The sequence below is a fragment of the Sorghum bicolor genome, chromosome 7, assembly GCF_000003195.3.
Source record: "Sorghum bicolor cultivar BTx623 chromosome 7, Sorghum_bicolor_NCBIv3, whole genome shotgun sequence".
NCBI lineage: Eukaryota > Viridiplantae > Streptophyta > Magnoliopsida > Poales > Poaceae > Sorghum > Sorghum bicolor.
In genome coordinates, this window is record NC_012876.2 from 56,351,850 (window position 1) to 56,412,797 (window position 60,948).

The following is a 60,948-nucleotide window of genomic DNA, read 5'->3' on the forward strand; positions in this document are numbered from 1 at the left end:
TTCAAGGAAGGACAAATCCCACCAGATTATGTGGGCCCCTCCCATCATCAGCCAACGGCACCAGAGGTCACGGCTCCATCGGCTGCCTTGACGACTGCAAGTGCACAATCTGCCGTCCCTCCAAGTACATCGGGGACTACTGGTGCACTATCTATGCCGATGACAACCAACCCACAAATTTCAGTTGGGCAGCATAAACTGACAACAGATATGTTGGCATCGGCAATGTCAGGGCTGACTCTTCCTCCCAACTGGTGGGGTTACGGTATGCCTCCAGAGTTGACACCGGGAACATCACAAATAACTGACATGAGGGGCAAAACTCCTATGACATCGGCACCTCCCAATGCGCCGGTGAACCAGAGTCCTCGGTATACCACAACTACTACTGCAAGGCCTCACACTGGAAATCCTCAAGATTCAATGTTCCAGATGCCCAACGCATCGGCAGAGTCAATGCTGATGCAACAGAGGTCTATGGCCCAGTCGGGGTATGTCAGTTCAACGACTGTACCCAATTACCAATCATCGGCAGCACCTATGCCGATGAACGCTAACAATGGATGGCTTGGACAGCAAGCCTTTCCACAATTGCCCCAGCAGAGTTACCAGACTACAGGGTTCCAGCAAGGGCAGGACTATCCCGGGTTCCAAGGTCAGGGGATTCCCAACCAGCCAATGAATTTTGGACAGCAACTCGGAGGACAGCCAATCGGTGGACAGCAGTTTGGTGGTCTGCAGATTGGAGGACAGGTGATCAATACAATGTTCCATGCAGATCACGTCCTGAACAGACACGTGGAGGTTCGCCACCAAGTGCCAGATCCGCAGCCGCCTCATCGGCAAGATGCCGATGCATATTGGGCCGATAAGATTGCTGAAGTAATGAGGGAACAATTTGGGATAAAACCCAAAGTCAACACTTATTCTTATCGGACACCGTATCCTCCCGCGTATGATTTGATCCCGCTTCCACATCGGTACAAGGTACCGGATTTTACAAAGTTTTCCGGGCAGGACGACACGTCAACTATGGAGCATGTCAACAGGTTCATCATTCAATGTGGAGAGGCTGGTAACAGGGACGAATTGAGGGTTCATCTATTTTCATCATCATTGTCTGGATCGGCCTTTACTTGGTTCATATCATTACCTCCCAACTCAGTAATTACTTGGGCCGATCTAGAGAAGCAATTCCACAAATATTTCTTCTCGGGGGTTCATGAGAAGAAGATCACCGACTTGGTCAAGTTGAGGCAACGTAATGATGAGTCGGTTGAGGGTTTTGTGCAGAGGATACGAGAGGTCAAGAATAAATGCTATAGCTTGGTTCTGGATGATCGGCAGCTAACCGATTTGGCTTTCCAGGGTTTGTTGCCACATATCAGGGATAAGTATGCCTCTCAGGAGTTCGAAAGTTTAAGTCATTTGGTGCAGAGGATTTCTGATCAAGACATCAAGCCTTTCGAGCCTAAAAGAGCATGGAATAGGAAGGTGTCATTTGTCGATGAAGCAACAAGCTCAGATTCTGATGAAGAACCAGTAATCGGCTTGGCAGAATGGGTAAAAAACAAGAAGCCGATGTCTTGTCCTTTTGGGCAGAAGGAACCAGAGAAGTTTGCTTTTGACACCGCTAAAGCTGATAGGATATTTGACTTTCTACTTCAGGAAGGTCAGATCAAACTGTCGCCTAACCATGTGATCCCATCGGCAGAAGAGTTGAAGAGGATGAGATATTGCAAGTGGCATAATGCAACTTTCCATGACACCAACGAGTGCAAAGTATTCAGACAGCAACTGCAATCGGCTATAGAGTCAGGGAGAATCAAGTTTGACAGTTCCAAAACCCAGAAGCCGATGAAGATAGACCAACATCCTTTCCCGACAAACATGTTGGATGCTAAGGGGAAGGCTAAGGTCTTAACATCGGAGACAGCTGAGAAGAGTACATCGGTAGATCCTCAGCATCAAGTTACTACTGCCGATGCAAGAAGTAAGGGCTTGGTCCAGGAAGGAACTAGCTCAGGAAGGCCTCCTCGATCTGGTATCGTCATAACTCATAGAAGGCCTCGAGAAAAATGGCAACAACGGGAAGATCGGTATCGGCGCCAGCAGGAAGATTATCGACGGGAAGAAGAAAGACGCCGACAGGAGTGGAATCGGCACAGGGATCATTGGAATTGTCCATTCTTCATCCATTGTTGGGAGGAAAATATCAAGCTTCCTACTGTCAGAGACTGCCCTGAGTGCAACGGTTATGATCGGTACAATGGGATCGATCGGCATTATCATGATGATGAACGGCGATTTAATGGGCCGATCAGAGGAAGGGTGCCAGTTCATGACCGGCTGGGGGGCAGATTTAGTGGGCACGACAGACTTAGTGACCGTGTCCAGTATTTTCCCAGGAACCAAGAAGAGCTTGAGGAAATGGCTGATGCGCGGGTTCCCGATGAATTCACATTTTGCAGGGATGCTAACACGCATCGTATGGAGTCAAGGGAGAACCGACGCCCGACGGCAAGGCAAAGGCCACTTCCTCCATGGTGCCCTGGAGGATTAACCAAGACACAGAAAAGGAGATTGCAACGTGAAAGGCAAGAAGAGCTAAACAAGGGAGAGAACTCTGGAAGTCGGCAGCCGTCAGACACCAAGAGGGAAGGTCCATCGGCAGGCGTCAACATGGTCTTCATGTTGCCGATGGAGTTTCTTGCACCAGCCAGTGATGATGAGTTGGAATTTTCTGATCAGATAGCTCAGTTGGCTCTGGATCCGATGACGGCTATCTTTGAGAAACCTGCCGATGACGAGAGGCAGCATCTTAAAGCTCTGTTCCTCAAAGGAAGGGTTGATGGGCAGCCAATGACCAAGATCCTAGTTGATGGTGGAGCTGCTATTAATATTATGCCGTATGCAGTATATCGGAAGCTTGGGAAAGGGGATCAAGATTTGACCAAGACCGATATGATGCTCAAAGACTTTGAAGGAAACGTGTCTCCAGTCAAGGGGGCGATATGTGCAGAGTTGACCATCGGCAGCAAAACCTTGCCGACAACTTTTTTCGTGATCAGCGGAAAAGGTGCTTACAACTTATTATTGGGAAGAGATTGGATTCATGCCAATTGTTGTATCCCATCTACAATGCATCAATGCTTGGTTCAGTGGGTAGGCGACAAGATTGAGATTGTCCCAGGAGATTCTTCTTATGTTATCGCATCGGCAGAAGCGGATACTTACGAAAGGACCAGGTGCATTTCAGGAGAAGTTTGGGAGAAAGATTTTCTCAAAGTTGCCGATTATGAGATTCCACCGATCCAAGCAGTCGGTTCTGACGACGGTTTTTAATGGATAGATACGCCGATGGATGGATACCCAATGCCTGTCGCCGATCTACTGGTTGATGCTGCGGCTGGTCATCAGGTCATCAGCTTCATGGATGGTAATGCAGGTTACAATCAAATATTCATGGCGGAGGAGGATATTCCAAAAACCGCATTCAGGTGTCCTGGTCATGTTGGGCTATTTGAATGGATAGTCATGACTTTTGGGTTGAAGAATGCTGGTGCTACTTATCAAAGGGCTATGAATTTTATATTTCATGAGTTCATCGGCAAGCTCGTGGAGATTTATATTGATGATGTGGTGGTTAAGTCCGGAGATTTCTCAAAGCATCTTGCCGATTTACAAAAAGTGTTAGAGTGCACAAGGAAGCATGGATTGAAGATGAATCCCAACAAGTGTGCATTTGGTGTATCGGCAGGGCAGTTTCTTGGTTTCATGGTACATCAGAGGGGTATTGAAATTAGTCGAAGATCTATTGATGCCATCAATAAAATAGTGGCCCCTACCAACAAAACCGAGCTCCAATCCTTGATCGGCAAGGTAAATTTTATCAGGAGATTTATATCGAATTTGTCTGGTAGGATTCGTGCTTTCAGTCCTCTTCTTAAATTGAAAGCCGATCAAGAGTTTATTTGGGGAAAGGAACAGCAGTTGGCTCTGGATGAAATCAAGAAGTATCTAGTAAATCCTCCAGTTCTAGTTCCACCTCAACAAGGGAAGCCCTTCAGGTTGTATTTATCTACCGATGGATCGGTTATCGGTTCAGCTTTAGTTCAAGAATTTGAAGGGAAAGAAAGGGTAATTTATTATTTGAGTAGGAGGTTGATTGATGCTGAAACCAGGTATTCGGCCATTGAGAAACTGTGCTTATGCTTATATTTTTCATGTATCAAGCTGAGACATTACCTGTTATCGGCCGAATGCACTGTTGTTTGCAAAGATGACGTGGTCCGATACATGCTATCTATGCCGATTATGAGTGGTAGGATCGGTAAATGGATTTTAGCGCTGTCGGAGTTCGATTTGCGTTACGAATCGGCTAAGGCAGTCAAAGGGCAGATTATGGCCGATTTTGTGACTCAGCATTGCGGTCTAGTGGAAACCTTGGAAATTGTACCCTGGACGCTCTTCTTTGATGGATCTACCTGTGACCGGGGGGCAGGGATCGGCATTGTATTAGTTTCCCCTAAGGGGAGGAAGTATGAGTTTTCCTTGCCGATTGTTGCCACATCAACAAATAATCAGGCTGAGTATCAGGCTCTGATCAAGGGATTGGAGTTGTTAAGAGAAGTTCGTGCTGATGCTGTTGAAATATTCGGGGATTCTATGTTGGTTATAAATCAATTGGCCGGAAGCTATGAATGCCGAAGTGAAGTTCTCATAACTTATTTCGAGAGAAGTATGCAACTGTTAAAGGAATTCAAGGATTTCCGATTGGAGCATGTTCCCCGATTGCATAATGAAGACGCTAATCGGTTAGCTCAGCATGCCTCGGGATATCAGCCAATGATTAATGCGACATCGGCAGTCGGTGCCGGTGATTGGAGGAAAGAAATTATTGATTATCTAAAAGACCCATCCAAAAAGGTTGAAAGACGGGTTCGATTTCAAGCAACCAAGTATGTGCTCCTTGAAAATGAATTGTATTATCGAACTATCGACGGAATTCTTCTCCGATGCTTGGGTGATGATGAAGCTAGAAGCTTGATGGGCGAAATCCATGAAGGAGTGTGTGGAGCGCATCAGTCAGCTTTTAAGATGAAGTGGATGATTCGAAGGAATGGATATTTTTGGCCAACCATACTTGAAGATTGTTTTAAATATTTCAAGGGATGTCAAGGTTGTCAAAAGTTTGGTAATATCCAGAGAGCACCCGCATCGGCTATGAATCCTATAATAAAGCCTTGGCCGTTCCGGGGATGGGCCATCGATCTGATCGGCCAGATTTATCCGCCATCTAGCAAAGGGCATAAGTTCATTCTAGTTGCCACTGACTATTTCACTAAGTGGGTGGAAGCTATTCCTTTGAATAAAGTCACATCGGCCAATATGATTGATTTTGTGAAGGAGCATATTATTTACCGATTTGGAATTCCCCAGACGATTACTACCGATCAGGGCACCATGTTCACATCGGGGGAGTTCGATGAATTCGCAATCGGTATGGGAATTAAAGTGTTGAATTCTTCTCCTTATTATGCTCAAGCCAATGGGCAGGCCGAAGCGTCTAACAAAGGAATTATCAAGCTTATTAAACGAAAGATTGAAGAAAATCCTAAGCGGTGGCATACATTATTAAATGAAGCATTGTGGTCTTATCGGATGGCTTGTCATGGATCGACCAAGGTATCACCCTATCAATTGGTATATGGACATGATGCAGTGTTGCCTTGGGAGATTAAGACTGGATCTAGGCGATTATCTTTTCAAGATCAATTAACTTCCGATGGTTATGCCACTTTGATGACCGATGAATTGGACGATCTAGCAGGGCATCGGTTGAAAGCTTTAATGAGTATAGAAGAGAATAAGAAGAGAGTTGCTAGATGGTATGATAAGAAAGTGAAGGCTAAAGAGTTTGCCGATGGGGATTTGGTATGGAAATTAATTTTACCAATTGGGACCAAAAGTTCGAAGTTTGGAAAGTGGTCTCCTAATTGGGAGGGTCCTTATCGGATAAGTCGATTGGCTCCTGGTAATGCCTACATTCTAGAAACCCTCGAAGGAATTGAATTTCCCAGAGCATTAAACGGCAAATATTTAAAGAAGCACTACCCCAGTATATGGGTCGATGCATAGAAGTTTGGGTGCCGATAACACTCCTATCGGCTAGATCCAAATGCTTGGGGACAAGACTTGGTGTTTCAAAAGTTTAGGTGCCGATAACAGTCCTATCGGCTAGACTAAAAGCTGAAGAAGCAGGAAAGCGCAGATACAATGCCGATGGAAACTCTATGTGTTAAGCAGCGTCTGGATTGCCGATATAGCGCGTAGCCGAATTTGGTTGGCTGCTTCTATCTCCTTGATGTCAGATTCTGGTTGTCGGTTACCGGATTAGGAGCATTAATTGCGGGAGAAGGCATCATTACTGCAGAGAATTTCGGAGCATTAATGGTTTTATACTCCGAAACTGGGGGGCATGTGTTGACACCGTTTTTGGGCACGTGTCTAGGATGGCAGGATAAGGTGGCAGTACGATGTTTACAAAGCGGGTTGCCGATGAGGATGGTTGCCGATGAGGGAGAAGTTGAATGTGACCAAGTCCACAGGCAGTAGTATGGTGCCGATGGCTGGATAAGAAAGTCTGCCGATGACTGTGGCAAAGGGTCTGCCGATGATGCAAAGAGGGAGTCCGGAAGCTGCCGGTCGTTATGTGGAGGAGTTTCGGTTTGTCACGAGGGATAGTTTTGTTATTTCCTTAATTATTTGTATCGTTTTGTATACGGATTCCGTGTAATTTGGAATTCGAATTCTAATCGTGTCTGGTTGTAGCTCTTTGAGCAGGGTATAAATATAGACCCTAGGGCCTTGTAATAATCAATCAATGAATCAAACACACGTTTTTTACTCATATTCCAGCATTTACTTTTCGACGACTTCATCATACTTTTTCCTTTTGTTACGAGTTCTTAGGAATTCGTCGACTTAAGCTCGGCGTGTTCTCAAGTTCCGCGTGAGTACCTCTTAGCCGTGACATCCGGGCGCATCGCTGTTGTCAGGACTAAAGTATTCGAGTTATCACCTTTGCCGATAGCAAGGTCAAATCGGCTGGCACGCCTTAACGTTTGAATCGGGTATTAGCCCTTTGTGTTTGCAGATCAGTTTTGCATCAACACATCTTTTGGCACGCCCGGTGGGACCAGATTCAAGATCAAGATCAACATGTCGATCTCTGACCTCGATCAAGAGAACGTCATCCCCGTGACGGAGGCCAACCTCAAGGATGAGCAGAAGCAAGCTATTGCCCAAGCCATGGAAGAGTTCAAGCAGCAATGCCTGAGGTCTTTCAGCATAAACAGGAGCGGCGAAGTGGTCCAGAAAGATGCACTGCCGGCACCACGGCAGGTTACCTTTGACGCCAATCCTGGCAAGCTTCAAGATATGGTTGACAATGCCATCAATCGAGCGTTGATTAACCAAGCCGGTGTACTGTCTAATACGGTTTTCAATGCTGTGGCAAGAACTTTCAAGGAAGGACAAATCCCACCAGATTATGTGGGCCCCTCCCATCATCAGCCAACGGCACCAGAGGTCACGGCTCCATCGGCTGCCTTGACGACTGCAAGTGCACAATCTGCCGTCCCTCCAAGTACATCGGGGACTACTGGTGCACTATCTATGCCGATGACAACCAACCCACAAATTTCAGTTGGGCAGCATAAACTGACAACAGATATGTTGGCATCGGCAATGTCAGGGCTGACTCTTAAAAAAGAAATACGAGGAAATAAAAAGGGGCAAGTGCCCGGAACCTCGAAAGAAAAGAAAAAGTGAGACGGGAGGTAAAAATGGACAAGTGTCCGACAGTAGAATTAGGGGTACAAGATACCCACCTGAGAGGATAGAAAAAAGAAGAGCATCTCATTCTCCTCATAAAGTTTCAAAAAAAAGCAAGGAAGGTATATATCCCCTCAAAAGAGCAAAAGTAGAATTAGACTTTCACCATTGTTATCACCACTACCACCATACACCATTCATTCGCCACACATGCACATCTTGATTTGACTTATTGATTTGTTTCTTTGGATCCATGGTTTGACTATACAACACATGTCTTGTAAGTATGTATACTTTATCTCCCACCTATGAGCTCTAGATATTAAAGCCTTATTAGAGTAGGGTGAGAGAGAAAGCAATGTCACTATGCTTCATACCATAAATACTACATATATTGAGAGAAGGCATATACCATCACTGCCTTGGTAAGGATCCAGAAATACCACAAAAGAGAGATATGAGAGAGTCATACAAGGAATCTCTGAGTTTTATTTGAAAATCTGCAAAAACCCCAGAGCTATAGCTGATCAAGAATAAGAGACATGGCACTTGACTAGACTGTTCTATCTTTTAACCACTCAAGACAAAAGTGACGGTTACAAGTCCCATGGTGAAAGGTAAAGTAAGTAAGTTTTAAGTCTTGACAGTTTACTCTAACTCAGAGATGAGACCTTATTTAAAAAAGCATGTGTACCGTCAATTTTTTAAGATATTGCAACAACTTATGATCCATAGCTGAGTCTATCCTTGCTCAGGGACGAGCAAGAGGTAAGCTTGGGGGAGTTTGTTGACGGTCCTTAAGTATCAAATTTAATTATCAAATAAATAAAGAAAAGGATCCAAATGAAATCAACATCTAGACTTAGGGTTTTATCTGACAGAATTCCATGAGTTTTGGTGTTTGTCTATTTCTGCAGGGGGTTATCAGGAAATACAGAAGAAAGGCTCACACGTCGGGATTACATAGAGATATTAACGTGCCGCGCAATTATCTTACATCTAGAAGACTCCAGAAGACACGAGACCGAAGCGGAGGCGAAACGGGGCCAGAGGCAGGGCGCCCGCCCTCCTGCCCTGGGCGCCCGCTCCCTGTGAGAGTCCAATCAGGACTCTGCTTCGTGGGAGATCTCCACCGACCTAAAGGATCAAGGATAACCGTTAAATCTAAGTCGGTTTGATCCAACGGCCCATATTCACTTGAAGGGACTATAAAACCAGACCCCTGGCCCCTGGAGGAGGGAGCCTCTCAACCCTAATTCATTATTCCTCAAGGGAGAAGAAGCCTCTGATCAAGATTAGAGCCACCACATCAATTAGATATCTAGATTAGCATAGCTACATAGGATTAGAACTAGAAGGAGTCAATCTTCGATTGGTTTCCGGATCTGTCAAGAGGATTCTTGGTAATTCTCTAATTGTGCTTCTAATTGCTTTCTAATTATCTTTGTTCTTCAATATTATGAATATGACTTTGTTCTACTTCAATATATTGCTTATGACTTTGCTCTACTTGCTTATATTCAAGATTATATTGTTCTTAGTTTATCATAGTTATGTACTTGGCTTAGTTAGATTGGATCTATATACATGCTTAGGATCGTATAGCGTTTATCCATCGGATCCATGGGTAAATGATAGATATTGTGTAGGCGTGGTGCTTATACCGTATTTATCTGCGATTGTACCCAATATGCCAGATTGTGGGGTAGTTCGTGATAGTGACAGCTTCATTGATTCTTATATAGTCCCCCTCTCGTGTATTGGGCTGGCAGAGCAATATTATTACAGGGGAGTGATTGCTATGTTTCTCATTTACCTTGCTAATATCACTATGCATGGGCGTAGTCTTGTCTCGCAATGATTGCTAAGTATGCTTGCACTAATTATGATAATGCTAGACTATATAGTTGAGAATAACTTAGGAAATATTCTTGTAGTTCGTTCTAATACCATACTAATGACTTTCTAGAGTATCTAATTGAGGTGCTTATCATATTTATATGTGGCTGATCAGATTAATTATCTTTGTCACTATTCATTACTTCATATATCTTTTATGTGACACTTATCCCTGTATGAAAGAGTTAGATACATGTTCTCAATTACATATGCAATGATAGATACTCAATCTCATATTCTATTCTGTAATCAATATTGATGATTGCTAATCCCTTCCCAGTGGTAAAAATATAAATAATGATACCTGGAATACTTCCCGGTTAAAATGCTACATCGGTATTAATCTGTGCGCTTGCAGATCCCATTCATTATTTATTTAGAAGAGCAATTGCATATTTCAATACCGCGTCTCTCATGTCATGCTGGGGATGACAACTTGGCTTAAGTGGTGTGAGGGATAGGTTTGGCATTTTTGGCACCGTTACTAGATTTAGAGAACTTAGTCTACTTTTGGTAATGATGTTAAGAATACCCAACATCCACTGCCCTCCAGCACGTCCATGGCCGTCGGTCCATCCTCGGTAGCGCCTCCTTCGCCCTCTATAAGTGCATCAAATCCTATAGTGCATCAAATCCTATTTGTGGGTTTTGGTGAATAAATGACAATTTATATAAAGAGCTAATGTTGTTTCATGAGATTTTTAGTTAAATACCAATGTGAAAAGTACAATTGAAACATGAGACCCCTTAATTACTACTTCAAAGAGAGATGTGGCATCACACTTCAACTTGAGGGGAGTTTGGTTTTAATTTTCATTTCATTGAACTTCACTTGAGTTATAGGATGCCATACTATAAAGAGGGATCAGAATTATATTACTTGCAAGTGTCCTACGTGCTCAACTGATAAGTATATATTTCCTAGACACCACAACATATTTCTTTTCCTATAGAGAACCCTCAACCAACAATTTTCATTTCTCAACAAGAAATTCTGGTGTGGAGGGCGTCCTATTTGCTTTCCAACAGAGAATCCTTAGCCGACAATTTTCATTTCTCAACATGAAATTCTGGTGTGGGGGTGCCTACTTTCTCTATCCAACAGAGGACCTTCAACTAGCAATTATCATTACTCAGCAAGAAATTCTAGAGTGGGAAGCTCTTCTCTACCAGAGACCTCAGCCAACAATTCTCTTCTATGACCAAGAAATTCTTATTCAGCTTAGATCCACTTTCCAATGGTCACACCCTAAGTGTATTTGGGAGTCGCTGGCCCCTTCCTTCTCCCTCTATCTTCTCATTTTCATTCTCTTCAACCTAAGAAAAAGACTCTTGTGCTCTCTCTCAAACTCCCACACTCTCTCTCACTCTTTCTTTGATTCCCATCTTTGTGAGTGAGATTGGAGTGAGCTCTTCTTGGATTTCGACTCTGAGAGTAAGATCCTTCTCTTGAGCACTTGTGGCACCCGCTGATGATTTGATTCTCACTCTATTAATCTTGGGTTCTTGTAACCCTAGCCGGTTAGGTGTTTCCCTTGTGACGCTCGTGACTCTTACTTGTGAGGACACCTAGGAAGTTTGTATTAACCTTTGATTCTAGTGGAAATCCCGGCTTGATCTTTGTGGTCGCTTGGGAAGAGGGGAGTTGAAAGAGACTCTAAGGACCTTTGTGGTCGCCTCAACAACGGGGACATAGGCACAACTTTATGATGTGACCAAACCTCGAGATAAATACTTGTGTCTTCATGTGCTTGTGTCTTGTGATTGCATTATTTGTTGTGGTGGCAAGATATACATTGTGTGTAGGTGCAGGAGCAAGCAAAAGGCATGGATTCACTTAGTACTCCTACTTTACTTGTGTGGTAAACTCAATTTAGTATTTTGAGTATTTCAATTCATAATTACTTAGTTCACTACTCTCTGGGATTCAAAAATTTAGTCCTCACCGGAATTTTGGACAAGTCCACTAATTCCACTTGGACCAAAAATTTTGATACCCATGATTTAATCCACTGCAAAAGTTTGTGAATTTTAGGAAACACCTATTCACCCCCTCCCCATCTAGGCATTTTGATCCTTTCACCCTCCTAGGTTAGTGGTGCCTCCCTCGCCCTCCCAGGCCAGCGTGCCCATCTCGCCCTTCCTAGCCTACAGCCTTCCTCGCCCTCCCAGGCCAGCGTGCCCTTCTCGCCCTTCGTAGCCTACAGCCTTCCTCCCTCTGTTCAATAACAGCTAGATCTAGCCATGCAAGCTCCCCGACCTTCTATCTCTATGACAGCGAGCATGACCCCAACGGTGGATGCAGGCTGACCTTGCCGCACGTAGGCTCTATCGCGCACGAGCTCTGCCACGAGGAAGAGCTCTGCCGTGTGTGTTTGAAAGCCCAAGTTTGGTTTTGGTAATTAATGACACCATGTTGCTAATGCCTTGTGTTTAAGTGACTTGAGTTAGGCATAGCAACACATGTGATGAAGGTGCATGGTGGCATAGAAAGGTGGCCACATGATCACAAATGGATGAAGCATGAAGTGAAGATCATGGTGATAGACGAGGAGCAAAGTTATCAACGCAAAGGTATAAACATAGGGCTTTACTTTTGCCGGTCTAAGATGAGTAGAGAAGTGATTGACCGGGTTTAGGATAGATAGCCGACTATCAAGAGGGGAAATCACGGTCATCTCTCGAATCAAGTGCTACTAGGTCTATATCTTGAGCATATGCATTAGGATCTAGTAAAGTGCTAACTTAACTCCTTTGGGAAAATGTTTGTGAAAAGCTAACACACATGCACTTTGGTGGTGGACACTTGTTGGTGTTAGCACATTTACAAAGGAGGTGGAGTTCCTAGGGTGGACACTTTTGAGAAAATTAAGTGCATATTTTCTATTGCGCCGATGGGAAATTTGGAGAAGTCGCGGGAGTGTTTTCTCACTGAGAAACACTCACCGGACACTGAGTGCGGAGGCACCGGACGCTGGCCTCAGAGTCCGGTGTGCTTGACCCTGCTAGGGTTGAGCACCGGACGCACTCTGAGAGCGTTCGGTGGTTAGCGTCCGGTGTGAGGAGGTTTTGCAACCCTCCCTGTGTTTAAGTACGGTGAGCACCGGACGCTCAGGGTGCGTCCGGTGGCTCACGTTCGGTGACCCTGTAGGTTTGCGGAACTCTCTGCGCATGAGTCGGTGTGCACCGGATGCGTCCGGTGTGGACCTGCAGAGCGTCCGGTGTGTTGCAGGTAGCCGTTAGAAATTGACACGTGGGATTCAAGAAGGACACGTGGCATACCCCTAAGCACCGGACGCTGAGGGTCGATCATTCAGTGATCACTTGGTAGCGTCCGGTGCCCCCATTTTCAGCCCAGTGAGAGTGGCCAACGGCTAGTTCTTTGAGGGGGCTTATAAATAGAAGGTGGTCGGCTTTAGGAGGCAATCTCTTGCACATTTGATTACTTGAGACATACATTGAGCTAGAGAACACTCCCTCCACTCATCTCCTTGCTTGATTGCTAATCCTAGTGAGATTGAGTGAGATTCAAGTGCATTGCTTTGAGAGTTGCATTTAGTAGCACTTGACTCTTGAGTTTGCTGCGGATTTCTTGTTACTCTTGGGTGTTTCCCGACGCCCTAGACGGCTTGGAGCAGTGGTGGTGTTGAGCTCGTGATTGGAGATTATTTCGAGCCTCACCAAGTGATTTGTGATGGGTTCTTGAGCCTTCCCTGCGGGAGATCGCAATTGGCTACTCTAGTAGATTGCTCGTGGCTTGGAGGATTCCCATCTTGTGAGTGGATGTGCGGCACCCGCTGAGGGTTTGGCTTTGGATTGCCAATTAGCTCGTGATCCATCAAGTGGGTGTATCGCCACAACGAGGAGTAGCTTGCCGGGAAGCAAGTGAACCTCGGTAAAAAAGCTTGTGTCATCTCTTGCCGAGGTCTCTCTTGTGATTGTGTACGTGATTGATTGGATATATCTCATCTCTACAACGTCGGTATAACAATCACTCTCCTCTCTTTACTTACTTGCCTACCTTGTTAGTTTAGCTTGTGTAGCCTAGTTCTTGTTAGTATAGAGTTGTTGTGTAGCCTTCTCTAGTTGTTGTGGTTTAGTGTTTAGCCCTCTTGCTAGACTTGTATAGGTGGCGAGCATAGCTTAGTTGTGCTAGTGCTAGAATAGCTTCGCCACTTATTTTACTAACTCACTTGTTTAGTAAAGTTTGTAGATTTTTTAAATAGGCTATTCACCTCCCCTCTAGCCATTTGGACCTTTCAGTGTTGTTGTTGGGCTACGAGAGGAAGAAGAAGATATGCGTGAGGTTGATGAGTGGGGTCCACTTGTAAGAAAGGGAGTACATCTGCCAGCAGCTTTTATGAAAGCCACAAATACTCAACCAAATAGGTTTTGGCTTTTCTCATAACTCATATTCCACAATAGCTTTTTCACAACTCACAACCCACAACAGCTTTTTCAAAAGCTACAACTCAAACAAACAGAGCCTTAAGCTTTCACACTTAATTCCTTTCCTACATTGTGTGCTTATATTTCCTAGTTTAGCTTGCTAGGCTAGTTTGATATGATTGAAATCTAGGTTGCATAATTCTTTTGGGTTAGAGATAGTAGCACTTATTAAAACCGAGCTCAATAGATATAAAACTTTCTTAGGTTTTGATAACTAGAATAGAGGCCAAGCAGTTTTTAGAAGCCTAATTCAAGCTCCCCCCCTCAGGCGTCTTGCTCTCTTCACATCTATCCAACACCAGTGAACCCCTAAGTCAAACCAAAGTTGGAATGCCTTAACTCTTATTCTGTTCTGGCACATGCGGAAGTTCTGCGTCACAGAACTTCCATGTTTGAGTGTGGAAGTTTTGCATTTACCATGTTGACCGTTTGAAAGGGGGAGGAACACAAATACCCCCCTTCGGTTTCTTATCCAACATTCATCTTCTGCATTAACTCCCTCACTAGCCTAAGGACAACTCTCTCTCTCTCTCTCTCTCTCTCTCACCCCACTGAAGGCTCCCCAATCTTTCTCTTTGATTCTTGGTGAAATTTCTTGAGAGAGATTGGGATTAATAAAAGTGAGTTAGAGAGCTTGAAGCATAGAGCCTAACTCCTAGATGGCTAGATGTCACACGTGAGCTTCCAACATTGTGGTTGAGAGCACCAGGAGGTTTGTATCATCCTCTTCAAGCTAATGGAACCCTCAAGCTTGATCTTGGGTGACTCGCTTGAGAAGAGGATATGGTTGTGTAACACCCCACGTCCATAATCTCCTAATGGCCTAGCTTCTCATGTGGAACGTGCCCGCATACACATAACACATCTCTTACATTTTCATCATCGCTTTGTGTAAAACGGTTAATCCCGAGGTGTTAGATGCATGTGCATGCATGGACACGTGTCATGAATCTACACGGCTAAATCTTGAGTTATGCTTTCTTCGGGAGAAACATAAATATTAGATTAAACACAAGCAAGTATTCCACACTCGCTAGCCCGGGAGAAATAGCTATGTATGTCACCCGAGAAGATAGATTCTATAAACAAAATATTATATAAAGGCAGGGATTTTCATATAGAAAGATGCGCTTACGAAAGTAAATAACCCAAACAAATGTTTTGCGGGAATGGACATTCTCCGTACTTAATAGGGAGCCAGATGAGTTTGGAGTAGGTGCCCATGGTTGCTCCATGGGGATCATCCCCCATTGAATCTTTTCTTGTAAGTTATCAAGCATTCGAGTTCGACTGTATTATTTTTTTTAAAAAAAATCAGCAACAACTTCAGGAGGTAAATCGGACATTATTCTTAAAAAAAACCCGTGGGTATGCAAAATTACTCCGATGATTATGAAATATTTTACCCATCCATCCATAGGAAATGAGAGAAGGTTGCACATGCGCAGGAGACGTCCACGTCAACCCCAACTACCTGCACGCTCTACGCAACACACGATGCCCTTCTGTCGCCACTATAAAGCGTAAGGGCATATTAGCTATATGCTTCTGCGCTGGTCACATCATCTATATCTCTGGTCAGCATCGCCAAATAACATCTCGCTGTGTGTGCGTCACCTTCGTTCGTGCACTACGTACGTTCCCTGCAATTTTCCATCGATCTCTCTTGCCACTAGCTAGTTCATATGCTTATTATTAAGCACATGCATATGCGTACGTGCAACAGATTGAAATGGTTGACGCGTGCGTGCTTATTGCATTGATCTTAATTTGTGCGAGTGTGATCGAGCACGTACGGAGGCGTGAGCGTTGCGCGTGTTTCCTTCCTGATGATCATCTAGCAGCTAGTAGTTTATTGGTTGTTTTTGCGCTGCATAACAGGATGATGCGAGGGGTGGAGCAGCAGCAGCGGATTGAGGAGCTCGCCCTGCCGCCGGGCTTCCGCTTCTTCCCGACGGACGAGGAGCTCATCACCTGCTACCTCGCCAGGAAGGCCATGGACGCCAGCTTCACCACGGCAGCCATCCGCGACGTGGACCTCTACAAGACAGAGCCATGGGACCTTCCATGTACGTACGTTTTGCACACGCGCCCTGTACGTGCAGCTTGCTCCTGCAGTCGCCGCTGATGATGTTCACATGCATGCATGCATGCAGGCGAGCAGCAGGCGGCGGCCGGAGGAGACCTGCAGGAGGGCTACTTCTTCTGCATGAGGGGCAGCAAGTCCCCGTCCGGCGTTCGCGCCCGCCGCGCAACGCAGCTGGGCTACTGGAAGTCCACGGGCAAGGACAAGGCCGTGCACAGCAGGTCCGGCCGCCTCGTCGTCGGGACGAGGAAGACGCTCGTGTTCTACCGCGGCAGGGCTCCGAGAGGCGAGAAGACCGACTGGGTCATGCACGAGTACGCCATGGGCGAAAGGAGGAGCAGCGCCCTCCTCAGGGGAGCACAGGTATATATAGCTAGTACGTACGTGCAAATAAGCAATCTCACATAGTCGATCATCACATGCCAAGAATATATGTTTCTGTACTGTCTGATTAATTCTGATGGGTTGTTTTAATTTGCTCCGTGTTTTTTGTCACGTACGTGCGTATATATGTGCAGAGTGAGTGGGTCATTTGCAGGGTGTTCACGAGGAAGCATCATCCGATGACCAGCGACGACAGGAAGCTGGAAACGGAGGAGCTAGCTGTCGTGCAAGGCCACCACTCTCCTGGCCATCATCATCCCCTTGCCGCCATGGAGGGAGACGACGGTTTTGACAGCGAGCAGGAGGCGGCGGCGCCACCGGCCGTCGCCGAAACCCAGCATACAGCAGCTGGAAGCCACCTCGGTAGTACCCAATCCATGGAGGGCGATCATCAGCAGCAGCACCGTCAAATGGCACATGATGAGCTACTGACGACGACGATGCACCACCATGGTTCCAGTAGTTGCGTCGTCTCGCCGTGTTCATGTTGGCTCAACCAGCATGATGATCACCACCAGCTGGTGGGACTGGGAGGAGCGCACTCCGCGTTGCTGCCAATCATGCAGATGCAGTCTGTCGTCGACGATGCAGATTACTATCTACCGGAGTTGCTGGAGTACGGCGGGCCGCTGGACACCGGCGGTGGTGAGGAGGACCGCCGTCGCCGTGCCGAGACTAATTTCACCTCCGTTATTGGCTCCTCTGACGACCTCGACGGGCTCTACTGGTACTGGGACAGTGGCTTCTGAAAGCATATTCTCCTTGGATGTTTATTGCGACCTCAGCTGCAAATGTTTATATCCCTAGATTTATAGATCAAATTTTCAATGCTCGTTAGGTTTATGTATAATGTAATTCTTTGGAGTCAACCTCTAACGCACATGCATTTAAGTTTCCGGTCTGCAAAGCACTTGCGGTATGTATGTTTGCAGTCTAGTAGAGCTACTGAGCTCGCAAGAGTGATGCGTGTATGTTTCAAAAAAATAGAGTGATGCGTGTAAGCAACACTAGGGTAGGTTGTGCTAGACATATATAGTGCTTGTACATATATATACCATGGGCTCTGATCTACTGTACACCTTTTCGTGATATGTACATATATACCTTTTCTTCAGAATGTAATCTTCAAATACCAGGGACCGTGCAGATATGAGGGCTAACCCATATTTGAGAAAAAGGGCGCAGTACAATGCTCTGCTCCCCGTAAGTTCATATTAAATCTTAAAGGCATAAGTGAGCCAGATATAAGGTTACTGCCTTACTGATGATACCATGCATCAGTGATAGGCAGGTCTGTTCAGTCCATATTTAGTTCCTCCCTCACTCCTTTCGTTTCTGATTAAATCAATTCCTAGAATGAGAATTTGTCTCAAATTAAATCCAGTTCTAGAGCCTGGTCGTCTAGTGGTCCGTTTTTTTTCCAAAGCCTCTAGCAAATGGCCAGCAATCAGCATACTCTAGGAAGCCACACCATTAAGGCCAATCTCAGTGGGAGGTTTAAGACACACCATTAAGGCCAATCTCAGTGGGAGGTTTAAGACAAATCTCAGTGGGAGGTTTCATGTCTTAGTTTCCAAAACTGTATGTATTGGAAACAGTGTAGATGTTATGAAACTCATTTCATGTCCCATAAAACTTTCATCATCTCTCTCCACATCTATTTCATGTCATGTCGGTCTATTTAATGTCATCAAACTCTCGTTGAAAACTGGCTTAACTCCTAGAGCAAACTAATGAGGTTCAGTTGAGTGTAGTAGTAAAATACTTTGACTAAAAACTAGTCACTACAGGAAATGGATGATTTGTCGGGTGCAAAATGCTTTGCCGGAAGCTTTTTACCGGGCTCCTGGCAAAGATGTCTTTGCCGACGGATTTTTTGCCGGTGGCTCCACCCGGCAAAGACTTTGCCGAGTGCAAAGTAGCCTTTGTCGGGTGTTTTCGGCTCCCGGCAAAATGTCTTAATCCTGTAGTGAGTGCCCCACCTAAAATGACTGGAGCAAACTAGTGAGATTCAGTTTACTGGTTAGCATGCAATTAAAAATGAAACTCAGATTAACAAAGGACACCATCTTCCTAGAAGTTCGATTTAATCAAAGACAAGAGGAGCAACTGCCATTGATTGGCCATTGCCACTTCTGAGTTTGAAGGACTCTGAGACGAGAGGGGAAAAAAAGTCAAATTATAAAAGAATAAAAACTGGATTAAGCTACCAGAAATCTCGTCAGCAATCAGGATTCCATGAACCATGGAGTCATGGAGAAGAGATCCGATCCACGTCACATGCTGATATGGCATTCCATGACTCATTATTCCAATGGCACTACTCCTACTACCTAGTGTATCGTGCAAGCAGCGTGTGGATCTCAACGACCATATGAGTAGTTAACATCTCCAATGATTGATGCTAGTTGCTCCTAAACTGAAGTTAAAAGGACAGCTCTTATATGTTATTAAAGCATACGTATTAATGTTTCCATTAATGATTGGGCTGGGCATGTCAACTTTTACTTATGACCCAGGGCAACTGACATCAGGCTGGGCATGCCGCCCTGGCTACTGGTTAAATTTTAGACGTGATATGCATGCAAGTGGCTGCCTGCAACAACAAAGAAACACTTTTTTATGTCTTGACCTAAATGAATCAAGTGGCACACGTACTTTGTTATAAACCTAAGAAGCTAAACCTAAGGAAATGAAGGTGTCAAAATGACTGAAAATCTGAAATAGATTTGGTTCGCTCTTGATTCCACTTGAATATCCTAAATGCATACGTAGTGTCATGTGTTCAGTTTTAGTATAAAAAGAGTACAATGGAAAAGGAGTGTTGTGCGATTACAGACCTAGTCCAAAGCATATAGTAGTAAAATAAATATTGCATACCGTACCTGCCATGCAAAACACACCAATTAATCAGTAGCATGCATGGCTAAGATGGTTGTAGAAAAAAGGACAGCCGATCGATCAGGCCCATTGATTTCTTCTTCATGACATGCTTTGGTTGTCAAACAATACATGACGAAGAAACAAAGCAAATAGTCCAAGCATAGCATTGGAGCATTTCTTCTGTCAGATTTCGCTTCTCCAGAAAGATCGAAAAGCTAGAAGGTCTCCTAAAAAACATAGTAGCTTCTTCAAGTTGGCAGAAGCTTTAAAAGCTATACTTTGTACTAAAAGCAGAGAAACTCCCTCAAGAGTAGCTTCCCGAGCTTTTCTAGGCCTTGTTTAGTTCCCAAAAAATTTTGCAAAGTTTTTCAGATTTTCCGTCACATCGAATCTTTATACACCTGCATAAAGTATTAAATATAGACAAAAATAAAAACTAATTACACAGTTTAGTCGAAATTGACGAGACGAATCTTTTGAGCCTAGTTAGTCCATGATTGGACAATATTTGTCAAATACAAACGAAAAAGCTACAGTGTCGATTTTACAAAATATTTTGGAACTAAGGCCTTGTTTAGTTCCAAAAATTTTTGCAAAATTGATACTGTAGCATTTTCGTTTGTATTTAACAAATATTATCCAATCATAGAATAACTAGGCTCAAAAGATTCGTCTCGTCAATTTCGACCAAACTGTGCAATTAGTTTTTATTTTCGTCTATATTTAATACTCCATACATACGTCTAAAGATTCGATGTGATGGGAAATCTAAAAAATTTTGCAAAATTTTTTAGAAACTAAACAAGGCCTAAACAAGGCCTAAAACACTTCTCCAGGAGGTGCTTCCCGAAAAGCTACAGCTCCCCCAAACAGAGCTAGGACCATCTTTACTGCTTCGACCCACATTTCATTCGCCTATCATGTGGAGAAGGCGAAAAGCCCGGCGGTTAATATAGAGAAAATGATTCAGCGGAGTACTCGATGTGCTTAATCTCCTGTTTGCTGACAGTGTGTAGGAATAATTTAGGAGAACAACGAGGACTAATATTTATGTCGACGTTGCTTGAAGAGTCACGCCTTTAGGTTATTGGACCAAATGGCAGGATTCAACATTCCAGTTAGGTCAGATTGATTGCGCCTGACAACAGTACAGTGGTTAAATTGACATAACTTGCATGTGCAGGTTATACTCTCTCTAAGTCTATGACTGGACATGTTATCTGATTCAAACTTTGTTACCTCAAATTCATAGAGAAGATTCAAGACAGGTTATAATACATACCTAATGTATAGAGAAGTAAAGAATCATATACCTACACGAGAACTTAGATCACTGAAAGGTACAACAAGGGTCTAGCACAAGAAAAGAATCAACTCTAGTAGTGAGCAACTAGGAAAGGCAACTTGAAAGTGCAGGCTCTTTTGCATGGTCAATCACATCTATATCTATACTATTTAAGTGAACAAAATCGGATCATCGAGATTTTCAGGAGCTCACTATGGACAAATCACAAATTTCCATTACCTATGGTTGTTCATCCAACTATGGGAGTAACACACATATTCTCACCTACCATCATGCTCCAATCCATGGACAGCTCAAACATATTTGTTGCATTGCAAATTGAGTGAACCTGCAAGCCATAGGATAATTTTCAGTTCATCAGTGGGGATGCTGAACAGCTTGTGTAGTTTGGCCCACTTCCAATATAGGCCTAGAGTTATATGAGTGACTGCATGTGTTGTCTGAGTTGCACAAGAGGTACATAAAGTAAAGGAAATTAGAGGAGGCAATCCATTTTTATGCCATTCAGAGGTTGTGCATCGTCATAATATAAGGGCTTATAATCGCAAAAATTATAATAATAATAACATAAGGGCTCAGGATATATTATCGGCCACTGCTCTGAGTTTGACTTTTCAGATATCTGCCAGTTAGTTTGTTCCTGCGTATTGCATAGCCTTCCACATTTTCCTGCTGCAGTGCACTGATGTGAGAAACTCTTACGCTTTCTGCAGTAAGATCCAAGGGGAGGATTAAATATGCTGTTAGAACCTTTGTCTAAGCACACAAGGATATCAGAAAGTGATGACACTAAAACAGTTACATTAGCCCAAATCAATTAATCTATCTCATTCAAGCCCTATAATATCAACATAAGCTAATTTCCTAATATTAGCACCATGTGCCACCAAATAGTGTTTGTTTCAACATTAGCTAGGAACAAGTAATTCCAAATTATGTTGTTTTAGTTATTGTAGCACAATCAGTTTCTGAACTACGTCGCTGCGGGTGTTTAAAACTTTGGAAAGCACTCGTTTTTTAATGCTCTGTTGAACACTACCTGCAAACAGTATCATTAGCACAGTTCTTCGTGAAAGGCTGCAATCATATTCATTTCTCTTCCTTTCCTTTATTCTGAAAAGTGACACTGCAATGATCTGACACCTCCTGCAGTCCTGCATCCACAGAAGCAATGACTTCGGTACCCTACTAGACATCCACAGTTCTGAAGTCGTTCCCCACTCTAGGGTTGAGTCATTTCGTCCATTCAGCTCAGCCTTAAACCAAGGCCTTGTTTACTTCCCTGAAAAATTTGCAAAATTTTTCACATTCTCCGTCTGTCAAGGGCCTGGTAATCTAGGGTAGGCGGCCCTCGACTACGAAGATCGTAGTCTCCAGCCGTACTTCCGATCCGGAGGTTATACCCCTCTCGGACGACCGGGCTTGAGAGGTTTAGGGAGAAGAGAGAGAGTTTAGATAATTGATATTGCTTGCTTTATTCCAAAGTCCAAAGCTAGTACATATAGTCCCCCGGCTGGAGGCCGTAAGGAAACCAAACTAATCCTTTCTATAATTTAGGATCTAAACAAATCTTTCCTTCCTATCCTAGCCACTGGGCGCAGCCAGGCCAGCGTGCGCGCCAAGCTGGGCGCGACCTGCACGCTCCTGGTCCCGCCTTATGTCACGGTTGCGCCTACGACGCGCATAGGCTTGGCCCCACATGACATCTCTCGCCCCCTCGAGAGCCAGCTCGTCCCCGAGCTGGAAATCTGGATATGAGGCGCGGAATTCGTCGAGGTCTTCCCAGGAAGCTGAAGACGCTGGTTCTCCTCGCCAAAATACAAGAACTTGAAGGACACCACGGACCCTGCGAGCTTGAGTGACACGGTCTGGCGCCGGGCTGACCGTACCATGTCTGATGTCCGGCAAGGGAGGCGGGGTAGACGGCGGAAGTCCGTGAAACTTCTTGAGGACTCCAATGTGGAAGACGTCGTGGATGCGCGCCTGTGGGGGAAGCTCCAGCTGCACAGCCACCTCATTGATCTTCTGGATGACGCGATAAGGCCCCAGATAGCGAGCCTTGAGCTTGCCCGTGGAGTGAGGCAGAGAAGCCACCGGACGCTGGCGGTAACGCAGCAGGACCCAATCACCTACTGCGTAGGAGACATGTCGATGATGACGATCATAGTGCAGCTTCTGCACAGCCTGGGCCTGCTCCAGTCGGTGGCGCACCTCAGCAAGGAAGGCCTCGCGTTCCTCCATGTCCCTGGCGACGGCCGCAACTCTGGTGTCGCCGGGCTCATAAGAGCGTATCGTCGGAGGGTCGCGGCCGTAAACAACACGAAACGGCGTCTCCCGGAGCGAAGCTTGGTAGGCCGTGTTGTAGACGTACTCCGCCCATGGCAGCCATCGGAGCCATTGGCGTGGTCGGTCCCCGGTAAAGCAGCGGAGATACATGACAATGACGCGGTTTGCCGCTTCCGACTGGCCGTCCGACTGAGGATGGAATGCGGAGGTCATATGCAGCTTGGAACCCATCAGCCGCATGAGTTCACGCCAAAAGGCAGACGTGAACACCGGATCCCTGTCGGAGACGATGGACTGCGGTACGCCGTGGAGGCGGACGATGTTGGTGAAGAACGCCTGGGCCACTGATTCAGCAGTGTACGGGTGGCCAAGAGCGATGAAGTGGCCGTACTTGCTGAAGCGGTCGACGACGGAGAGGATGACGGACTTGCCGTCTACTCGCGGTAGTGCTTCGATGAAGTCCATCCCGATGTCGGCCCATACAGCGGACGGCACCGGCAGTGGCTGCAGCAGTCCGGCCGGTAGGAGATGTTCGGACTTGAAGCGTTGACACGTGGCGCAAGCTCGCACAAATTCTTGCACGATGCGGCGCATGTGGGGAAAATGAAAGTCACGATGCAGCCGGTGCCATGTACGCTGCACGCCTTCGTGGCCATCGTCGTGGACGGCGGCCACAATTTCCTGGAGCAGGGGCGAGGCGGGCGGAATGTAGAGACGCCCGTCGAAGAGCACCATATCGTCCTTGACCGTCCAGGGCGCTGTCCTGGAACCTGCGCGGATCTCGTCGTGGATGGCGACCAGAGCGGGGTCGACAGCCTGAGCTTGACGGAGTCGGTTGATGAAGTCGAAGCGTGGAGCAGAGATAGAGCGGAGCCCGCCCATGCTGTCCTCCTCAGCATCCCGGCGCGAGAGGGCGTCAGCCACCACATTAGCTGCCCCGGATTTGTACTCCACCGCGAAGTCGAAGCCGAGCAACTTGCCAACCCAATGATGTTGAGGTATGGTGGCCAGTCGCTGGTCCAGAAGAAACTTGAGACTGTGGTGATCAGTCTTGACGATGAAGTGGCGTCCCCAAAGATATGGCCGCCAGTGGCGGACTGCGAGCACAAGGCCAATGAGCTCTCGCTCGTACGCGGCGAGGGAGCGGTGCCTGGGCGCCACCGGCCTGCTGAAGAAGGCGACCGGATGGCCATCCTGCAGGAGTACGGCGCCGAAGCCATATGTCGATGCGTCGCATTCGACGACGAACGGCTTGGCGAAGTCGGGGAGAGCCAAGACAGGAGCCGTGGTGATCGCGGTCTTGAGGGTGCTGAACGCCTCCTCAGCTGCTGGGTTCCAGGTGAAGCCATCCTTCTTCAATAGCGCCGTGAGGGGTGCAGCGATGGAGCCGTACTGGTGGACGAACTTCCGATAATAGCCCGCCAAGCCCAGGAAACCGCGCACTGCCCGAGCAGAACGGGGACGCGGCCACTCGTGTACGGCCTGGACTTTTGCGGGATCCATGGCGACGCCGGCAGCTGAGATGGTATGCCCCAGGTAGGCGACGGCTTCCACCCCAAAACAGCACTTAGAGCGCTTGACGAACAATTGGTGCTGGCGCAAGAGCTCGAAGACGACGCGTAGGTGCCTGAGGTGATCAGTCCAGGAGGTGCTATAAATCAAAATGTCATCGAAAAAGACGAGAACAAACCGCCGTAGATAGGACCGGAGGACGTCGTTCATCAATGCCTGAAAGGTGGCCGGGGCATTGCACAGCCCGAACGGCATCACCAAAAACTCGTAGAGGCCGTCGTGGGTGCGGAACGCCGTTTTGTGGACGTCCTCGGGCCTCATCCGCACTTGATGATAGCCGGAGCGCAGATCGAGCTTGGTGAAGTAGCGCGCGCCGTGGAGCTCGTCGAGCAGCTCGTCCACCACCGGAATGGGAAAAGCGTCCTTGACGGTGAGCGCGTTGAGAGCGCGGTAGTCAACACAGAACCGCCACGACCCGTCGGCCTTGTGGACAAGGAGCGCCGGGGATGAAAACGGCGAGTCACTGCGGCGGACGACGCCCTGCTCCATCATGGCGGCGCACTGGCGTTCCAGCTCATCTTTGTGGGCCGCCGGGTAGCGATACGGCCGCACAGCGACGGGAGCCGAACCTGGCTTGAGGACGATGGCATGGTCCCGAGTACGCGGTGGTGGAAGGCCTGATGGCGCAGCGAAGATGTCGGCGTAGGCGGCCAGGAGCTCATCCAGCAGCGTCCCACTGGCCGCTGCGATGGTGCGCAGACTGGTGATAGATGAGGACGGCAGGCCGGCCCAGGTGATGCTGCGTCCGTCAAAGTGGAAGGACATCGTACGCTCGGCGAAGTTCCACACGACGTCGCCCAGCGTGCGCATCCAACACGTCCCCAGCACCACCTCGTACCCTGCAAGTGGCATGACAAAAAGATCGGTGGAGAAGGCGGTGCCGTTGATGGAGAAAGGCGCGTTCCGTATAACGCCTGGGCAGGCCACTCGTTCGCCATTGGCAACCGTGGCTGTCAGTCGCGGGTGGTCCTGAATCGGTAGGCCGGTGAGGCGCGCCGCGTCCTCGCTGATGAAGCTGTGCGTGGAGCCACTGTCGAGCAGCGCGAGAAGGGAGGCCGATCCTACGGACACCTTGATCTGAATGGTGTCCGAGACCGGTACTCCAGCGACGGCGTGCAGGGAGTAACAAGGCGCTTCGGTTCCAGGGTCCGCCTCTGCGGTGTCTGCTGCTGCGGGCGGGGCGTCGGCGGCATCGATCTCGACCCCGTCCACGAAGAACAGCCGCTTGCAGAAGCGATTGTGGCCCCTGGCGTAGGGTTCGTTGCAGTTGAAGCAGAGACCTTGGCGGCGCCGATCCGCCATCTCGGCCGGGGACAGTCGACGATGAGGGCCCTCCGCTTTGCCCTGCTGCGCAGCTGCTGGAGGGGCTGGCAGGGCCAGCGGTGGCTGCGGGGCCGGCAGGGCCAGCCGCGGCGCCGGCGTGGGCAGCAAGCCGCGCGGGGGTGCCCGGGCAGGCGGTGGCGGAGCCGGCCTGGACAACTCCATCAACTCCACCTGGCGGGCCAGGCTCATGGCCTCGGCGAGGGTAGCCGGATTGTGAAGGCGAACGGCGTGACTCAGGGGCGGAAGAAGGCCGCCGGTGTATAGCTGCACACGCTGCTCCTCCTCGAGGCGGCCTGCTCGGGGCAAGAGGGCCTGAAACCGGTTGGAATATTCGTCGACGGTGTCGGTACGCCGGCACTCAGCGGGCTCGAACATCGGCGCGGAGCGGAGGGGAGGCCCAAACCGAAGGTGCAAGAGATCCTTGAAGTGAGTCCAGTTCGGCGTGCCATCGTCCGCCTGCAGCTGGATGAACCAGAGCTGGGCGACGTCGTCGAGGTGGTAGGACGCCATGGCCACGCGGTCTTCCACTGGTGTGTGGTGTTGGCGGAAGTAGGCGTCGCATTTGTTGATGAAGAGAAGCGGGTCCGTCGTGCCGTCGAAGCGCGGAAAGTCCCACTTCTTGTGTTTCGGGTGGAAATCCTGTTCGTGAAGACCACCAGGGCGGCCATCGCCGCTACTGGAAGAGGAGACGGTCTTCTCCTTGACGGAAGCCACGTCGGCCTTGAGGACCATCATCTCGGCAGCCATGGTCTTCATCTCGGCGAGGAGATCAGCGAGCGTGGGTTCGGCCATGGGGTGCGGGCGCAGGGTGGAGGTGATCGAGGTTGTTGGCGATGCTGGCGGTGTTGGGCGTGGAACGGCGGCGGCGGCGGCGGATCGGGTGGAAGAGGATCGGCTGACACGTGATACCAGGTTGTCAAGGGCCTGGTAATCTAGGGTAGGCGGCCCTCGACTACGAAGATCGTAGTCTCCAGCCGTACTTCCGATCCGGAGGTTATACCCCTCTCGGACGACCGGGCTTGAGAGGTTTAGGGAGAAGAGAGAGAGTTTAGATAATTGATATTGCTTGCTTTATTCCAAAGTCCAAAGCTAGTACATATAGTCCCCCGGCTGGAGGCCGTAAGGAAACCAAACTAATCCTTTCTATAATTTAGGATCTAAACAAATCTTTCCTTCCTATCCTAGCCACTGGGCGCAGCCAGGCCAGCGTGCGCGCCAAGCTGGGCGCGACCTGCACGCTCCTGGTCCCGCCTTATGTCACGGTTGCGCCTACGACGCGCATAGGCTTGGCCCCACATGACACCGTCACATCGAATCTTTAGACACATGCATGGAATATTAAATATAAACAAAAATAAAAACTAATTGCACAGTTTGGTCGAAATTGACGAGACGAATCTTTTAAGCCTAGTTAGTCCATGATTAGATAATATTTATCAAATACAAACGAAAGTGCTACAGTGTCGATTTTCTAAAATTTTTCGGAACTAAACAAGGCCCAAGACAAGATGGCAAGTATATGCCACATAGGCAAAATGGGATTAATGAAACGACTTGCACAACAACTAAGGCCTTGTTTAGTTCATCCCAAAAACCAAAATCTTTTCAAGATTCCCCGTCACATCGAATCTTACGGCACATGCATAGAGTATTAAATATAGACGAAAATAAAAACTAATTGCACAGTTTACCTGTAAATCACGAGATGAATCTTTTAAACTTAGTTACTTCATGATTGGATAATATTTGTCAAATAAAAACGAAAGTGCTACAGTTCCGAAAACTTTTCAGTTTTCGAAACTAAACAAGGCCTCTAGACTGAAATGATTATATAGCTAAAAAATACTTCGACCCCAATTATAGCTGCTCACCAAAACTGTACATGTGTACGTGACAGACTTGTCATGATGAAATCCTCAGTCAGGATCATTTTTAGGCATCACGTACAGATTAATCATGCTATCGGTCACACCAGACTCCAAATCGAAGCATAGCAGGAGAGTTGCTATGTATTACCTCTCCACTGACTAAATAACGGATCTTGAAAGCATAAATACCACTATATCTACTGGAAACATTCAAGCCTAAGTCCAAATGACTTCAATATGGTGCGGTGCCTCAATCAAGCTACAGACCATAGCCTTGACCAATCTCACCTCAAGAAAATGAATCATTTCTTTGCCTTACCCCAACACCAACCTGGACTTGGTGTCACCTGTGGGACCCAATCACCATGGAGTTATTGCAGTTTTAAATTCATGGGCCATAGCAAACTGGACCTCAGTGTTAAACTGACCCTCAAATGAAGACATATTTTTGTTACTGCATTTTTACGTTCAGTAGATCGTTGATCAATAAGGAAATGTACGACTACTTGTACCTTGTAAACAAAACTGAAGCAACCCAACACAAGGGCATTTATGTCACGATAAGGCATGGAAAATTCAGAGCTCATACCTCCTGTCATGCTAATGATTTATTGCAGTGGCAGTGTGGCTTGTCGTCTTCTCATCCTGCTCTATTTATCCTTCAGCCCCTCTGGACTCAGCTGTCAGTTCGACTTAAGAAAAATAATACACCACACTGCTTTAATGGGGCGATCACCATGCTGTGAGAAGATTGGACTGAAGAAAGGTCCATGGACGCCGGAAGAGGATCAGAAGCTGCTTGCCTTCATTGAGGAGCACGGACATGGGAGTTGGCGAGCATTGCCTGCGAAGGCAGGTGAGTATGGACAAACCTGAATTCTACCATCTTCCAAATGAACAAAGTCTGTGAGATCTCGACCAACATCCTGCAGGCTTGCAGAGGTGTGGTAAGAGCTGCAGATTGAGGTGGACAAACTACCTGAGGCCGGACATCAAGAGGGGCAAGTTCAGCTTGCAAGAAGAGCAGACCATCATCCAGCTTCATGCTCTTTTAGGCAACAGGTGAGTACCAATGAAATTAGTCAACTCCAGATCGTTACAGTAGTGATATCCTCTGAAGTGCTCAGAGCACAGGTGATCCTTTGGCTTATGTATCTTATCTGGCCTCTTTCTGCTAAGGCGAAGTGCCCCGTCTGTTCCTGTCAGACTGCTGCCTGCCATTTAGTGACAATTTACAAAGCATATACGTGAGCTTCTGTCACACCTGAAAGCAAAGAGAGGGATTGTCAGTATATTTATACTGAATTAGAAAGGATTTTCTAGTGCATTTTCTGTATGCAGGCATCTAAGTGCATACCAAGTTATGGCATGGCATTTGTACTTTTTAATTTGCCATCTCATCTCCCCTTCCCTCAGAAAATAGAATTTTGGAATACATGGTAGATGAAAACAAGATGTTAATTTTAAATCATAGGTTTGTTTCATCGCACTGTTCAGGTGGTCGGCCATTGCAACACATCTACCAAATCGCACAGACAATGAGATCAAGAACTACTGGAACACACACCTCAAGAAAAGGCTGGCCAAGATGGGGATCGATCCTGTCACCCACAAATCTCTCAGTGGCACTCTCACTGGCACCACAAACAACAAATCAGCCAAGGCTGCGGCAAGCCTCAGCCACATGGCACAATGGGAGAGTGCCCGCCTCGAGGCTGAGGCACGGCTGGCTCGAGAATCGAAGATTCGAACAGCAACGCCAACACCAACTGCACTACATGCGCAGCCAACGAATGTACCTGCCTCTGCTGCTTCTCCATGCCTTGACGTGCTGCATGGATGGCAGGGTGCAAAGATAGACCTGGAGTCACCTACCTCCACACTGACGTTTACAGGGAGCAATAGTGGCATGCTGCCAACCCCCAGGACCAACAGACTAGAGGTATCAGAAAGCAACTCTGTGATGTGGCATCAGAGGAGTGATGAGTTGGAGGGTGAAGAAAACGATTGGCAGATCTTCAGCAAGCACCAAGTGCTGGAACTGGACAGCAAGGAGAGGGAAGATGACTTCATTGGCTGTGAGGAACCGTGGTTCTCAGGGATGGCTGGGGTTGGATCTGGCTTCACTAGCATGCTGTTTGATGTATCCAATGAGCATGACGCATCAGAATGCTGGGGTGAGTCCAACAATGGCCACACTGAGCACAGCAATCAAGCATCAGATGAGGAGGACAAGAATTATTGGAATGGTGTCCTTGACATGGTAAACTCAGAGCTGACACCCCAGTCACCTCCATTGGTCTAGAATACATTCCCCTCCAGTTTTTTCAAGGACTTCTGAGAAAAATCTATTGGACCCTCTTAAGTCAAAAGAGAAACAGAACGAGCACTACAAATAAATGCTACAACTGCTCCAACAGTATGTATTTTTTTGTCCATGCATGTGAAAGTGAAACAATTAGCTGTTCTGAGGATGTACCGATGTAGTAAATAATTTTTTTCTGTCTGCCTTGTTTAGTTCCTCCCCCTAAAGTTTACTCTCTATCCCATCGAATGTTTGGACATATGCATGGAGTATTAAATATAGACTAAAAAAACAAATTGCACAGATTGTGACTATTTTACGAGACGAATCTTTTAATCCTAATTAGTCCATGATTTGACAATGTGGTGCTACAGTAAAGCTACAATAAACATGTGCTAATGACAGATTAATTAGGTTTAATAAATTCGTCTCGCGGAGTACTGAGGACTTTTATAATTTGTTTTATTATTGCTATCTGAACACTCGATATGACACCTCCATATGACACCCGACGTGACACCCCAAAACTTTACACCATTTCTTTTCTGTTGGCCCTAGCGCTAGAAATAACTGTATGTTAAGCCACCAAGACCACAGCAGGAGCACTGCATTAATGATCCAAGGACTTTACAGTTGTTAGTTCAACGCTCAAGTTGTCTTGTCTCCCTCTCTTTGGAATCCAACCCAGAATGATTAAGCAGCACTATTCCGATCAAGTAAGAATATCACAAATTCAAAACAGAAATTTACATGTGCAAATAAGTCCATTTTGGTATTTATGTTCCTTCATTCGAATAAAGAAAAGAAAATTGCAAAACCCGCCCCATATGTCACTTAGATTTTGATATTCCAACCCATAAGGTGTTTTGTTGCAAATGCCCACCCCTTAGTTGGCTCTATTGCAAAAACCACCCCACCGAGCATGTGCTCCACCAATTCCACCCATTCTCTCAAGTCTGGAGCAACTACAGGCCATGCTAGACGAGCAATACTTGTTCCGATGCTTGTATGTTTATTTATCATGTTGCGGTGAAGAAATATTGTAGATAGCAAAAACCAGTGTGACCAAGTTTAAGTGTTTTTTTCTCAAATACATAGGACACAGGAGCATGTTTAAGCTTTTCATCAGTGATTGTTTTGCTGCAAGCTCTAAAAAAATGTTGGGTTCTTTTAGAGTATCTAACTTTAATAATGAATACACCAGTTGATCTAGGATGGCAAAAATGGGTGAAATCAGTTCAGTGCATATATGGTGGGGTGGTTTTTAGCAACAAAAGGTGTTATGGGGTGGAATCTCAAAACCAAAGTGACATTCTGCAATTTTTCCATAAAGAAATTTATAAAGTGACTCAACAGCAGATACAAAAGTTATCCTCCATTTAGAATGCCAACAAAGATGAGATAGTGTCCACTAGACTGTCGAGAAAATTTAAAAAGATTATGATCTTTAGTTACTACAAACCAGTTCAGGTTACCAGAAGCATGTCAGGGAAAAAAACAGATAAAGGTAAACATTATTCGAGAGAACAGGTATATTTTACCAGAAAACTAGTGACCAAACAATTATATGACACAGAGTACCACGGTTACTGGGGCACAAAAAAAGATATTTGGAACTGTTTCATGAGAGACTGGGAAGAAAGTAAGAAACATTGTGATATATTATTATATTCAGTATTGACACTATTGATTTGTTATGGGGTCGTGTAAAATTCAAAACATGTGGATGCACCAACTGGACAGGAAGGCAAAAGACAAAACACTGACCTCTCAACGAAGGAAGAAAGGACAACCATGACCCAATGAAATAACTATGCTTGCATTATTGAGACCATAGTACAGGTTCTTCCCTCTGCACATGGCCTTTCAAAACAGATCAACCTCTTGTGCCAGTGGAAGACACTACCACTTTCTTTGACAGCTTGTTGCAGTTGCATCTGAAAAGAAAACTTTGGTAGCCATTGTAATTCTGCAAAACTGCCTTCTATCTCAGGAACCATTATGTTTAGAATTCCACATTCCAGATTTCAAGCAGTGTTTTTAATTGAGATAATTTATCTTATCTTTGTTTCAAATAAATTACCATCTGTACTTCTAAGTTTGTAAACTGGTCATCAGTAATTTTGAAGCAAATGAAAACATACTAATGTAGCCACAGTGAAATCACAAATTACATAAGACATGAAACTCAGTACAGTGCAAGTCTTCTATGATCAACCAGACACTCCGCAAGCCTATTGCTTTGTAAACGTGAGCAACTTTATAGAAGCACACAGATTAATTAGCAATAGTATCAAAAGTGTTTAAGTGGCAATTTGCATGAATTTGGAAGTACATGTCCTACAGTGTTGAAACAGAAGAGCAGGATTTTACCAACATATAAGTATGCTAAGAAAAATTCAAAGCATAAAAGTAGGTTCCTTTAATGATTGTCATGCAATCTACTTTTTAAAAGGAAATACACTTGGCTGAAAGATAAATTGTCAGCTATTAGTCCATGCAAAATAGAAGACATAAGTAAACAAACAAATAGCCAATAAAAACTCTAAGAGAAAGGTGAATAAGATGAGAAATGACAAAAAAAAACACCTAACACATGAATACCACTGTGCACACAACCATATTAGATGTTGGTACAATTCTACCAAAATATGATGAGTGCACCAGGAGGAATTAAATTACATTACAAAATAGGCATTGGTGCACCAAAATTAGCTGCCATAACCACTGTATTTTATACTAGGAAAAACTGTTACCAAACTTTGAGTATAGACTAAGACACTTTTAGTGGAACCAACTGCTACCCATCGTTGATGGTATAATCAGTAATAGATACTACTCACGAGAAACCCATGATACTCAACAGTCCTAACTCCTATCCATAACTGCTTGCATATGCTACAAGTTCACATGATTAAAACTTTGTTTTCTCCCTTTCTCAGGAATTCAAGGTGGAATATCACCATTATATTAATGTGAAAAAACATCAGCTATGAACTATTGGTTTTGGTGCTAAAGAGCCAGCAAAAACTACTTAATAGAAAACTAATAAGGGTACAACCTGTTGATACAAGCAGTGATGCTACGGAAACCATACATACATCACCCTACCAGATTATATACATCAGAGTCCTAGCAGGTTAGATTTGTTTAGAAAGTCCAGATATTGCAGCTCCAGTCAAAACCAAAAAAAAATGTTGCATTTGACTTTACAGGGTCTTCAATGCATATCTTTGACCACTAATTTCTTTTATAATATATTCTTAAAATTCTTCAAATTTATGAGATTTTGCAGATATTTTTCAATACAATGCTACAAATTTAACTTACATATTTTTAAACTAAATAATTTAAAAGTTGTTTATGTTTGTAGTTTTTACTGTTTGACTAAATCTTATCATAAACATGTTTATATGACTGGAGGGAGTATTGTTATATTATTGGTATGTCATCTCTTGCTATCTTTAGGAAGTCTAGGATTCCTAGACTCCTAGTCAGTTTGTTAGTCCATGATGTGTGTTAGAATAGGCGCCCTATGGGCTGGCCATGGGCCATGGGCCTGGCACCCAAGCCTATTTGGCTTGGCTGCTCATTGTTATAGTAAATAGGAATAGTACCACATTGTCTACCCACATGGGGTGTTAGTCCTATGTATCCTATATAATCAGCCTATGAGGCCCAATGCAATATATCAATCAATACCGAGACATATTCTCTCTCATGGTATCAACCGCCTTTTGATCCTTTTCTCCGCTGCCCTATCCGCGCGCAGGCCAGGACCTCGCGACGCACTCCCGCGCGCAGCCTTCCCAACAGCGTCGCCAGCCCAGCCATGGCATCCACTCCACCAACCTCTCAGTCGGATGCCACCGATGCAACCTCTGCTGGGCTGACGTCCAGGCTGATGCAGTTGCCCAGCGCCTCGCCCAGGAGAAGGCCAACGCGGCTGCCGCCGCTGCTCAGCATGCCGAGCGCGCACGCCAGGAGGCTCACGATGCTGCTCTGGCACGCGCCGTCCAGGCCGAAGACGAAGCCAAGGCTGCAACCGCGGAGCGTGATGCCGCTGCACAGCGCGCCAGCGATGCCCTGGCACGGGCTGCCAAGGAGCGCGCGGCTGCTGCTGTCGCCATCGCGCCGGAGTCTTCTGGTGCGTCATCTGGAGGTACGCCGGTGCCTGATCTGCGCGCAGCCATGCTTCACCACGAAGCTGTGGCTCTCCTCCAACTCCACTCTCAGGCCGTTGCCGTCAGCAACATCCGGAACCACGTCACCACCATCCTCGACGTCGATTCTGGTAATTTCAGCCGTTGGTGCGATCAATTTCTCCTCATCCTCGGCAAGTTTTCGCTTCAGGACCATGTCCGCGAGGATCCCCCGGACCCAATCTCTCCTGATTGGGCCCGGATGGACTGCGTCGTCAAGTCCTGGATCATCGCCACGCTCACCGACGATAGCGAGATCATCTCCGCCCGGGGCTCCACTGCCCGACACGCCTGGCTCGCCGTCGAGTCGCAGTTCCTCGGCAATCGGGAGGCCCGCTCCATTCAGTTGGAGACGCGGTTTCGCAACTTCGTCCAAGGCGACCTCTCCATCACCGAGTACTGCCGCAAGCTGAAGAAGATGGCCGATGATCTCACGGCCCTCGGCGAGGTCATCTCCGACCGCACCCTCGTCCTCAACGTCATCCGCGGCCTCAACAAGCGCTTCAGCCACGTCGGGACGCTCCTTCGCCGGGCCAAACCTTTCCCCACCTTCCTGGAGGCGCGTGAGGATCTCGTCCTCGAGGAACTCACCATGGAGAACCGCAAGGAAGCTCCAGCTGCTGCACTCGCCGCCTCCACCACCACCACCCCGGCCCCTGCGTCCTCTGGTTCGGGCTCCGAGGGCACTGGTGGGAGCTCCAAGGCTCCCAACAACCGTCGCAGCAAGCGCGGCGGTGGCGGCAAAGGCCACGGCAACAACAGCTCTTCAGGACAGGGCTCCAGACCTCCTGGTGGCACAACGCAGCAGCAGCAGCAGCATGCCACTGGACAGCAGCAGCAGACTGTCGGAGGGCGCCCTTGGCCCAGCTTCTACAATCCTTGGTCCGGCACCATCCAGATGTGGCCAGGGGGCCCTCGTCCACCTCTGGCGCCCATCCCGGTGCCCCCTCACCTCCAGGCGCAGCACCAGGCACAGCAGCAAGCGCAGCAGCAGGCCCTGCTTGCCCAGCAGCAGCAGCAGCAGCAGGCCCTGCTTGCCCAGCAGCAGCAGCAGCAGCAGGCCCTGCTTGCCCAGCAGCAGCAGCAGGCGCTTGCTGCCCACCAGCAGGCTGCTCCCATTGGTGCTGGACCATGGGTCGCTCCGGGGTTTTACAACCCTATGACCGGCCTCCCCTCCTGGAACTCGACAGAGCTCGCCGCGGCATTCAGCACGACCTCACTGACCCCTCCTTCGAGCAACGAGTGGTACTTCGACACAGGTGCTACTTCACATATGACATCTCAGCCTTCTTCACTTTCACATGTTCTATTCCCGCGGTACCCTAACCCTTCATCTATTGTTGTTGATAATGGCTCACTTATTCCTGTTACTGCCACTGGCTCCATAGAGTTATCACCTACTTTACGTCTTAATAATGTCCTTGTGTCACCACAAATTATTAAGAATCTTATCTCTGTTTGCCAATTTACTACCGATAATAATTGCTCTGTTGAGTTTGACCCCACTGGTTGTTCTGTGAAGGTTCTTCCAACTCGAAAAGAGATCGTCAGGTGTAATAGCTCCGGGCCGCTATACCCTCTTTGCCTTCCACCAGCACTCTCCTTCGCCGCTCAGGGCTCCTCTCCACTGTGGCATCGGCATCTTGGGCACCCCGGTCATGAGACCGTCTCAAAGCTCGCGTCTAGTGTTTCATTTCCTATTCAGGACTGTTCAGATTTATGTCATGCTTGTCAACTAGAGGGCCATGTTCGTTTGCCCTTTCCTGTGTCCACCTCTCGTGCATCTAGCAAGTTTGATCTCATTCATTGTGATTTATGGACATCTCCGGTTGTTAGCATTTCAGGTTATAAATACTATTTGGTCATACTTGATGATTGCACTCATTATTTGTGGACCTTTCCATTAAGACTTAAATCTGACACTTTCAGCGAGCTTGCTCACTTCATCACCCATGCCTCCACTCAATTTGGCGCCCGCGTCAAAGCTGTCCAGTGCGACAATGGGAGAGAGTTCGACAACTCCAGCACCCGGCAATTCTTTCTCACCCAGGGCATTCACCTTCGCATGTCCTGCCCTTACACCTCGCCTCAAAATGGTAAAGCTGAACGCATTATTCGCTCTATCAATAATGTTGTTCGCTCCCTGCTCTTTCAGGCATCCATGCCTCCCTCCTACTGGGTGGAGGCCCTTTCCACGGCGACTGTTCTTCTCAACATATTGCCCACCAAGACTCTAGAGTTCTCCACGCCTCACCTTGCCCTGTTCGACAAGCCACCCACATATGATCATCTACGAGTCTTCGGTTGCAAATGTTATCCCAACACGTCTGCCACTGCTTCTCATAAACTTGCCCCCAGGTCTGTCCAATGTGTTTTTCTAGGCTATTCCGCTCACCACAAAGGGTACCGCTGCCTTGACCTATCATCTAATAGAGTCATCATCTCCCGACACGTCATCTTTGATGAAACGGCTTTCCCTTTTGCTGAGCACCATGGTCCTAGTACTCCTGCAGACCTCGAGTTCCTTGCTGATGACACTACTGATGTCGTGCCCGCTCCTATTGGACCGTTGCACAAGTTTTTGCCTGCAGGAACTCCACCTAGTGCCTCCGACACCACCAGCGCCCCTGCCGGTCCTGATGTGGCCGTGCCTGGGGCGCCCCTAGAGCTTCCAGAAGATGCTGATGATCCTCCGACGCCCGCGCTCTACATCCCCCCTGCGCTGCGAGCATCGAGGACTCCAACCGCGTCACGCGCGGCTCTCAGGAGCCCCACTTCCGCGCCACGCGCGGCCACGGAGCTAATTGGCGCACACAACAACACCTCTCCACGCCTGTGGTACGTCCCGCCCGCGTTGCGCACTGGCTCGCCATCCTCCGCGCCATCCATGGGCTCCCCCGCGCCTCCTCAGGCGCCTCGCGGGCCTCCACCGAGGTTTCCACCTCTTTGCCCGGTTCGCGACTTCACATGCCACTACTCGCGTCGACCGCGACCACCACCGGCTGCTCCTGCACTGGCCGCCCCGACTGCTCCTGCAGCAGCCGCCCCCGCTGCTCCTTCACCGGCTCCTACGGAAGCCGCCCCGCTGCCCAAGGGCGCGGTTCCTGTTCCACCGGTGGCCAACCAGCACTCCATGGGCACCCGTTCGAAGAACGGCTTCCGGATGCCCGCCGCCTACCATGTTGTGCCTCTCTCTCCGGTGCCAAAGACCTTCCGAAGCGCTCTTGCTGACCCCAATTGGCGAGCAGCTATGGAAGAACACAGTGCTTTCCTCCAGAACCACACCTGGGATCTTGTGCCCCGTCCGCCTCGGGCCAATGTTGTCACTGGGAAGTGGATCTTCAAGCACAAACTTCAGTCTGATGGCTCCCTCGAGCAGTACAAGGCACGTTGGGTCCTCCGTGGTTTCATCCAGCGACCTGGTGTGGACTTTGATGAGACCTTCAGTCCGGTGGTGAAGTCCGCTACTATCCGCAAAGTGCTCTCCTTGGCGCTCTCTCGTCGTTGGCCTATTCATCAACTTGATGTGAAGAACGCCTTTCTTCATGGCAATCTCAGTGAGACGGTGTATTGCCAGCAGCCGTCCGGATTCGAAGATCCAGCTCATCCGGATTTCGTCTGCCTCTTGAAGAAATCGCTCTATGGCCTGAAGCAGGCTCCTCGTGCTTGGTATAGCCAGATGGCCAGTTACTTGCTGTCTATTGGGTTTGTTGAAGCCAAGTCAGACACCTCGCTCTTCGTCTACCAGCGTGGATTGGACACAGCCTATATGTTGCTCTATGTTGATGACATTGTCCTCACAGCTTCATCGACCGATCTTCTCTGGCCGATCATCTCAGCACTGCAGCGAGAATTCGCCATGAAAGACCTTGGTGAACTACATCACTTCCTCGGCAGTGGCGGACGGACGGGGGGGCTGGGGGGGGCTGCAGCCCCCCTCGTGGGCCGAAACCGCTGGGAGCAGAGCGCCAGAGCCGGCCCAAAAATTGGTGACTAAAAAAAAAACTTGACGCCTCCACACCACACGCACGGCCGCCCGACGCTCACTCGACCCGACGCGACGCTCGCGACTCGCCCGCACGCGACGCACGCGACGCTCGCCCGCTCTGCCGCCGCCGCCACCGCCTGACCCCGACGCGGCAACGCTCGCCCCCTCCGGCCCTCCTCTCTCCGCCGGCCGCCGCCTCCAGAGCGCTGAGCGCCCGACGCCCCGACCCCAGACGCTGCTCGCCTGCTCCACTCTCCACTGCGCCGCCCGCCGGGTCGAGGGAGGCCAGCGGCCAGCCGCAGCCGGCCAGCCAGCGGCCAGGCCAGGCGCGGGGCGCCCACCAGCGCGGCTGCGCGAGCGCGCGGTGCACTGGCAGCACGGCCAGCCGCCAGTCGCCAGAGCCGCAACCCGCCCTAGGGGCTAGGGTTAGGGATTGTGCAACAAGGTGAGAAGATCCCTCTGTTTTTTTTCATTACTGTACTGACTAGATTTAGATTCAAGCCATTACTGATTTATTGATTGGTTTGAATTTATAGAATGGAAAAATATTTTTCTAAGAAAGATGATTCCAGTAAAGAGAGTCGAGTTGAGCAAAAAAGACCCCGTATTGAGCTTGATATGAATGATATAGTTGCTGATCCAGGTCTTAGAAAGCCAATTGATGAATTTCATCCAGATATTAGGGATGATGCTAGGAAAGCATACATACAGATGGTCCATATCAACCAAATTGTGAGTATGAAAGAACAGGGGGTAAAACTCAAACCAGAGATTTTGTTAAATCATGGTTTTCTCAATTTGATTGGTTAGAGTACAGTCCTGCAAAGAATGCAGCCTATTGCTTTTATTGCTTCCTCTTTAAGCCACCAAAAACAAGTGATTTTGATAATGATGCATTCAACAGAGTAGGGTTTAGTAATTGAAAAAAGGGAAAGGCTTCTTTGCTCAAGCATGCTCAATCAATAGGTGGCTATCATAGTGCAGCAAGAAAACGAGCAATTGATTTCAACAATCAGAGGCAAAGTCTACAACATGTGTGGACAGTAACAACTGCAGCAGAAGAGGAGGCATATAAAGCTCGTTTAACCATAATGTTAGGCATTGCTAGATTTCTCCTTTTACAAGCTCTAGCATTTCGTGGACACGATGAGTCTAAAACATCAAAAAATAAAGGGAATTTTTTGGAGATGCTTGATTGGTATAGAAAGAAAGACAGTAAAGCTGCACTTGTGACCGGTGAAAATGCTCCAGGGAATAATCAAATGAGTTGTCCAACAGTTCAAAAAGATTTGGTTAGGGCTTGTGCAGAGGAGACAAGTGAATTAATTAAGAGTGAAATTGGAGATCGTTGGTTTGCAGTGCTCGTTGATGAGGCCCGTGATGCATCAATTAAGGAACAAATGGCTGTGGTTGTGAGGTATATACTATATGTTTGTGCATTTCATTTGTTCTTTTTTGTTGTATTTAATTTACACTATGTTTCTTTTTGTTTAATAGGTTTGTCAATGATAAAGGAAGTGTGATTGAGAGGTTCCTTGGCCTGCAACATGTTTCTGATACCACATCTTCTTCACTGAAGGAAGCATTAGTTTCTATGCTTGGAAGATATGGGTTGTCTATAGCTAAGATTAGAGGACAAGGATATGATGGAGCCTCAAACATGAGAGGGCAGTTTCATGGGTTACAAAGGCTGGTATTGAATGAAAACCCATTTGCTTTTTACATTCACTGTTTTGCTCATCAATTGCAGCTTGTGGTAGTTGCTGTAGCTAGATGTTGTGCTTCAACTGATGATTTCTTCAATTATGTCACTTTGGTTGTCAATACTGTCAGTGCTTCTTGCAAGAGAAAAGATCAACTTTTGCAAAAACACCATGATAATCTTGTTGAGCAATTAGATAGTGGTGAAATAACTCCTGGAAGAGGGAAAAACCAAGAAACTAGTCTTGCTAGGGCTGGTGATACACGATGGGGTACACATCACAAAACATTAGTACGTCTTATGCTCATGTGGGAATCTGTGCTTGAGGTGTTAGAGAATATTAGTGATGATGGAACTGATGGGGAAAAGAAAACTTTAGCCTCTGGATTGATAGAAAAAATAGAGTCATTTCAATTTGTGTTCATATTGCATCTTATGATTAGAGTATTGGGGATAACTCAAGACCTATCACAATGTTTGCAAAAGAAAAATCAAAACATTATTCGTGCAATAGGATTGATTGGGGCTGTGATGAGAAATTTAAATGCCATGAGGGAAAATGGTTGGGACAATATTTTTGAGGAGGTACAAGCTTTTGCTGACAAACAGAAGATAGACATTCCTAATATGGACGATATGATACCAGTCAGAGGTCGTTCAAAATGTCGTGGAGCCAAATTAGTGAGCTACTACCATCATTTTCATCATGGGATTTTCAATGTTGTCCTTGATCAAATAATTTGTGAGTTGAACAATCGATTTCCTGAAAGATCAACACAACTGTTGAGATGTGTTGCTTGTCTTGATCCAACAAATAAATTTGCCAATTATGAGGTGGAGAAATTAATTCAGCTTGCTAAGATTTATTATGCTGACTTTAGTGATTATGAATGTGTGAAGCTAAGAACTGAGCTTCAAAATTTCATGGATGAAGTCAAATATGATGAAGATTTTGACACTTGTATTGATCTTGGTAGCCTTGCCGAGAAGATGGTTCTAAGTGATAAACATACATATTTTCCTTTGGTGTATCGCCTCATTGAGCTTGCATTGATATTGCCCGTGGCAACAGCAACTGTTGAAAGAGCCTTCTCTGCTATGAATATTATCAAGACCGATAGGAGGAATAAGATGAATGATGATTGGATGAATGATAGCATGATATGTTATATTGAGCGGGATTTGTTTGTATCTATTGAAGATGACAAAATTTTGGAGCGCTTTCAGGGCATAAGAAATCGTAAGATAAACTTGCCACGCAAGGTCCAAAGGTGCGTATTGTTTTAATTACTTGTTATCTTGATTATTGAAGAAGTGTATGACATTTGCAAATTATGTAGCATTGAGTGTGGCGGTTCAAGTCGTATTGGTTCAAGTGGTGTCAATTCTTAAGCTGGAAGACTCCTTGTATTTGGTACTTTTCTATCCTTAATTCTATATATTTGACTTTAACTACTTTGAATCCATATTACATTATCAATCTAGGTTATATCTACTAGTATACTGTGTCTACCGAGCAAAATTTTTTGTTCGCCTTGTTCTTTAGCCCCCCCCCTTGGTCCGTTTCTGGATCCGCCACTGTTCCTCGGCATGCATGTTCAGCGAAGTGGTGATGGACTTCTACTCTCACAGCGACAGTACATGTTGGATATTTTAGATCGCGCTGGAATGGCTGAGTGCAAACCATGCTCTACTCCAGTTGACACCAATCCTAAGGTTGCTGCAGCTGAAGGGGGCCCTGTGTCTGATGCTACAGACTTCCGCAGTCTTGCTGGAGCTCTTCAGTACTTGACCTTCACCCGTCCAGACATTGCGTATGTTGTTCAGCAGGTCTGCCTTCATATGCACGACCCCCGGGAGCCTCACCTTGCTGCCCTGAAGCGGATTCTTCGCTATGTTCGAGGCACTCTTCACCTTGGTCTCATGTTGCGACCGTCTACTTCGACTGATCTTGTCGTCTACACCGACGCTGATTGGGCTGGTTGTCCGGACACTCGCAAGTCCACCTCGGGCTATGTCGTGTTCCTTGGCAACAATCTTGTCTCCTGGTCCTCCAAGCGCCAGAACACGGTATCAAGATCCAATGCTGAAGCCGAGTATCACGCGGTGGCCAATGGAGTTGCAGAGGCTACCTGGTTGCGCCAGCTCCTTCTCGAGTTGCATGCCCCTCTTCGGCGCGCCACACTGGTGTATTGTGACAACATTAGTGCTGTCTACATGACCTCCAACCTAATTCAGCATCAGCGAACCAAGCACATTGAGATCGATCTTCACTTCGTTCGGGAGCGAGTCGCCATTGGTGATCTTCGTGTTCTGCATGTTCCCACCTCTTCACAATATGCGGATATCTTCACCAAAGGGCTGCCTTCTTCAGTATTCATGGAGTAGAGTGGCTGACGATTCGACTGCGGGGGCATGTTAGAATAGGCGCCCTATGGGCTGGCCATGGGCCATGGGCCTGGCACCCAAGCCTATTTGGCTTGGCTGCTCATTGTTATAGTAAATAGGAATAGTACCACATTGTCTACCCACATGGGGTGTTAGTCCTATGTATCCTATATAATCAGCCTATGAGGCCCAATGCAATATATCAATCAATACCGAGACATATTCTCTCTCAATGTGTTTGCCAGCTGGTGCCTAAAAACTATTAAGGCATTCCTAGGGGTCATGCACACGAATCAATCCAGTAAAGGGCTTTCGGCTTTGCCTACCAAACTTGGCTATGATCAAAGCATCTTCTCAATAGGACATGACTAGATCTATGCCAAGACAATGGCACACAGCTGCCAAGTGTTAATGGCAAATTTGTGCAGGAGATGCTTTAGTGTAGTAATTACGCAGGGTGACGTGTGTCACATAAACTACAAGGATAGCTACCATATTGTAGCTATGAGCATATGACACTATGAAAAGCTTCCTATTTTGTACATAACAAACTTAGTTGAATACAAAATTCACAGTTATATCAACAGTTCTAAAACCCAGGTCCTCTCAGCTATAGCACCACAAGCATATCTGGAAGGCCAAATCTGACAATGAAATTTGACACTAGATTTGGTGGGAAAAAAGAGATAAAATTTAAATTTATACATGGCGTGGAGATGAGAGTTAGAAAGTAACACATGCACATATCTTGACTCGTGGAGTTTTAGATTAAGATGAACAGAGGCCAGTTAATTCAAAATTCATGCTCGAAATAAAAACAGATATAATGGAGACATATATAAAAGGGCATACAAAAAGTAACTTGAGATAAAGAGCCATATGTAGAGGCTGAAACACAGAATATGATTGAGCTAAAGTTGTCAAACACAAACCAAATTCATACATATGTAGCATAGATAGGGATAAAAGAGTTCTGAATTTAAGACAGACAGCAGATCAAATACTACTTTAAGTAAAGAAGCACAAATGCAGCTAAATCAAATCATATAGTTTGTGAATAAGCATCTCCTTTTTACACAAATGCAGCAACATATGTATTTATGAATAAGAAAACCAGATCTTGGCAGGGCAGATGACCTGACAAGATCATTATCCGTTTCTAGCCATGAACCTATACATCTAATGACAAAGACAGAAAAGCTCACAAGGAAAACAATGGCATACAGCTATTCCAATCTCTGCATCTGATTCATGCTAAGTTCTGATTACTTCATGGACCCGACTACACTAAAAGGTAGCAACCAAGCGTGATTTTTCAGGATATTCATATCCAGGGAGGCAGAAAAGTAATTTGTTTATTTGATTTTCTTATATGATGTTCAGACATACTGGAACTCTTGGTCCATTATGTTTGCTGCACATGCTACAGTATGCGCCTTTTTGCATTACTATTCTAGAAACTCTATGTCAAGTGGCAAATACACCCCCACAGAATAATATTTCTAGATACACCTGTGATTATCATCATGGCACCAAATATCATAGTAGTCCCTCCGTCCACAAAAGAATACAATTCTAGTACGGCACCAAATTAAAGTATCTTGAGTTTGACATACTATATATATATATAAAAAGTATCAATATTGATAATCTTATCTTATACTCATAAAGCTAAACCCCACTAGAGATTTCTCTCAACATGCAAGCTATCCACATCAACAATCCACTAAAACTTGCAATTATAGCCAACTAGCACATGTAATTATGATAGTCATCTCTTCATCTACTAACATTTTTTAGCTGTTCACATTGATGTGTCAAACCATTCAACAAAATTAATTTAAGATAGTTTCATTCATATAACTATAAATATAAATAGTCTAATTTCTTTTTAAATTATCTGAAATTCCCGCAACAATGCACAGGGTATTCTCCTAGTATCAAATAAGTATCATTACATTTATCATGAGATATATTTTCATAGTATACCTATTTTGTGTCATAAACATTAATATTTTTATCTATATATTTGGTCAAACTTTAGATACTTTAACAAAGAATTGGGACGGAGGTGGTAAACTTTATGAGTCAGAATCTACATTCCTACAGTTTTCATTTGTTCTCCCTAACAAACTTAATGATCCAAAGGTTTTTTTTAATAACCACCATTTATCAACTAATGGACTTCAATAGGACCACCTTTTTTATGGAAGACGCAGATATAGCAAATAAGAACAGTACAATACTAATGCAATAAGCTGAGGTAAAAGTTTTTAAATCGTAACATTTTGTTTTGTTTCAAGTGAATGTGAATTGAACACCCCCAGAAAGGTCAAAACATATCCACATGTACATCCCCTGAAACTACTAAGACCTCACCTTACATCTTACATGAGAATAGCATCACACTTCTCGAATTTCAGAAGAGCCTGACCCTCTGAATGCGCCATCCCAATGGAAGCCTCGCCGTCCCTCCCAACACCCATGTAATACAGCCTCCAATCATAGGCCCCATCCATTTGCACCAAGCATGGTGAACCAACCCCAGCGCCATCCCACCCGTCATCATCGTCAGAAGGGCACAGCACTGGAATCTCGCTGGAGCGCCTCCAGTCTTTAAGCCCGTCCTCTGAAACGGCCATTCCAATGCTCACTCTCCCATCTGCATCAACACCCTCAAACACCATGACATACCGCCCGGCAGCACGGTCACGGACCACATGTCCATGTCGTACCCCGCATTCATCAAAGGATCCAGCACGCCCGGCCTCAAGCACCTTCCCCGTCTTCTTCCACCGGATGCCATCCCTGGACCTGGCCAAACCGATCGCAGGCCTCTGCGACGTTTCGTCGAACGAGTGATAGTACATCCGCAGGTCCCCGTCTGCGTGCATCACCACCTTGGGCGCGACAATGCAGCGCGTCTCCCACCCTCGGGGTTCCTCCCCATCCTCCGCGACGCTGAACAGCGCGCCAGTGTGGTGGTCCCCCTCGATGCGCGCCCAGTGGCGGCCGTCCTGGCTGATAGCGAGGCCGGGGAGCGCGGGGACGTCGGCGTCCGGAAACGGGGAGCCGAACCGCTCGTCGGTGGAGCCCGTGTAGTAGAGCCAGTACACGGCGGAGGACGGGAAGCGGCGGGATGACGCCGCGGGGCCGGAGATGAGGAGGACGTCGGAGGGGCGAACAGAGGCGGTGTCGAACGCCCACCAGTCCTCTGTGGGCAGCAGTGGGTCGGGGGATACGGGGGCGCTCCAGCGGAGGCCGTCCATAGAGGTGGAGAGCGCGACACGGGGGCCGGACTGGTGCCAGAGGAGCCACCCGCCACCGTCCGGGACGCGCTTGACGACCGGGGAGCGCGCGCCGCCGAGGAGGAGGCCGCGGGCGGCGGCGGCGGCGGCGGTGGAGGGCTGCTGGGTCGGAGCGTGGCAGCGGAGAGGGATGGAAGCGAGGAGGCGCCCCGGCGGAGAGGGAAGGAGGGCGGCGGGGAGCATGGCGGCGAGTGTGCCGTGCCGGATTGGGACGGGGGGTTCTTCGCGTGGTGTTGAGCACTTGGCAGTTGGCACTTGGGCTTCGAAAATTTTTAAAAACCATATAAAGGCCACACACAGTTGCTTCCTAACGTACGAAGATATATGAATTGTTTGCTAATGGACTGTTATAATACGTGTGTGACCAATTTAAACTATCTCCAACAATCGTCACCTAAAATACAAGACCCATTTATTCTTTAGGTAGCACTACAGATAAAAGATTCCATACCTATTTTTAGTTTTCTCCAGCAACAAGACCTAAAGAAAAACACTCTCTGCAAATAGGTCTCGAGAAGAGAGAATACTCAAATTTGGGTTATGCCTCTCCTGATACCTAAAATGGGTTTTTTTACTCTGTTGGAGGCTATAGGTATTGTGTTGGAGACCCATTTTGAGTTTGAGTTCCCAAATGGGTCTCCTATCGAAATATAATGCTATATAGGGATTAAAAGTATAAGAGATATATAGATAATATATTTTAAAAAATTGCAAAATTAGGTGAAAATTGAAAAAAAAAACACAGCCTCTGAATTCTCCTGATTTGTTTCCTCAAAAAAAAAATCTCCTGATTCAATGTGTTTGCTACAGATTATTTTCACTGTGCTCCGGCTGTGGCTTTAATTTACCGAGCAGGCTTATTGTTTACGATGAGATCGTGCACAGCACGATGGTCTTCAATCAGGCATTCAGGCCAGCTCGAACATGAACATCATAGCAGCAGACCCACATCTTTCACGACCTTCTTCTAGAACCAGACGACCCCAAGCAACGCCAATCGCACTAGTAGAAGGCCAAAGTTCTCATCGAACTTTACCTCAAAAAGAAAAGTTTCCATCCAACTACGATCTAGGAGACATACCCTAACCCCACAACTTAGAGCTCCATCAAGCATCACGAGGAGTCACCACTCACACAAACTACGACACTTTGATCCAGCACAGGTTCCTCCTAGTGACGTCAAGAGTTACGCTGAAAAGTACTATTCACTAATTTATTATTAGAGAAAAACAGTGCACAAGCCGTGCTAATAAGTTTAAACGAACAGAGCTGCGGTGGACGGTGGTTCAAGGACGGCCAGAGGTGTTGAGGAGGAAGAAGAATATGGAAGAGGCTAACATCTCTCACTTGCCGGATATCTATCTAACATATGAAAAACGATGATGCATCGTCACTGTTTTCGCCCCGCGTATCAAACACAGAACAAGGAGTCCTCATATTCCCTCAACCAAACAGATACCAAAATCATCCCATATGCAAAGCGAACATCTGCTAAATCTTCGTTCTCTCAAGTCTCCTATGCCACAGATGCGTGGATTTTGCGATCTTCTCAACCGAAGGATTTCTAGCGTTTTTTGTTTGTTGTTATCTTGGACAGAAAGGATTAAGAATCATAATTTGTGATGGCTAGTGTCTTTGGTTGTTTGTTGTTATCTTGGACAGAAAGGATTAAGAATCATAATTTGTGATGGCTAGTGTCTTTGGACCATATAAGAGATTAGCTAGGAGAACAGATATGGAACTGATGATAACCCAAAGTGCCGTTTGGTTGTGTTGACACTACATTTTTTCCCTTTCTATAGAGTGGGGATGGATTATGTAAAATCTAGTTCAGCTTAAACATACTGATTTAAACCAAGATAGGTTATCTTTGTCCAGCAAATGTATAGGGCAGTAAACCAAAGGAGAGAATTAGCACTCTCTACCTTCTTCCTTGCCAATCTGTAGGGATTCAAGCTAACCTCAACACACATGACTGCTGTTCACTACACTCTACAATGGTGTGCAGACAACATGTATCTTCTGAATTAAACAACACAAATGGTAGGCAATACGATACATGTACACATGGTACAATTTCGCGCGCCGCTCCGGACGATCACTCCCAAATTCCCAAGCAATCAGGTTGTCTTCCTCTGCTGGAGCTCTCTGCTCTCCCTGAGATCAGCTTCCATCTTCCTCTCCACGTTCTTGCAGAACCCAGGGTACGGCTCATAGCCGAACAGCTTGTTCAGTATCTGTGCACACAAAGAACCAGCAGGCAGAGGGTGAAGAATTAGCACCGGTCAAGGCGATTTCAGTTCCATTTGTGGAGATGACTGAAGAGTTAGCACACGTTTGTGAGCTGTGGATGTCTGTGGTTACCTGAAGGAAGATGAGGAACGGCTCCATCAAGAACACCTCGGGAAGATCACTCACAGTCGGCCCATTCTTCTGCAAAATTGAACAAGGAGGAACAGAGATCAGCAGTGGAGCCGTCGATTAATTAGATACGATTCCCAGAAGAGCTTGACGATGGGAAGGACCGAACGAAAAGGGAGGTGAAGGGAGCAATTCGAATTCGAATCTGTGGCACTAGCCTCGAAGAGGCCGTGGCCGAGGAACTGCCAGGTCCAGCAGAAGAGCTGCGTGGCGAGGACGAGCTTCCAGGAGAGAGCGAAGCCGAGGCGGGCCGCGAGGGCGCGGCTGGCGGCCCACGCGGCGACGAAGAGCAGCCCCGCGAGCGCGCCGGCTCGGCGGTCGACGGCGAGGTAGGCGGCGGCGTAGGCGAGCGTGAGGGCCAGCGCGGGGGGCACGGGCAGCGGCAGGAAGTGGAGGATGAGGAGGTTGGTGAAGAGGATGGGCCAGGTGAGCAGCGCGTGCGCCGCCGCGTTCACGGGGTGCCGGTGCTGCGACCGGAAGAAGGCGAACTGCGCCTCCAGGTCCAGCACCCCACGCCGGTGCGCTGCCTTGGCCCCCATGGACGGATGCGCCTCCGAGAAATCTGGGGGATCAAGGGTAGTGCTGCAGTGGTGAGTGCCTGAGCCCGGGGTGACCCGTGAGACCGCTCCGGCGGCGAGGGACGAAGTATATATATTATATAGTATTGTTTAATCAAGTATATACCAAGGCCTTGTTTAGTTCCGAAAAATGAAAAACTTTCGGAAGTGTAGCACTTTCGTTTGTTTGTGACAAATATTATCCAATTATGGACTAACTAGGATCAAAATATTCGTCTCGTGATTTCCAGCTAAACTGTGTAATTAGTTTTTATTTTCGTCTATATTTAATGTAATCTTTTAAGTCTAATTGTACAGTTTAACTGTAAATCACGAGACGAATCTTTTAAGTCTAGTTACTCCATGATTGGATAATGTTTGTCAAATAAAAACGAAAATGCTACGGTGTCAAAATCCAAAAAGTTTTTGGATCAAGGCCTTAATTGTCTCGTACACGAGTAGAAGACTTTTGGTTCGGCTCTCCGGTGCTTAGCAGCTTGGGAACGGGATACGTTCTCGTTATCATAGAACGTCTATATTTTGAAAACATGAACGTTCTCATTTTCATATTAGGAAAAATTTTACATATAACCTCCTTAAATATCCATTGTAGTGTATTTCAGTCCTAAACTATAAAATCAGATATTCTATCCTTAAACTTTTCAAAACCGGTTAAATAACCTCCTCAAGTGGTTTTGGATGGTGGTTTTGTTTTTTCTTTTTTATTTATTTTCGTTGAATTTTTAAAAAATTACAATAAATCATATAAAAATATAAAAATGAAAAATCAATTTTGTTGGACTCGCGATGAGTGTATCTATACAGTAAATATATAATATAGTATACTTTAGTGCAAAGTTTTTGTTGTAGCGTTACATATATGTTTTTCTGTAATTAATTAGAATAATTCATATATAGAGTTTCTATGGTCCAATTATGATAAAATTTTTATGATAAATTTATTATTGTATGCTTGAACTATGATAAAAGTTTATACTCGTTGGATCAAGTATAACTTAGTTATAGATAAAGCATAGATTTAACAAGAATAAAGTTAAATAAATCTATAACTAAGTTATACGTGATCCAATAGGTACGAAATTTTTACTATACTTTAATCATACAATAATTATCTCATCAAAAAACATTCACCATAATTGGACCATAGAAACTGTATACATAAATTATTCTAATTAATTACAGAAAAACATAGATTTAAAGCTATAGCAAAAACTTTATACTAAATTATACCATATTATATGTTCACTGTGTAGATCTACTCATGTGGACTCCAATAAGCTTAGATTTTTCAGTTTTTTCAAAGATTCAACATAAATAAATAAAACAGAAAAAAAAAACAAAACCATCCTCTAAGACCGCTCGAGGGAGTTATTTGACTGGTTTTGAAAAGTTCAAATGGTAGAATATCCGATTTATAGTTCAAGAGGTAAAATAACCCACCTTTGAGGGTTATGTAGACTTTTTTATTCTATGTTACAATATCCTAAATTCTCGTTACTGTTCCTATTGTGAAAATAGAAAATAGGGACAGGAACATGGCTGATATGCTCGGTGCTCCGGCTCCTCCATGCAGGGACTGTACAACCCTGTAGATCACTTTAGCAGCAAAAAAGACAATCTTGAGTCTCACACAAATAAAAGTGGATTGAGAAGGAGCTACCAGAGCCAAAAATAAACAGCCCCACCTCACACAAATAAACATGGATTGAGAAGGAGCTAGGCCTTGTTTACTTCTAAAAAAGTTACAAAATTTTTTAAAATTCCTTATCACATCGAATATTGTAGCATATGCATAGAATATTAAATATAGATAAAATAATAATTTATTGTACAGTTTGCCTGTAAATTATGAAATGAATCTTTACTTGGTCCATGAATGGACAATATTTGTTAAATACAAACAAAAATAATGCACATGTTCACTTTGCAAAAAAAATTGCAAGGCTCTGTTAGTTGTTGGGGGTGAAAAAAATTTTAGATACTGTAGCACTTTTGTTTATATTTAACAATTATTGGTCTAATTATGGACTAACTAGACTCATAAAATTCGTCTCTCAATTAGAGTCGAACTGTACAATTAGTTATTATTTTTTATCTATGTTTAATATTTTATACATGTGCCGCAAAATTCGATATGATGAGAAATCTTAAAAAGTTTTTGGTTTTTGAGTAGAACTAAACAAGGCTCAAGCACTACAGCCAGAGCCGGGTGCGAGCTCCATGAAACACGTCCAAGTTAGAATTTTTGTGTTTCTAACTACGAACTATATTTTTGTCGAGGGTATCAGTAAGGGGTACCCTAACTGATGAACCTAACGAGATTACCCGCACACAGATCGAGGCCCACAACTCGACGCTTTAGTCAGCCATACATACAGCCATCGACGGCCGCAGCCTCGAAGACGGAAAAGGCCTCGAGCGAATCGCTCAGGGGTCGAGCGTCGGCTACCGTCGAATGCGGAAATAGGCTCGAGCGAATCGGGAAGCGTCGAGCGCAAGGACACTGTCCGCCGCCTGACGCGCGCACGAGAGTCAGGGCATTTAATGTGCCTGTCGCTTTCCCACCTAACACGCTGGTCACGGGAAGCGTGATAGGGAACAGGCACCCGTCCCGTCGTTCTTTTTGCAGCCTTCCCCACCAAACGACCCAGGGCCTGTCAGGACGCGGGAAACAGGGATGAAACGTCTAATCAGAACCCCCCTCGAGACAACCAAGGTCAGCGCTCCGAATAATAGGGCACTGCACAGCGTCTGACCCTCGACCAGACGTGGTTCCTTCCTGGGACGAGTTGGGCGTCGATTGACAACACCGCAACCACTCTGCCGGATCTGTCGCCACACCGTACAGGCGTGCGGCCGATGAACCAGCCCAAGACGGCGCGCAGAGCAGGAAACGGGGGCACGCGTAATCATCATCAAGCTACCAAGACGGGACGGCTCGAGGCCACGCCGGTACGGAAGCCTCGAGTAGGTCAGCGCGCCATGCCTCTATCGACCCCTACTCTGACGCCTATACGTGTACCCTAGGTCTCTCCTTGGAGCTATAAAAGGGGAGACCTGGGAATAGAAGAAAGACGGACATAACATTACACCATACTCAGTAGAACTCCCATACTCCATTCCATACCACGCTTGTATTCACCCCTGTACAAGCACTTAGGTGCAAGATAATACAAACTTCCCTCCCCCGCTGGACGTAGGGCCTTCTCTTGCCCGAACCAGAATAAATCTTTGTGTCTTCTTGCATCACCATCTGGGAAAGGGAGCACGCATACAAATTTACTCGTTGGTGTGACCCCCCGTAGAGAAAACACCGACAGTTGGCGCGCCAGGTAGGGGTCCTGCGTGTTTTCATCGATTTCCCACTCCTTTCCAGATGGCCACTCTCGCCTCACCGATTCCGCGCTCCACGGTGATTTGGTTTGGGAGCCTTGAGTTCATGTCGACTGGCTCCGGCTACGATATCATCTTGCTCTCGATCAGAGGACCAGGAGGAGCCCGCGTTGCGCCAGTGCGAACGAGGGCCCCGAGACGCCCTCGACATCACGCCTCCCCGCCCAAGAGGAGGCGTGGGCGGCACCATCGTCACCCTTCTGCCTCGTCACGACCGGCAGTTCGTGCTAGGCAGGAGGTGGCACGGGAGCCGGCCGTGCCGCGTTCCGGAACCGTGGGCATGCCGGCCCGACATCAAACGACGACAAAAGGTGACGCGCCCCGAGCGCTCTCCCCCACCACCAGGTTGCTTCCGCATGGGTTGTTCGCCCCAAGAAGGGCATTGCCATTCGGGTTGGACAACGCCGCAACGTCGCTCGTCAGGGGGATATGCCCAAACGCCCAAACATACGTAGAGAGACCAATGGTCCTCCCACGTGATTCTGAAGCACAGCCGCCGACATCCGAGCTGCCAGACCTCTCTCGGGTGCGAGGCCTCCGCCGCCTAGGCCCTGGACGATACACGATCACCTCGCTCAGGGAGCGGCTGCTGGAGGAAGGGCGTGGATGTTACTACGCCGCCGAGCCAGATTCCGACTCCGAGACTGATAGCTACGACCCTACAAGGGAATGCTATCACATCGACGGGGCGGTAGAAACTACCGACGAGACGCAGGATGCTGCCGCCGGCGGTCGAGTCCCCGCGGCGAGAGAAGATCCCATGATGCCTGGGAACGACGGACAGGTCAACCCACTTCCACAGGAAGACAGGGCCGCACAACTCGCACAGCTACGAGAGCTCAAGACCAAGCTTGACGAGGATCGCGAGCGCCTCGTCCTGCTCGAGCAAATCCTCGAGCAAGACTTGCCTTACCCGCCTGGCGGAAGTGTCCGCAGACGCGCTCGATAGGTACACCGACAAATTGTCGAAGACGCAGAGCCAGAGCAGCCTGTCAGCCGTTTCCCTCGAGCAGGGCAGAATGTAGTAGCAGCGATAATGCTGCTGCGCAACATGCCAGAGCCATCGAACTCCCAGGCTCGACGCATTCGAGACGAGGTACAGACTCTGCTCCAGGTGGTGGCAGTTCAACAAGCCGAAAGCTCGGCTTCTCGACGACGAGGAGCTGCCACTGAAAAACGCGATGAGCCTCCCCAAAACGAAAAGGAGGTATCAGTCCATCAACTGCCACCCCCTCGAGGAAAAAAGACCACGCTCGTTCTCCCCGTCGACAATCAGCGTCGACACGACGCGCGGCACGACATCGAAGAGAATCGACGCCGCCGGCATGGGGACGTGGAAGAGCGCGGTTACAGCGCACATCGTGGCGGGAGGTACGACAGCGACGAGGATCGGATGGCCCTCGAGCCACCGGGCCCACGGGTGTTCAGCAGGGCAATCCATAGCACGCCCCTGCCCAGTCCGTTCCGACCCCCGACCAGCATCGCAAAATACAATGGTGAGACCAAACCAGAATTGTGGCTGACCGATTTTAGGCTGGCCTGTCAGCTAGGAGGCGCTCGAGGAGATGATCGAGCCATCATCAGACAGCTGCCGCTCTTCCTCTCTGACACCGCCCGTCGGTGGCTCGAGGAACTTCCAGCAAACCAGATCCACGACTGGGTCGATTTGGTTAGAGTCTTCGAGGGCAACTTCAAAGGGACCTACATACGGCCCGGGAACTCGTGAGACCTCAGCAAGTGCAAACAAAAGTCAGGAGAAACACTCCGAGAGTATGCTCGACGCTTCTCGAAGCAGCGCACCGAGCTGCCACATATCCCAGACCACGACGTCATCTTGGCCTTTGTCTCTGGTACCACCAGTCGAGACCTGGTACGGGAATTGGGCCGGAATCACCCTCAGACCGTCGATGAGCTGAGGGACGTAGTGGCAAACTACGCAGCAAGGGAGGAAGCAGTCGGCGCCTTCTTCAGTTGTGAAGGAAGGAAAGGCAAGCAGCCTGCCGATGAAGACGGGGCCCCCAGTCGAGGGCTCAAGAAGAACAAGAAGAAGCAAAAAGTGTGGCAGTTCAAGCAGGAGAACTTCGACGACGACCTCGTCGCCGCCATGGAGCGGAAGAAGCCTCGAGGCCCTCCAGATGGAGGCATTTTCGACAAAATGCTCGAAGAGCCATGCCCTTACCATAAAGGAGGCGCCAACCACAAGCTCAAGGACTATCGTATGCTGAAAAAGCATTTCGACGGTCTGGGGTTCAAAAAGGATGCGCGTGACGACTCCAAGAAGGAGAAGGGCGGCAACAAGGAGGACAACAAAGACGACGATGGTTTCCCAGCCGTCCACGACTGCTACATGATCTATGGGGGGCCCTCGACGCAGTTGACCACAAGGCAGCGCAAGAGGGAGCGCCATGAGGTCTTTGCGGCAAGAATGGTGGTTCCCCAGTACCTCAGCTGGTTGAGCACTCCCATCACCTTCGATCGAGAGGACCACCCCGACAAGGTAGTCGCCCCAGGCGTCTACCCGCTCGTCGTCGACCCCATCATCGTCAACACCCGACTTTCCAAAGTGCTGATGGACGGTGGCAGCAGCCTCAACATCATCTACCTCGAGACTCTCGACCTCCTCAGCATCGACAGGGGACGGCTCCAACCAAGCGCCGGCGGTTTCCATGGCGTCGTACCAGGGAAAAAGGCGCTGCCAGTGGGTCGAATCGACTTACCGGTCTGCTTTGGCACGGCGGCCAACTTCAGGAAGGAGACCCTCACCTTTGAGGTGGTCGGGTTCCGGGGTACGTACCACGCCATCATCGGGCGCCCGGGCTACGCCAAGTTCATGGCTATACCCAACTATACCTACTTGAAGCTGAAGATGCCCGGTCCCAAAGGCGTCATCACCGTCAGCTCCTCCTTCGAGCACGCTTACGAGTGCGACGTCGAGTGCGTCGAGTACGGGGAGGCGCTCGAGAACTCCACCGAGCTCGTCGCGAAACTCAAGGCCCTGGCCGCTGAGGCTCCAGAGCCCAAACGCCACGCGGGCAGCTTCGAGCCGGCAGAGGGAACCAAGAAGATCCCACTCGACCCCAACAACTCCGACGGCAAGGTGCTGACGATCAGTGCCGACCTCGACCCCAAATAGGAAGCTGTGCTCGTCGACTTTCTCCGTGCAAACGCCGACATGTTTGCATGGAGTCCCTCGGACATGCCGGGCATACCGAGGGAAGTCGCCGAGCACTCCTTGGAAATTCGAGCCGGTTCCAAGCCAGTGAAGCAACGATTGCGCCGATTCGACGAGGAGAAGCGCAAGATCATTGGCGAGGAGATCCACAAGCTTTTGACGGCCGGATTCATCAAGGAGGTTCACCATCCCGACTGGTTATCAAACCCTGTACTAGTTAAGAAAAAGAACGGGAAAATGAGGATGTGTGTCGATTATACGAGTTTAAATAAAGCATGTCCGAAAGTTCCTTTTCCTTTACCACGTATTGATCAAATTGTTGATTCTACTGCAGGATGTGAAACCCTCTCTTTCCTCAATGCATATTCCGGTTACCATCAAATAAAAATGAAAGAGTCCGACCAGCTCGCGACCTCTTTTGTCACACCTTTTGGGATGTATTGCTATGTAACCATGCCGTTTGAGCTTCGAAATGCGGGAGCCACGTACCAACGCTGCATGCTCCACGTGTTTGGCAAGCACATAGGGTCGACGGTCGACGCCTATGTCGACGACATCGTCGTCAAGTCAAAGCGGCGAGGTGACCTGATCCAGGACCTCGAGATCACTTTCAGCTGTTTACGCGCCAACCAGATCAAGCTCAACCCCGAAAAATGCGTCTTCGGCGTGCCTCGAGGCATGCTCCTGGGTTACATTGTTTCCCAGCGTGGCATCGAGGCCAACCCCGAGAAAGTCTCGGCCATCACAAGGATGGGGCTGATCCGAGACATCAAGGGTGTGCAGAGAGTCACGGGATGCCTAGCGGCGCTGAGCCGTTTTATCTCAAGATTAGGAGAAAAGGCGTTGCCTCTGTATCGACTTCTGAAGAAGGTCGAGCGTTTTTCTTGGACCCTCGAGGCCGAGGAAGCCCTCGAAAATCTGAAGAGAACACTGACCTCAGCACCAGTCCTGGTCCCACCTCAACTTGCGGAACCACTACTCCTTTACGTTGCCTCGATGACCCAGGTTGTCAGTGCAGCGGTGGTAGTCGAGAGGCAGGAAGAGGGGCACGCGTTGTCCGTCCAGAGGCCGGTCTATTTCGTCAGCGAGGTGCTCTTGGAGACCAAGGCACGTTACCCCCAAATCCATAAGCTGATCTATGCCGTAATCCTCGCTCGCCGCAAGCTGCAGCACTATTTCCTCGGCCACCCTATCACGGTGGTCTCGTCCTTTCCCCTGGGCGAGATAATCCAGAGTAAGGAGGCCACGCGAAGAATAGCTAAATGGTCGGTCGAGCTCATGAGTGAGACTCTCACTTACGCGCCTCGCAAGGCCATCAAATCGCAAGCCCTGGTGGACTTCGTCGCAGAATAGACAGACTCCCAGCTTCCCTCGACTCAGGTCCAATTGGAGCTGTGGACGATGTATTTCGACGGGTCACTCATGAAAATGGGGGCCGGAGCTGGCCTGCTATTCATCTCGCCCTTGGGCGTCCACATGAGGTATGTCATCAGGATTCACTTTGCTGCATCCAACAATGTCACAGAGTACGAGGCCCTCGTCAACGGTCTCAAGATAACCATCGAGCTAGGAGTCCGACGCCTTGACATCCGAGGCGACTCCCAACTCGTCATCGACCAAGTGATGAAGACCTCGAGCTGCCACGACCCGAAAATGGAGGCGTACTGCAAGGAAGTCCGTCGACTCGAGGACAAATTCCACGGCCTTGAGCTCGTCCACATCGCCCGACGCTACAACGAGGCAGCCGACGAACTCGCCAAGGTCGCGTCGACCCGAGGCACGGTACCACCTGATGCGTTCTCAAGAGATCTTCACGAGCCATCCGTCGACTTGGGCTCGGGGGTTGGGGTCGACGCCGCTCCTCCCCAGCAAACCGACACCGTCGACGCGCTATTGATGGCAGCCGAGGTAATGGAGGTAGACCAGCGGCCCGGTCGACCGTTCGAGTGGCGCACACCGTTTCTCGATTGCCTAGTCCGCTGCGAGCTGCCAGAAGATCGATCTGAGGCCCGCCGTATCGCTCGACGGGCCAAGTCATATGTGATCTATGCGAGGGCAATGAGCTATATCGATGAAGCCCGACGGGAGTCCTGCAGCGTTGCATCACCGTGGAAGAAGGCCGAAAACTCCTCGAGGACCTACACTCGGGGGCTTGCGGCCACCATGCTGCCCCACGGACCCTCGTAGGGAACGCCTTCCGACAAGGTTTCTACTGGCCAACGGCCGTAGCAGATGCCATCGAGCTCGTACGCTCATGTCATGGGTGCCAGTTCTACGCCAAACAGACGCATCTGCCCGCCCACGCTCTTCAGATGATCCGCATCACATGGCTATTTGCGGTGTGGGGGCTCGACTTAGTAGGGCCCCTGCAAAAGGCGAAAGGCGGGTACACCCACTTGCTGGTGGCTATCGACAAATTCTCCAAATGGATCGAGGCTCGACCCATCACCAACATCCGCTTCGAGCAGGCCGTCCTTTTCTTCACCGACGTCATCCACCGGTTTGGGATTCCCAACGTCATCATCACCGACAACGGCACTCAGTTCACCGGCAAAAAGTTCTTGGACTTCTGCGATCAGCATCACATCCGTGTGAACTGGTCTGCAGTAGCCCACCCTCGAACTAACGGCCAGGTCGAGCGTGCCAACGGCATAATTTTGCAAGGACTCAAGCCAAGGATCTACAATCGCTTGAAGAAATTCGGTAAGAAGTGGGTCGAGGAGCTTTCCTCGGTCCTATGGAGCCTAAGGACAACGCCAAGCAGGGCCACAAAGTACACCCCATTCTTCATGGTCTACGGCTCTGAGGCCGTCCTCCCCACAGACCTCGAGTACGGGTCCCCTCGACTCAAAGCGTACAACGAGCAATCAAATAAGGAGACTCAAGAAAACGCGGTCGACCAACTCGAGGAGGCCCGTGACATGGCCCTCCTCAACTCTGCCAGATATCAGCAGAAACTTCGACGCTACCACGACAAGCACGTGCGCAAGAGGGACTTAAACGTGGGCGACCTTGTCTTGCGACGGTGGCAGAGCAATCAAGGACGCCACAAGCTAACTCCACCTTGGGAGGGCCCATACGTGGTGGCCGAGGTCTTGAAGCCAGGGACATACAAGCTCGCGGACGAAAAGGGGGCGATTTTCACCAACGCGTGGAACATCGAACACCTACGTCGATTCTACCCCTAGAAGTTCAAAACTTTATGTTTCTACATTCTCTACCAAGGCCTTGTAGATGAATGTATGAATAAATGAAGCCTTTCCCCTCGAGCGATTTACTTTCTCACAGATCTCGACATTAGAAGGGGGTACCAACTATGACCCATCATAGTCGATACCCCCTCGGGGGCTACCAGGGGGACGACCCCCCCCAAGTGTCGAAAAAGCCAAGAAATTCTCTCTTCCTTACTTAGTAGACCTTGCACGTTCGAGTAGTTGAGGCGCCTCGAGCCCCTTAAGGGCCGAGGGACAATGAGCCTGAGAACTCCTACGCCCCCGGGCTATGGAAACTCTACTCACTTCCCCACCCTTGAGGTGATCGAGGCTGTTTTTGACGAAAGATCGAACAAGGAATACAAACGCAGGCGCAAAGGGAAATAAAAGAGCCTCGAGCGGAAAGACAGATAAACATTTAACAAATACTTAAAGACACTATATCCCTTAAAAACAAGTTAATAAGAGTACTATACAAGGGGCCCCTAGCACCCAAAGAAGGCTCGCAGGCCTTAATCTACAGCACGATCCTCACCACCCTCGCCTGCGCCCGAGCTAGTCTCAGGAGGAAGCACCTCAGGCTCAAAAAGCTTGGCCAGCCTCTCTCCAGGAGCCTCCGCGTCGTCGATCAAGGCATGGAGCCTCTCTTCGTTCTCCGTGTCGGTCTTAGAGATGTCGGTGACGAAGCCGTGGGACACCACCTCCATGTCGTAGAAGAAGCCCGAGCAGACAACCGCCATCGCCCGCTTCACCCCGATGTGGAGGGCATCCCGCACCCGATCTCTCAGCGTTGCGCCTAAGTAGCATAGCTGGTCTACCAGTGCGTCGCCTCGAGCGTCCTCCTTCGACTCGTCCATAGGCTCGACCTCCCAAGAGGTCGAGAGGTCGTTTATCGCCGTCCGCACTTGACGGTTCAAAGCAACCTCCGCCTCGAGCTGGGCCTTAGCACTATGGGCCTCGACTTGGGCGGCTAAGAGTTCGTCCTTAAACCCTATAAATGCCAAAACAAGAAACTTCAGGAAAAACCAAGCACACCTCGAAAAAAAAAATCCGGCAAACGAAACGTACCACGGAAACTCTCCTCCAAGGCCGTGTTCTCGCCGACTAGTCTGGTGTTGGCCCTCTCAATCTCTTTGTTAGAGCGGGCCAGCTCAGTGTTGCCAACGCGGAGATCCTCGATCGCCTTGCCAGCCTGAGCGATGGCCCCACTCTTCTCCAACAGCTCTCCCTTCAAACGTTCGACGTCGTCAGAGAGCCTGCGGGATCGGGCCCGCTCCGCCTCGAGGTCCTCGAGGGCCTTCTTCTTTGCGTCCTCTGCGACACCCCTGGCGACCTCGCTGTCCACATACGCCACCTTCATCTTTTGGAAAGATTCTCGGAGGGAGTCCAGGTCGGTCTTGAGAAGGCCCTTCTCCTTGTCCAGATCGGCAATGACATTCTTATAGGACAGGGCCTCCTCCCGGGCTTTGGATGCGGCCTCCTCGACCGTCAGAGCCCGCTCCCGTAGCAGCGTCGTCTCCTCCTCCGCCTTCCTTGAGGCCTCTCGAGCCTCGACCAAGGCAGCCTCCCTCGCCTTCTTCTCCTCCTCGAGCACTATGAGATCTTTATAAGCCTGAAGGAGCTTTTCTTGCGACTCGAGGAGTTGGTCCTTGAGGACGGGGAGCTGCTCCCAGCCGCCTCGTGTGGCGTGAATGAAGCTCGACTTGATACGGGAGGTCTCTTTCATGTCCTGCGAACTGGGGGTCGAACAGTTAGAGCACGAAACCAAAGGATCTATGAGAACTAAGGACCAAAAAACACTTACGAAGTAGGCCGGCCCAAGCCCGTTGTTGATGACGTCCGACAGGAGCCCCACCACGTGCTTCATCCAAAGATGGAGCTCCTCGACGTGTTCTCATTTCTCCGCCTCCTTCCTATCGTCCAGGAAGATGTTGGGCTCGGACGAATCGGTGGAAGCCCGGATGCGGATCCGATCAGGGCACCAGTTCTCCATCTCCCGGTCAGCCCGCGCCTTGACGCCGTGGATAAGGTCCTCGACGGTCTCGAGGGAGCCCCCATGGCGCAAGAACAGGTCGACGAGGCATGGGAACCGCCCGTCGTCGTCCACCGTCTTCCAGGTGCCGTCCTTACTCCCCGACGTCCCGATCTCGTCCTCTTCAGAGGGAAAACGGTCCTCCCATGCCCGACGCTCCCGGAGGAACCCTGGGGCGACCCCGTCCATGCCGTAGATCGTCCTCCTGCTCTCGGACTCGGGGTCGGTGGGGGTGCGCATCATGCAGGCAAGCGCCACCACACCGTCCGCCCGCCCCGGCTCTGCCCGGATCGCGGCGGGCGCCCCCGGAAGGAGCCACGCTGGGGTCGGAGGGCCGTACACCGGCAAACCC

General features: G+C 48.0%; 5 protein-coding genes and 1 long non-coding RNA gene across 6 annotated transcripts; 3 read left to right on the forward strand and 3 right to left on the reverse strand.

Moving 5' to 3' along the window:
• Positions 16,070-17,406, forward strand: LOC8075407 (NAC domain-containing protein 83). Its single transcript, XM_002444346.1, has 3 exons — positions 16,070-16,256; positions 16,344-16,636; positions 16,792-17,406. Exons 1-3 carry the CDS (start codon positions 16,070-16,072, stop codon positions 17,404-17,406), a joined length of 1,095 nt encoding a protein of 364 aa, XP_002444391.1.
• LOC110437056 lies at positions 20,810-28,621 on the reverse strand. The gene is made up of 2 exons (XR_002455107.1): positions 28,485-28,621; positions 20,810-22,128 (listed from the first exon to the last, which is right to left on the reverse strand). It is a non-coding gene; the product is annotated as an uncharacterized LOC110437056 (long non-coding RNA).
• Positions 28,589-31,379, forward strand: LOC8076068 (transcription factor MYB106). The gene is made up of 3 exons (XM_002444347.2): positions 28,589-28,751; positions 28,828-28,957; positions 29,393-31,379. Exons 1-3 carry the CDS (start codon positions 28,619-28,621, stop codon positions 30,198-30,200), a joined length of 1,071 nt encoding a protein of 356 aa, XP_002444392.1. The 5' UTR covers positions 28,589-28,618; the 3' UTR covers positions 30,201-31,379.
• Positions 33,834-38,399, forward strand: LOC8077820. Its single transcript, XM_002444348.2, has 3 exons — positions 33,834-33,840; positions 33,973-35,372; positions 35,478-38,399. Exons 1-3 carry the CDS (start codon positions 33,834-33,836, stop codon positions 38,397-38,399), a joined length of 4,329 nt encoding a protein of 1,442 aa, XP_002444393.2.
• On the reverse strand, positions 44,703-46,067 carry LOC8077822. Its single transcript, XM_002445500.2, has one exon. It carries the CDS (start codon positions 45,969-45,971, stop codon positions 44,868-44,870), a length of 1,104 nt encoding a protein of 367 aa, XP_002445545.1. The 5' UTR covers positions 45,972-46,067; the 3' UTR covers positions 44,703-44,867.
• LOC8075666 (uncharacterized endoplasmic reticulum membrane protein YGL010W) lies at positions 47,621-48,841 on the reverse strand. Its single transcript, XM_002445501.2, has 3 exons — positions 48,368-48,841; positions 48,153-48,221; positions 47,621-48,025 (listed from the first exon to the last, which is right to left on the reverse strand). Exons 1-3 carry the CDS (start codon positions 48,746-48,748, stop codon positions 47,909-47,911), a joined length of 567 nt encoding a protein of 188 aa, XP_002445546.1. The 5' UTR covers positions 48,749-48,841; the 3' UTR covers positions 47,621-47,908.

Excerpts from the sequence above, each read along its gene's own strand:
- LOC8075407 (XM_002444346.1), top strand. The coding sequence starts at position 16,070 with ATGATGCGAGGGGTGGAGCAGCAGCAGCGGATTGAGGAGCTCGCCCTG. Across the intron at positions 16,257-16,343 it reads AGAGCCATGGGACCTTCCAT|GCGAGCAGCAGGCGGCGGCC; the intron begins GTACGTACGTTT and ends GCATGCATGCAG. Across the intron at positions 16,637-16,791 it reads CCCTCCTCAGGGGAGCACAG|AGTGAGTGGGTCATTTGCAG; the intron begins GTATATATAGCT and ends ATATATGTGCAG.
- LOC8076068 (XM_002444347.2), top strand. The coding sequence starts at position 28,619 with ATGGGGCGATCACCATGCTGTGAGAAGATTGGACTGAAGAAAGGTCCA. Across the intron at positions 28,752-28,827 it reads AGCATTGCCTGCGAAGGCAG|GCTTGCAGAGGTGTGGTAAG; the intron begins GTGAGTATGGAC and ends AACATCCTGCAG. Across the intron at positions 28,958-29,392 it reads CATGCTCTTTTAGGCAACAG|GTGGTCGGCCATTGCAACAC; the intron begins GTGAGTACCAAT and ends CGCACTGTTCAG.
- LOC8077820 (XM_002444348.2), top strand. Across the intron at positions 35,373-35,477 it reads ACCTCCAGGCGCAGCACCAG|CAGCAGCAGCAGGCGCTTGC; the intron begins GCACAGCAGCAA and ends CTGCTTGCCCAG.
- LOC8077822 (XM_002445500.2), bottom strand. The coding sequence starts at position 45,971 with ATGCTCCCCGCCGCCCTCCTTCCCTCTCCGCCGGGGCGCCTCCTCGCT.
- LOC8075666 (XM_002445501.2), bottom strand. The coding sequence starts at position 48,748 with ATGGGGGCCAAGGCAGCGCACCGGCGTGGGGTGCTGGACCTGGAGGCG. Across the intron at positions 48,222-48,367 it reads TCGGCCACGGCCTCTTCGAG|AAGAATGGGCCGACTGTGAG; the intron begins GCTAGTGCCACA and ends TCAATTTTGCAG. Across the intron at positions 48,026-48,152 it reads CGTTCCTCATCTTCCTTCAG|ATACTGAACAAGCTGTTCGG; the intron begins GTAACCACAGAC and ends TTGTGTGCACAG.